Below are 70,842 nucleotides of genomic sequence, written 5' to 3'. Positions count from 1 at the left end.
AAATATCTATGACAAAAGCAAATTTTCAAGAAATATATAAACCAGGATTTTTTTCCCAGTCAAAAAGATAAATTTAGTGGTGGCAAAAATGCTAATGGAAAAGTTTTAACGTCGCAACCAAAGTTTTTATAAGAATCAAAGTGAATTACATGGTGTACTTAAGTATGAATGAAATTACATGCACAAGTGTTCCCTTGTTGCACGTCTGATTAAGTCTCGACCTTGAGTGAGGGGACACGGGTTTAAATCGCTCTAAGATGGGCATCTGGGATAAAGTCTACAAAACAAGTTGCAAAGCCTTTTCGTGACAACCCCTGAAAAAAACCCGAAGAAATCAAATAGACACTTCAAAGTAGAAGTACCCAAAAATACAGCTTAATTACAGTCATGCAAGTATTTGTAATCCCTCACTTCCACCCATGGTCCGCAGGTAATAGAGCTTCTTGATGGTCTAGAAACCAACTTCACAATCACACATGTTAGCCGTTAACACATCTGACCTAACTTTGCAGCAATATGTGTAATTTTTGACATCAGAGACCTTACTCGTGATCTGTTTACATTTTTTTGTTATGGTAAAACAGCTTCAGACAAGTCTCGCCAGCTGCAGTGCCCAGGCAGACACCCAACATAATCCCACGTCGACAAGAAACATAACATCTTTGGAAAACGCAAACAAAGGGTTTGTCAAGCAAAACTGCTACAATAAATGTTAACCAGGCTTGTGCACCTTCAGGCGAGCCACACTGGAATCAAAATGGCTTTCAGAAGTTCCTTCCCAACACATCTATTATGTGATAGGCGCCAGAGCACTCAATCACCACCAACTGAAGCCTCAAGTACTTCTGCACATATTGAATACAGGTGTAAGTCCTGAGGCAGAGGAGGCGCTGTGTGTGTGCGTGTGCGTGTGCGTGTGTGTGTGTGTGTTTTATGAGAACTCAATAAATGCTGTATACACAAAGAAAGGCCATGAGTCAAATGTGTGCCAGCAGGCCGATATGGGAGGAGACATACTGTATGCTGGGGACGGATTTGTATTTAAATTTTTTTTTTAACTGCTCATGAAAAATGTAAACTCAAGGTCAACAGATCCTGGGTAGATTTCTCGAGCCGTCTCACTGCCATATCATGCACACAGTGACAATCGGCGGAAATGTAGCGGTCAAGTCGTGTGCTTGTGATACCAAGAGGGGTTTAACACACGGGGGAGTGGGGAATCTCCAGCTGCTCACAATTCTCCCTCGTGGGCTTCTTTTGGCGAGGGGTGTCAACCGCATGCTAATGCGTACAGCCTCACAGTTGTGCGTTTGTGTCTCGTCAGTGTCTCTGCCTTGCAGTATGTGTGACATGTGCAGGAAATGAGAGCCATCCTCGTACGGCTGATGAAGACAAAAGGGACTGACGGACTCTATAGGACGGCCGTAGCTAAAATGTTGGAGAACATCCAAACTTTTTCCTTCATTTCCTAAACCACTGACAATGATGGATCGTGCGGAACTGACAAAGTGTCTTAGAATTAACCTGGGGTAAGGAAACAAAGAGATAGGGAAAGGTTGTGCTTCAAACACAAAGGGTTAAGGCATATGGCAACAATAGCTCACGCACAACAAAGCACCGTTATTCAATCTGGACAGTCAGTGTTTAATATATATGGACTTTTTCTCAACACAGCGCAGAACCACACTAGAACTGCATGGTGAGTAAATGTGGTTTCAACTGGGAACGCTACAAGACTTTCCGATGTGAAATTGTGGGCGACCCCACACATTACAAGTGTTTTCACAACGTGGCTTTACTGAAGGCCACACGTCACATGATAATGTGAAAAACCCTCAAACCGAGATCGCAATCCAGTTCCCATTATCCTGACACTACTTAACGGACAAAGTGACACATATTTAAAGATAATGAATAGTTTCAAAAAGAAAATTTATCAATTTCTGAAAAAATAAACATTTTTAAAGCAATTTGAGTAACGGAGAGGTAAGTGTCTACCAGGTATCAGTTTTCAATGTAATCGGTGCCCAAGATGTATTTTTAAATGAAACATATTATTTGCAGTCTGATGATTTTATGAGGCGCTGTCAATTCAATGCCCTTCATCAGATAAGTCCACTGCCATTCGGGGGGGAAAGCCTCTTTGACCACATGGCAAAACTATACTGGCTAATCCAGTTTAAGTGAAAAAGCAGGACGACAAGAAATGACTTCTACTTCCATGGAAAATCTTTGTCTCCCTCTGGTGGACAATAACTCCAACTGCTATGATCTTTGCATAAAGGGAGCCTTTAAAAAAAAAAAAATAAACGTGCAAAATATACATCCATTCTCAATCGTGCTTTATGCAACTGAGGTCTTCGTCAGCTGAGATTTGTTCCAGTGAACCATGACTGAAGATACAGCCTGGACATCAGTCACACTCTCACATCTACAGTTACAGGTAATCAATATTCGTAATGATTATATCACCATACAGCCACAATATTGATAGTGAAATTGCTAAGATCCCTTTGAATAGCGTTAAATAAACTCAACCTCCTGTAATCCCCCTGTGATTGGAACCTCTGGCTGACCACACTGCCAAACTGCAATTACAGCATAAGGGTTTGTCTAAACTTACTGTAAATATTAGCCTTTTCTTCCAATTACATTGACATTCACGAGTTTATTTACGAGTTTCATAACAATATTTTGAATACAGCAGTCAGTAGTTGGAGCACATGCTAGTGTTACACCATTGTCTCATAAAACACCAGCTACACATAGTATATTAGCACCAGTCACATACAGTATGAGCCAACCAACATATACTGCATACACAATACGGGAGGTCATTTGCACATTAAAGTGAGTTTTGGAAATGCAGCAATACTCTTGTCCAACATTCAAATTTGACGAAACAGCCACCATCTGCAGTGTAGTGGCTATACAATAACAGTAAGTCTGAATGGAATGGCCATCTTTGGCCGGGTGTGTCTGGGAATCTTAGAATTCTTAAACTAGATGAAATGTGCAACTGTTAATTTACCATTACTGTCACTGTCTACTTCATTAAGTACACTTATGCATTGTAGTGGTACGCAACTGCATTGCAGACCCTTCTAGAAAACAGGTTTTTTATCAACTTGGTTAAATTGACACTTTCAAAGATGATACACAAGGCCAGAGTCTAGCCCAAGACACTAAAGAATGACAAGTATCAACCACTAGATGGCGTTACAAATTCAGAGATGCAGCAGCCTCTTCAGAAATGGTCTTCTCCTTAAATGGAGCTTCATGTTTGCAACCACACTTGATATTTGTGATTCTGTACAAACTGGGAAACATGTATTATCAAGCATAACGATATAAAAGCAACTGCTGAGATCATGACAATTTGCTGTCGCATCACAGTGTACATCAGCTTCCTTTAAACAATTCAGGCACATAAGTTTCAGTAAAGATATATATCAACAGAATTACAAAATAGGCACATTATGTTTTTAAAAAAATACAACCACAAACTTGTTCCTTCTTTCTTTTTCCATTAATAGTAACACGTGTACACAACACTCCACTCGCCTTATTCAAGTACTGGAATGGCCAAAACATTATCAGCACAATCTGCACATTGAAAATATGTTAAATTCTTTTCCATCATCATTAGTGGCACAGAATGTAATGCGAGGTTGCTCCTGCCCTTTTAAAATCATGTACACATTAAAGCATGCACCTCAGAGTCATCTCCAGTGGGACGACATCACAGCCAGGTAACAAAAATGGACCAGAATCCGAGGCGTTTTGTTTTCATTTATTTAAAAAAATAGTTGGTTTACTAAATAGTGTGATTTGTTTCTGGCTGTAATGTGGGAGCTCTGGAACATGCACCGCTTTAGATCCTCTGGTCAGAATACAAGATTCACGTTGAAGTGAGGGTCGTGTGACATCTTCCTGTTCAAGATGGTGCTGTCAGGAGCCGGGTCAGCTCAATAAAGCTCCATCTTGATCCTTCTGTGCAGGCAGCAGGTGAACACCATCCCACAGATCTGAAAAGAGGAAGTGTGAGGTCAAGAATGCTGCTCAGTCGCCATGGAGGACTGCAAGAAGCTTGAGCAGTGCAGACTGTGGGACGGAGAAGGGGTTAAAGGTGACGCTAGCGAGAGTATGGAGCTGGTTACTATGGGAATGTCAGCAGCCGAGCAGCCATTATTGCAGCAACAAGTGTGCAGGCAGACTGGCATGGAAACAAAGCGGGGTCGGGGGTAATAAAGCAACAGGATGCAAAACAAAAAATGTAAAAATAGGATTCTGTATTCGCAAGAAATGGCCGTGAAATTACAACTAAAATCTACTCAAATCAAATCCAACTATAAACTAATGAATATAAATCGTTACAAAACAAAAACAGAATAGGACATTTAGAAAAACGTCACTTTCTGTTGGTTGAGTTTGTGTTGAAACAAAAGACAGAGGCCAATAGAAATTTCACAAATGAATTTCTTGAAACCAGGTCAGGGAAACAAGATCCAAAATCTCCAAGAAATTAAAATAATACATGTCAAAAGAAAAAATTAAAGTAAGATTCACAGGACCGGATATATTGATCCAACCTAACAGCCGAGAAGGTCCAATGGATCGTCAGGCACGTGCCCAATTTCCATCTTTGAGCCTCTAAAAGCTATTTGAGAAAGCCAGTCAGCAAAATGTAATGGCTACTCTCATATTAATTTGAGTAAGTTTCACACTAACGGATGAAAATTATTGACTCATGATGGCACGAGGTGGAAAGTTAGGAAAAAAGCATCATCATTTTACAGGGGAGGAGACACTAAAAAGAAATGATGTAACAATGTGCAAAAAAAAAGTAAAAAAATCAAATGACAAAAACAGACGTGTCATTCAGATGAGTGGCAGGAGTGTATATTTGGACAAATAACTGTCTCTATTCAAGAAAACTCAAGAAGTAACTATAGCAACAACATTAATGCTGCAGTAGAAATGAAAACTGTATCATTTGTATCATCTATTCTGTTAGTTTTGAAATTTAAAAAAAATGTATGAGGACATTACTTCCACTTCATGTAGCAGAATTCCAGGACGGATTAATAAAGTATACAAAACTGTAGTCAAGACCCGAGTACTGAATTTAGGCTGAAAATGCCCTGGAGGATATCCATAAAAACCTCAGTACAACCTCTAATCTACTTGTCCTTTTCTTGTCATTGCAGGTACTTTCAAGAACACAGCAGATGCAGATCATTTCGCTTGTGAATACAGTGGGCAAGCAGTTCAATTCTGATTAATCAAGCCATTCTCTGAATGTGTTTGACTCTTTCCAAGTTGTCACAGCCTTATCATCCACAGCAGCCAATTATTACAACATGCATAGCAACAATCAGTTACATACAGCCAAGGCCAAGCGGGTGCATGCTTCACTCTGCACCAATATTGTAAACAAACATGAGCATGCACGTTCGGCATACATGCAACCTGTGGCTCTCACATGTAACACATTGCAGGCAGTAGCACAAGGGCAAATATGCAATCAAATATCTACAATGCCCTCCAACCTTGTCTTTCCATTTGATTAAACTACCAAGGTGCTCTACAGCCAAATTACAATGCACCAAAGTAGTCCTCCTCTTCTTTATAGAGTAGATAGATAAAGCAGGCTGTCAACAGTGCCCCAGCCAGCTACAATGACAACAAACACACACAGACAAGACATACAACATAATGCACCAACGGCAGATTAGTGTGATACATACATAGCTCCTGCTACTGATTTTCAGACAAAAAAAAAACAACTAGTCAAAGATTAATTCAAACAGACAAGACGTACAAGATTAATGAGTACTTCATCGATCATGAACATAGGACATCAACATTAAGACAGAGTGAAAGCTGATAAGTTCGCTCAGAGGCAGATATCAGCTTGGACTGAGACCTGTTGGATTAAAAAACAGCTAAACAGACTCATCTATGAGTTCGAATTTTGCAACAATTTGACCCAGTATTATGTATACATTAATTCCCTTGTTGCTATATTAAGCTAAATTGTGTATTTAAAATGATATAATCACAGCCATGGTAAATGGGAAGCAGGATTCTTGAATTTGCTTCTAAACATTAATTAGTTTCAGAGATTTCAGACGGTCTTTACCAATCCAACATAAATATTTATTATGATTTCAACAAAAGTTTGGTCTAATATCTACATATTCAGTCACCCGGTCAGTAATTGAAGCTGAGCAACATACCAGGTGAAGGGTGTAACAGTGCTGAAAATAACCTTTTAAAGGTTTATACAATCTCGGGTTTTACCAATGGAAATTTATGAGTTCTATGATGAGGAAAAGCCATCCGAACAAAAAGCGTCCATACGGGTTTTATTGGGCTCTGCAAAGCCTAAGAGCTGGAGTCCATCTCAGACTGGGACAAATCAAATAATAGGAATGAACAAAATCAGATAAAGGTGACAGAGAGGCTGCAATGAGATGAAAAGAAATCTCCATTTAGAGGTTGTTGACCTACCAGGGTACATTTTCAGTAATGGACAGATAACAACCCAACTCTCTGGATTTTGCTCAACAAAGGGCAGCATCAAGTTGAGAGTGCTTTCTCTCTTTGGATAAAATAACCACTGAGCTTCAAAAGAGCCAGGTTTATTCAGAATGAAAACGAATTGTGTTCTTCTTCACCCACCGCCTCAACTCTATGTCAGATTTCACTTACCTGCAGGCAGGCCACGCCAATGCTCACAGCACCGATAACCAACAGGTGGTCTGCCAGGAACTGCTCCAGCTTAGTGATACAACCACCCTGCAGAGAGAAAGATTACACACATCACCACAGGCTGAACATTTGCACAAAACAGATTAAGTCTCAGATTGTTTGGAGCTGGTTTTGAATGTTGTATACAGAAGCTCCAACAGCAAATAAGAAAGCAGGAATATATATAAAATTGTAGGTTGACAATATATGGAAATTGTACAATATCTAAAAATAGCATATCATTTTTTTTCCTCAATAATCTTAGTAGGAAACATCTACATAATCTTTTAATACTTAAGAATCAGATTCAACCATTAAGTTTATGCTTTTTGAGAATGAAGCAAGCGAAGCATTGTATAAGATTACAGCAGCAACTGAAGGGCTTCAAATGGAAGAATTTCCCCTGTACAACTTCCGATAAATTTGTTTTAAAAAAAAAAAAAAAACTCCGCAAAGCTCATATCAGACAAAGGTTTCCATCAAACGTCAGCATTTACATTTTTATGACATCGAAACAGAAAACAACATGGCTGTAAATACCTATTTGTTTCTGTCTATTCTGCTGCTCATTAAAACTTTCTATTTTCTTACACCGGATAGCTGAAAAAGGGCAATCAAAGAGATTGGACCTTCAATCATAGCGTGCACATACCAACACATATGCCTAAACGAGTAAGATGAGCAAAATCGAGAATTCTAGTCGACTGACCTCCACCTTGTAGATGTTGGAGGGGTGGTCTCTTTTGCCACATTGAAGGGTGATGGTCTTACAGCAGCTGTCCGGCACCACACGGCCTTCTGCGTGCTTTGATGAAACGTATGCGCTCTCCATCCAGTCATGAGAGTTGTTGCTGCCACAGCATTTGAACTGGTGGGGGAAACAAGAGGGAGATGTGGATTCATAATGCCTGCAAGAATGTAAGAAATAGCAAATATCTCATGCTTCTGAAAGGAGAAAGTATTTTTCTCCTATTCAAGGTTGTCTGGCTGTCTCACAAACTGTAAACACTTCTGGTATCAAGAAGAGCAACTCTTCAACTACATTTCAGCATCATGTAAAGATACCTCATTTAGAATAGCTGCGGACTGACTCATAAAAAACACTTAAAAAGGCTTGGATAACTCAACAAAAGGAGAGTTTTGTAAAGATATTCCATACATCTTGCTGGAGTTTGTCCACAGCTAAAGTGACGGCCTCCTTCCCTGGCTGAGCGTAGTTCTCCGTCATAGTCTGGTTGAGATGCTGCTTCAGCTCCTCGCTCAGCTGGAAATGAGAGAGAGAGAGAGAGACATATAACGACAGCGTGTCTGAGACATCAAAGACGCAGTGAAAAGCTGGAGGAGAGGTGCATAGAATTTTTTGGGAGAGACTGAAATCTATTTTTCATTCACGGCACAAGGAGCTTCATTTACAATCACACACACAAGACATCAAGTACACAAAGGACATGAATAATGCAAGAAAAAAAACAAAACTTCAAAAAGATGAGGTGAGTTAAGGTGTGCAGAAGTTATCTCAGACCTATCATATCTATGACTGCTTACGAAAAGCACTATGAATAACACAAGACATGAGTATGGACCATATTTGCCTTCTCTGTGGGAAATGTGTTTTAATTCCCAGGAGGTAATAGGGCTATGATTACAAAAAAAAAAAATCCTTCTTCCCTGTTTCCATGAGCTGACACGATACGAAAATTTATCTCACAACCAGGATGTTCACATTTCCTTTTGTTAATATATGCATAAAATAAGTATTCAAATTGCAAAAGTGTATACTCGAGGCAAGTGGTATTTATACAAATGTTGAAAAAGGGTTTGATTGATAGAACTTTCTATGTAAACAGACAGTGTTTTATGCATATTTTAGGCACCATCCAAATAACATGGACAGCAGTTATCTCGATTAATTACCTTTAAGTCCACTGAGCTCCTATTTAGTGTCAATTTAAATGGTAAGTGAGCACTCTCCTTAACTGGCTTTTGGTTGAACTACTGCACTTGACCACCACTGAACTAAAACTTACCCTCTGATAGTACACATATGCCAGTACTCCAGCCACGAGTTCAATGAGGAAGACCAACAGCAGGCAGAAGAAATACTGCGGAGGAGAAAGCAGGTAATTTAGAGTAAAACCATCAATCAGCGTCAGCATCAGAACCATCAGCATGTCGCTTGAACTTTACTCGCCGATTACTCAAACTCAGGACGGCCGAACATAAGCCTCCGTCGACTGTCAATGTGCTGCGTCTATCACGTCTAACGCAGATGGCAGTATTGTACAAAATGAGACAACCAGAAAGCAATTTGACAGGCGGCGGGATCAGATTTCTCGAGGGCATCTTCATCAAGCTCGACACGCTGCTTGAAACGGGTTCTGTTTTGTATCATCATTACCTTCCAAAGCATCAGTCTTTGCAAAAAAATAAATAGTAGTCACAACAGCATAAGCATCCATTAGTATTTATCAGAAAGAATACAAGAAATACAGACTTAATAAGCAAAGCTCAACACTTAACCCCTATTAACAACCCCCATCACATGTGCTATGGTGCATACAATAGCTGTCTGCCTACACATTTTACAGTCCTTTAACAAACTGCAGCAGCATGACCAAAATCAAAACGAGAGCTTTTTCACACTCGCGTCACACAAACTCTTCATGGTTTGTCAAATGGCTCATATAGCCATCACAACAAGGCAAACAATGCAGACCCCCACATGCACTCACACAGCTGATGACCTCCAGCTGTCACAGAGCGGTGTGACCTCGGTGTTATGGACCGACCAGACAAAGCAATGGCACACTGCTGGTCACAGGAAAAAAAAGAAAAAGCTGCTCGGCACCAATAGTCTCACGAGAAAATACTGGACACCGATGTAGTTTCACAGTTTTCACAGATAGTGTGTGATAGAGAAACACAGCCTGGTTTGTATCTCTTGGCTACAAGATTGAAAAAAAAAAAAAACTGTGTGACTGCTGCCCACACAAAATGCTAACTTCACCCGTTTGCACACACGCACTCTGCATGCTTGCAACACTTTTAATTTTTTCCTCCCAAAACTAATCTATACATAGCACGTCAGTGCAATTGGTGGAGAACCAAGCTGCATCATGAGTTCCAAATCCTCCACACATCCATCTCTTCATCTGAGCTTTCCTTCTTTCATTGTTCTCCATCCATCAACTGGAGATAGACAAACCTAAAAATAGTCCTGCGGCAGTGAACGTTCACCTCCCGCCTCCTTCTCTCCCACTGGGTCCTGTCGCTGTAAAAATAATGAGGACACTAAAGGTCCAGTCAGAGCCATTTGTCAGCATCGAGGGACAGACCTCAGTCCAGGATTAGCATGGAAGTGCTCCATGTTATCTTGCTGCTGCTTTGTGAATATACGGAGGAAAGCAAATCCTGGGGTACATTTATGAGTACAGAACTACTTGTTGTTGTAGCGACGGGCTAGAATCACAGTAAATCGTCACTATAACTTATGGGACAACAAGAATTTCAAATCTATTAGAATGTTTCACATGTTTTCCATGTATACCTTCATTCTACAAGTTATATGACCTAGAAATGTGTTCTTATATGTTCTGATGAAGCATCACCAATTTGCAGGTTGGTCAATGTTGTATGTTACACAAACTGCAAAAGTTGCTAATATACACTGACCATTTTCTCAACTGAGGAAACCGACGTAACTGTGAGACCGTGAGTGAAAGGCAGGATACCAACTGGACAGTTAACCAGTCCATCAAACACCATTCACACACACAATCCCAATTTCAGCCACACAGACATGAAGGTGTGCGAACCAGTACATCACCATGCGACATCCATATACTAAACATTATGTGGCAGTAGTAAGTAAAACTAATGCATTATCATTGCAATCCAGGATAACTGTTGTGCTTACCAGCATGGTAATGTGATGGAAAAAAGCCTTGGAATCACACCGTTGGGTAACAAGATTCCTGTGCATAAGCACTTAATACAAAATTTTACTGGTTTTCCTCCCAACATTAGAATGCAATTTCTACCCTCTCAGTCAAATAATGGCGAAAATGCTAAAACATATGATATTCTATTTAAACATAAACGTGCACCTTGGCTTTCCTCACGGAAATGTGGTTGCACCCACACTTGGTTGTTAAACGGATAAAAACATTCAAACTACACATTGATGCAAGGGCATAACATTTTTTTTTACTAGTGATCATAACAGTGCGCACACAGTTTCACAGTGTGGCCCCGTCACTCCTGTCTCACCATGGACAGACAGCTTCTCTGCTCCCGGATGACGGCGCAGCAGCCCAAAAAGCCCGTAACCACCACCAGGCTGCCGGCGAGTATGAGGATATACGCCGAGACTGCAAATGTGCTGGAAGCCAACAGACTCAAGTAGTCGCTCTTCACCAGCAGACTCCAAACTCCTACACCTAGAACAGCATCTCCACCCACCTGGAAAAAGGAGGAGGAGGAGGAGAAGGGGGAAAGATATTAGACAAGCAAGACATTAGATTAGATTGCAGTAAAACATTGCAAAGGCATAAATACATAAATGCAGCAATGAAAGCATGTGGCACACAATAGGGGTACGTGGAAGTATGGATAAGGAGAGAAACTGAAAGCATTGAGTGTACCATATCAATAAAACAGACCAGAATAGCACCTTTCAGGATAGGAAGTGACAAGTAGGAAAAGAGTTCAATGCTTTTAGGTGAGTCACAAGCGAAAGGATATAGAGGAGGGCACTGAAGAGGTGACAGAGAAGAAACACAGGAAACCGAAAAAACAAAAAAAGAGGAAAGTATTCAAGCTTGAGAAAAAGCCTTAAGACTAGTGGGAATTCTAGAGATTCCGGGCATAATGACCACTTCCTGACCTCGGGTAGGGTCCAGATCTGTTCTTCTCATCTCAAGTTTCACAGGCGGACAAAATAGGAAATGCCACAGAAAGTCTGTCCCCTTCATCCTCCCATCCCTTTCCGTCAAAAGCAAGAGCCTTTTACCCGCTAAAGCAAGCCCAGCTAAGGAGGCACTACTTGGACATATATATAGAGAGAGAAACAACACTCCTCTCAAACTGTAGTTTAATTTTAGATTTAACAGAGTAAATAACGATTTGTTGGGACATTTGACTGATGCTGTTGCCACTCTATGCATGTTCGCGTCCTATCAAGTTTCTACTGAAAATGCGAGGATGAGGAGCAGATGCGGAGAAATAACTAACCTAACCAGCTACATGTTGGGTTCCTTCTGTTGATTACAGCTCAAGGTTTGTGTAAATAAGTTGGAGAACACCCCAGCAGGCAAAGGGAGAACATGCAAACTCCCTATGGAAAGGCAGGAAGAGGATCGAGTTGAGAGGCGACCCACTATGCAGACCACATTTTTACAAAATGTAAAAGTCAAGTTTTCCCCATGCAGCTGGACAAAATGTACAGTGCCGCACAGACTACCCTATACTAGTCATGGTAGACTGGAGTTTGAGCAGCTTGCACAAAAACAACACGGCAATGATGGAAAAAAACGAGGGAATGTGAGGTGAAAACAATGAGAAAAGCAGATTCAGTTCATCGTCTTCTTTGTTTTAAAAGTTTTAAACAAGGTCAATGTGTTCTATAAAAGATTAAAGGCCATTTTCACTACTGTGTTAGTCTGTATTTCCATGTAAACCATTTTCATTGAAAACAAACAACTGGAGGAAGTAATCAATGTAAATTGAAGGTAAATTAAACAAAAGCAGTGAAATGACACAATTACATAAATAAATAAAGCTCCAGCTTGTGATTCAGAGTGGAAATATTACTAACATAACCAATATTAACCATACTAAACAAATTCTGATGCTGCCCACTGAACAAGAGAAGGACTGGCGAGCGGAGGCTGAGGCCCACACAGTGATGAGCTACAAATGTTTTCCTGTGAAGTGTCAGGTGGTGACAGAGAATTAACTGAAACCTGGAGCGAGAGCTTGATCCCTCTTCTCCTTTAACTGCCTCCCACCTACAGATCTGCCTCACTACTCAACCTTTTTTTTTTTTTTTTTACTTTGCCTCAGACTTTGAAACCATTTCAAAGCTCAGGCACTAGCGGTAGAAGTGCACTGTCTCAGCGGCAAACTGCAGCAGCAAAGTGCGGTGCCAGAGAGCAGGTTTGATACACAGTTCCCCATCGTACGCTGACAACCTCTAAATAATCCATGACTCACTTTGGGCCGAGTCCAGAGCTCAACCTTTTCAGACTAAAAAGTTTCCTTAATGTTCTGCCGGCATTCATCCATTCTTTTTTTTCCTCTAATGTCTTTTACTTTCCTAAAAAGGAGAACATTTCATCATGTCTAAAACACAAAATTATGATTTAAAAATAAAAGAGAAATCTTGTGTTTCTGGTACCAATGATCACTATGATATAACTTGAATGATGGCAAAGTGTTAAATGAAGTCTCAGAGTCATAAAGGCGACACCAGCGTCTGTACTCCCATTCAGTAGGATGGCGTCAACTGATATCAATAAATAAGCCGACGAAATCTCGACAGGAGGACGAGGGAAATAAGATTTTCATGGCCCAGTCTCACGTCAATGATGACTTGACCGTTCAGACGGCGGTCGCATTGAAAGACATCAGATAGACACCGGAATTGGTAGCATATATAATCGAAACCTGGGCATTTGTGCACAAAAGTCACTGTCACAAAACAGATCAGATATGAGTCACCTGTGAGCAGAAAATCTATATTGGGTCACATTCACCTGCAGTGTGAGCATCAATTAAGAGGCCATAAAAAAGATTGATACGGTGTGGGCATGGCGTGAGAGGAGATGGATATACTGTCGGAGTTGAAGATGGAGGCTGAGGAAAAGGTGAGATGTAAGCTCTTAATGGGCCGCCCCTTGAAGGGACCAGCCAGAAGACAAAGAAGTACATAGGCAGAAGCACTGCAGTTTTAGGCAGTGATTACTTACAAATGCGACTTACCCAAAAGAGAAAGTTAAAAACAAAAAGCAGGTACTTGAGGCACACCGTCAGCCAGTCTTCCTGGTCATCTTTATAAACTGCAGACATCGTCAGGTCAGCTCTGAAAGTGGAGTTAAACTTCATTAGCGCAAACGCAAGAGGGGGAAGTTAAAACCAACCAAACAATACTCTTAAAGAGTCTAACTTTTGGATTTTCTCACATGTTAAAGATAAAATACTGCAATGATTTGAGTTGCTACGATGCCTGTTCAAAGCAAGTGAGGCTAATCAGATGGATTGTGTTTACCAAAGTACAGCAAAAACAACATCTCAGTGGGAACTTGAACTAATACCTCAGTCTGAATGAGTCACAAGTTACATCTTTGTCACACACTTGTTTTCCTTGGAGATTCACACAATCGCTGACTGATCACACACTAGTATCAAGTGACAATCCCGAAGGGCCTTGGAGCACAATAGCTTCAATCACACATAATGTCACATTTTTTCTCACTAGACAGAAGCTACTCATGTTGCGTATCGTCATAAATCTTATACTTGTTTAGTGTCGTTTCACCAACATCTCCTCTCGCCATCTCTCAGGCCACAATTTTAAAATATTCATGCCAATGAACAGGCAATAAAGTTTTAAATCATTCATTGAGCTTAGAGGTTTAGTCCTGTAAATAAGGAGGCATGGTCTGGAAAACACTATAATCTTAAAATATGAAAAAAAGATATGAATGGTTTGTCAGAGCTCTCATGTATAGACACAAAATCATCAAAAAAAAAAAAGATGATTCATGAAGACAATTAAGTTAGTTAAAAGAGCTGAAAGGACAAAAAACCCTTGGAAAAATAAGTTAATCATTAATCAAAAAGATTTAAGCCCAAAAGTTAGTTTCTTATATATATATATACACATTACAGACAAGTATACTGAAGATATTGGTATGAAACGTGTCATATACATATTTACGTACTATAAAAAGAAATACTAATTGATTGGCTTCATATTTTTAATTGGAAATATTTAAGTAAGTGATTCAAGAGGGCAAAACAAAGTATCTACTGGAGAGAAAACGCTTTTCAAAATGTTTAAATAACGTGACAAGTTAGTTTATATTCTTATTAAATATAAAACTTTTTGTGGTGTGTTTTTAAATTGATTTACTTACATATATATAAAAAAAAATAAAAAATCTCCATTAAATGCACACTTGATCTTCAATGGAGGAAATTCCAGTTTCCTACAGGTATGGTTTCTACTGGCAATTAAATGCCCCACCACAGTGGACTTTCCCCTCAACGTCATAAGACACTGATAAATAAGGGGGGGGGGGGGGGGGGTCGTTTATGGTTTAAAATCAACTTTCTTCACAATTAAACATGAACATGAGCATCCCAAAGAAAGAAAAAAACATCCCCTCCACCTGCGCAGTTCATACGCAGGACAATTAATTTCAAAGCAAATATCCTATAAATGCGTAGGCGAAATTACGTTTTCCAAAAAAAAAAAAACGACGGCGTACTCACCGGAGAAAGGTTTATTAAGGTGAAACAGTCCAGTTGCGGTGGTGTTCTGGTTGAAATGAGAGCAGAGAGGCGGCGGTGCTGCGGAGGTCCGGGGGCGTTTCGTCCTGCCAGGCTTTCACCGTGTCCCACCGTCAGCACTGGTGAGGCGTTTAGGTCCGGCTCGGATTTCTGAACTTCAGACGAGAATACATTTTATCAGGAATCTCTGAAGAGAAAAGCTACAAAAAAAAAAAAAATTCATAGAGGAAGTATGCCTGTTTTTATATTTTCTTCAATGCAAAATACAAGTACATACTAGAATGAAGAAAAACAGGCAGTGATAGTTCTTGACATAGGCGTTCTGTAGAATTGTTGTAGCGTTCGTCACATAAATACTACATTGCTGACTCTTGAAAATGTGAAAAAATTTGCTCAGAAATCAGCACTGGAGACTCACACTTTTCAATAATAACACATTCCATCATAGGTGCAGCAATACTCGATAATATATAGGCAGTTTGTATATGGCAGAAGGGTGGGATAGTGGTTTGCACTCCCGCCTCACTGTGAGTTGGAGTACAGGCCACACCTTTCTGTGTGGAGTTTCGATGTTCTCCCTGATTTCCTCCCACAATCCAAAAACATGCATGTGAGGCTAATTGGTGACCAATTGCTCCTCAATGTGAGTGTGAATGTGTGTCTGTGTTTGTCCTGTGATGGACTGGTGACCTATGCAGGGTGTAACCGGTTATCCAGGAGCGGCCCTAACCCAGAACTGAATAAAGCAGTAAAGAAGAGGAATAGCCTCTGGCAGAGCTGAAACAACGTCTAAAATGTAAACAATAACACGATGCAAACATTTGCAGCTTTGCAAAACCCTATATTTCATAAGTAAAGCTTGGGACAGTGTCACCAAGCTGCAGAAACCTATGTTCCTCAATTTTCTCTTAATAAATTTTATATTATCAGTGCCCCATTGTGAAAATAAAGTTGTTGTTGTTTGTTCTTTCATTTTTTTTTCCCTATTGTGGGACAAATAAAGAAATATAGAAATTAATAGAATAGGATCTAAAACAAATCATTGCATGGTGTTCATTCACAGTTTTGTACTTGGAGTTATACCTACATTAAATTTTGGGTGCATAACAAATACACAAAAAATTATTTAATTTACTTCAAAATCCAATTCCATGTAATATCAATATAAAATCTGCAGTATGAATGCTGTTTTTACTGACACATTGTTTAGCATGTAAGATTTTATTTGGCTCAGACTTTTCTGACCGCCTGTGAAGGGCCCATTGTAGTTAACAATGAGAGCCACAGAGAAGGAAATGGAGCTGCACCACAAGAGAGGCTGAATACCACAGAGTCATGAACAGCCTAACCTTGGTTACAGTGTAACCACACTCCCCCTGAAGAATTTCCCAATGAGGTGTACAACATGAACAAACGCAGACACAGAGAGGAAACGCTCCCGAGTTCTTTCTGTTGACTGGGATACACCTCATCACAAGTCACAACTTTAAGATTGCTTCGTTTAAGTCGGTTGTTTATATGATTCAACAGAGCAGTGACCTCACAGGGAGATACAGGAAGTTGGTATTCCATACCTGTTTGAATGAAGGTATTTTAATAATTAAAGTAGAGCAACATTGTGCCAAACATACGAGAAATAAGTAGAAAAATAAATGATTCTTAATGACTTAGAAAATAACTATTTTCAAGGAATAAAACCCAATAATATCTTTTAAATGTAGAAAATGAAAACCCGTGTTATAGCTGATGCTTCATTATTTAGTTTATCATTGAGAATAAAACTGTATCTTCCCATGGGCTCACCACCTGCAGAAAAGGTTCTTCATCGGTGCAATGTGATCTCGGTGACAGTGCTCAGACTGCCACCCCCGCGACCCGGAAATGGATAAGCGGGAGAAAATGGATGGATGGATGGATAAAACTGTATAAGCGAAGTAAAATATACCATACATCCTTCAAGACAAAATATATATAATTTAACATGTTTTTAAATGTTGAAGTCTGTTGTTCTATGTGCTATTGTATAGTTGAAAAACTTGCCTTTCTGGATTAAGTGTCTGTTCTCGGTCTTGGAGTTTAGGAAATTAATTTCTAAATAAATGTGACTTATAGTCCAGTGTGACTTATTTAAGTTTTTTTCCCCCTTCATAATGCATTTTTTGACTGATGTGACTTATACTCTGGAGTGACTTATAGTCAAGAAATGTAGTTAGGTTTAGTCATTTAAGGACAAAATGCTCCAAAATTGCATATGACTTCTTAGTTTTCTTAAATAGATTTAGAATTATGATAGTTACTTTAATAAAAACAACAAAAAAAACAAACATGTTTTGCCGTATTCGAGACGGTAGAATTAAATAGTTTATTTTCATCATTTTTCATCCGACCGAGACTTACAAACCACATAGCAGACTCATGAGTGTGTTCTTGCCTGTTTTTCCACCTCAGTAATCCAATATGCTTGGAAGCTATTAGGAGTAGGGGATGGCTGCAGGACTCTGCAGCGGTCACCTGCACTGGCGGCAATCAGTCGACCAGAACACCATTACCAAACACAGGATGTAATCCATCAGGTCAGGCTTTCCCCAGTAACCATCGTCTGACCGGTGCATGAAAGCATTTGACTGAGCAAAGAACCCCCAAAAAAACAAAAAACACAACAATGAAAATCTGATGGCAAAGGTTGAACCATTAGGCTCTTCTGTGTAGTGGCTGACCTCTTGTGGCCACACTCACCTGGACGCCACATGACAGCCTGGCTTCTTCAAAGAGAAAGTCATTGGTAGACGAAATCAGCAGCACAAGAGGAATCTAAAATGTCTGCAGCACAACTGAAGCGAATGATAGGTGCACTCTGTAAGGGGACACAGCAATGCCACTGTGTGATAAATGAAATGGAAAACAAGATAATTTTGGGGGGAGTTTTATGGGAGATGTGAGTACTTTGACATTGTTGAGGTTCGATATACATTCCTCGTGTCTCACAGCATCAACACACACACACAAAATAACAACAAGAGGATGTTAAATGTGCAAAAATGAGCAACGTGATGCAGTAAAAGGAGTGAAGTGGAGCCAGATTGTTCACCAACCCGAAGGTAATGCTGAAGATAATCACTTTATTTTGTGTATCACAAGTGTGTCAAGTGTAACTCCTGTTTTATTTTATTTTATTTTGGGGGGTAGAATATCAATTCAATGGCTGTTGGTTGTGTTGCGGCAATGTCTGTGTTGGCTTGAACCAGAAAGAGAGAGAAAACAACTCATTAACAAATCAGGGTTCAAATATTAAGTTAAAGAAATTATTTATTAATGACAATCAAGTTAAATTGAAGAAACAATGAAGCCAATGATGGTGTACTTAAAACCCACTATCACAGACATTTAAATGAAGATATCAGAGGCATTCATATGGCAGCATATCTTCTCTCACCCTCTTGGCGCCGGCTTTTCATACAGTTGTATTTATTCTGTCCCATATCCAAATGCATTTCTATTTATCTGCTCAAAAGAAAATGGTCAGTGTTAATATGCATCAACAGGAGTTTGATTCCAATAATATATATACTTTTCCTTAAAGGTTGTATTTCAATAAAGTTGCTACAGCCATAAGTGTCCCTTGTAACTATGCAGTATTCTTTTATTTCTCCACGGAGACTCTTTCTTCAAGGTCAAATTATCTTTGAATCTATCCAACTCTTTCATTCACAAGGTTTTCTGCACACCTAATCACATTTTTGTGATGCAATGTCTTCTTAAGAATGACCCTGACAGTGGAAATACATTACAGCATGAAGACAGAAGCAATTGACAAATAATTAAGTTGAAATAAACAAACGTGATTCGATTTCAAATCCTGCGTTTGTGTTCATTTTCTGTATACAAGGTACGTGTCAGTATTGTGTTGCATTGTCTGTCTTGTGTTTCATTTAGTTGTGGCCTGCTGGTGCTTAGATGACAGAGTCAGTAGAGTTTCCAAGGGAGGTGGAAGTCCTACACTTAAAAACAAAACACATGAAAAGCAAGAACCTGCAAATTGTCAGGCTGAACTATCAACTCTAACTTTGTATTAGGGACAGTGTGAATGGAGTCTAAAGAGTTAACTGCAGTCAGTAAAAGGAGCAGGAGTGAGCAGCAGGGGAGGGACTTCTTCACTTCCTCAACGGGTCGAAACGAAACTTAACGAATCAGCTCAGTTCTTCCAAGGAAAACCAGTTTTGCTCTGCTGCTGTTGCTATTTTGCAAGTAAGCTTTCCTTCGCTTACCTTGTTTCTTCTTAGATCACATTGTTTTAAACTTGTTGTCTTTATAAACTGCACACTTCCATGTCAAACAATCCGTGTGTTCGTTACTCCTGACTCTACGTTGGAGTGTTACCCAGACCGAATCTTTGATTATGATTGTTGCACGTGTCAAAACAAGTGAAAGATATAATTAGACTATTTATGTCTGAATGTTTTACCCCCTTTACTTATTTTTGTCCAGATATGGCAACCGCCAGCAGTTTACTCTCAGAAGACAAGTTCCTGTGCTCAGTATGTCTGGAGGTATTGAACCAGCCAGTGTCCACGCCATGTGGACATAACTTCTGCCGTGAATGCATTCACGCCTATTGGGACAGCAGCCAGATTTGCCAGTGTCCATTTTGCAAAAAGACATTCGCTTCAAGACCTGAGCTCCAAGTCAACACCACCATGTCTGATTTAGCTGCTGAAGTTGCAAAGATGGTACAAGTCGAGGCCTTGACTTTGGACCCAAACCCTCAGGAACGAGCAGCGATCCTTTGCGACATCTGCTCAGAGACCAAACACAAGGCTGTCAAATCTTGTCTGGTGTGCCTCGTGTGTTTCTGTGAAGCCCACCTCGAGCCTCATCATAGAGTTTCTGTTCTTAAGAGTCACAAACTGATAGAGCCCATCAGTCACTTGGACGAGAAATTGTGCCAAAAGCACAGCAAGTTAAGAGAACTGTACTGTCAGACTGATCAGGCCTTTATTTGTGTCATGTGTTTGAAAACCGACCACAGGAGACACAATGTCGTCCCAGTTGAGGAGCAATATGAAGCAATGATGGTTAAAAAAGATGAGGTGATGGCAGATATCCAAAGCATGATACAGTCAACATCGGATAAGATAGGTCAGATCGAAAATGCAATTGATGTCAGCCAGAAGGAGGCTGAAATAGAGAAGCAAGCCACTGTGCAGGTGTTTGACGAGTTTGTCCGCTGTATTGAGAAAAACAAGACTGAGCTTGTGGAGGTGATCGAGGAGAGGCAAAGAGCGACGAAGCAAAAGGCAGATGGTTTTCTCAAAGAACTAAGGACAGAACTCAATGACCTCAAAAGCCAGAGCAGCGAGCTAGAGCAGTTGTCAAAATCTGAAGACCATCATTGTTTTCTCCTGAAATTTTCAACCTTGTGTTTGTCCTCAAAGAAAGACTGGACCAACATGGGTGTACAGTCTGACATGGGTTTTGAGGCAGTGAGACGGAGCATGAGCCAGGTAAACCAGAAAGCTGATGAAATCATGGAAATGATTCCTGAAATCAAAATGAGACGGAGGGGAGAGCGTGTGGTGGTTGTGACTCCTGATACTGCACAAAAACCGCTTCTCATATTCCAAGACCAAAAACAAGTTCCGATAGAACGTGCCGATGTGACTGTGGGGAAAGCACAAAAACCGCTTCTCATATTCCAAGACCAAAAACAAGTTCCGATAGAACGTGCGGATGTGACTCTAGAGAAAGCACAAAAACCACTTCTCATATTCCAAGACCAAAAACAAGTTCCGATAGAACGTGCGGATGTGACTCTAGAGAAAGCACAAAAACCACTTCTCATATTCCAAGACCAAAAACAAGTTCCGATAGAACGTGCGGATGTGACTCTAGAGAAAGCACAAAAACCACTTCTCATATTCCAAGACCAAAAACAAGCTGTGAGAGAGCGTGTTGTGGATGTGACTCTGGAGAAAGCACAAAAACCACTTCTCATATTCCAAGACCAAAAACGAGTTCCGATTGAGCGTGCGGATGTGACAGTGGAGAAAGCACAAAAACCGCTTCTCATATTCCAAGGCAAAAACCAAGCTGTGAGAGAGCGTGTTGTGGACGTGGCTCTGGACACAGAGCAAAATTCACTTTTCATGCGCCCAGGTAGAGAACAAATGCTGTTTGGAACTGAACTGGACTTTCTTACTGTCCCAATGAGTGCCAAGTTCCCAGTAAAGAAAAAAGTAAAGACTAAAGAGTTGACGCGGAAACATTACAGTTAACTAACCTTAACCATACATACGAGGAGCAGTGCCACAGGGGAACTGAACAAGACCAAATATACTTGGAACAAAATGAATAGGGGGTCTCTTCAGTGAGCTTTAATGCACTATATTGTTTATCTTTACGTGACATTAAGTGTTAATATGATTTGCTGTTGTTTTGTAATGGGCAAGGGTACAAGTTGAATGTGGATCCAGTTTCTAAGTTGTTGCTGTTTTTTGGTTTTTTTACACATTGTGATCATTAAGAGTAGTTCTAAATAGACAATATAATACTGTGGACAGATATGGAAATAAAGTCAATACTCTTTGATCTATAATAAACATAGCTGCAACCCATCCATAATTTATCAGATGGTGATTTGTACAAAGGGTGAGCACTCAGGGAAAGAAATATGTGTGCTGATGATCATTTTTTTCTGCTTTCTTGTTCTGCACAAAGACTGTAAACAAAGTGCTTTTCTTCATTTAACAAGTCTTTTGAATAAACTACATTTTGTGGACTTATTGCTTTTGTTCTTTCCTAATGTTTGTTTTGATATTCTGGAGTCATAGTTGTAAAGCAGCGAACGACAACTCTTTGAGTGTAATTTGGACCTACTGTAACTCAAACTGTTAACAGCAGGGTCGTCATAGGGTAGCTTCGAAGTGAAGAGGACTGTTTTTGTCTCTCTATACTATTTTACAATGACAGATGAAAAACTCAATACAGGTTTTGTATATAAATCTGAAGCTCTTGGCAAAGACAAAGTTTTGAACAAATGCAAATGAAAACAATCTGGAGGGTCATTGTGGTTTTGTAAACTCTAATAATTAACTTTTAATAAAAGCTACTATAGATCAAATCAGCAGCCTTTGTGCTGTATTTGTCCAGCGTTAGTATTGCATTGTGTAAAGGCTGCTGCTATGAATGAGTATAAATGAGCTCAGGCAACCTGCAGTGGTAAATGATGGTGGTTTATGATGGAACTCAGCAGAGTGGCGTCACACATCTTTTTGTCATGTTTGCAGCTTTGTGAGGCTTCGAATTCAATCGATAGTATTCTGCCCACTGCTTTCACTTCTGACTCCTGCCTGTGTGCTCCTGCCCCCACACTGATTTGTGCGTGCGATAAAGTGGATGCACACATTATCTTCGAGTGTGATGCGTGGGCCAATGTTCTTAAGCAGCACTGATTGAGCTCACCCATAACTGTGACTAAAAACCCAGCATGTTTGGGCTTTTATTCGTGGAAAATGTGCACATGTTCACTGCAATACAAGTAATTTTGTAATTGTGCCACCTAGTTTTGTGATCTCTAATGGAATGAGCAGGAAAGAGATGAAAGTATAGATTTAAATCTATAATATTATCATTTTGATGAGGGAGAAATAATTTTTTGAATCACAACTGTATGTTTGTGTAGTATCTTTAAATACCAGGTAGATGAGCATCAAGTAGGTTGGCTCAACATTATGTTTATGCAAGTGTGTCCCCCCTGAACAGCAAAAAAGTCAGATTAGTGACCTGAAACAGCACTGGGGAAGGCAGTGAATGCCGGATGGCTTCTGGAAAATCCAAAAATGTCCAGTCACGTTGCTCTCAACAGATTTAAAATGCTTGTCGGAGCCGTGCCACAATCAGAGATGTCACAGTAGGTGTTTTGACTTTTGCAGCCAATGAAAATCACCTGCTGGGGCTTCACTGATTGGGATGAGGAGGGTGAGTAGCGTGCTTATAGGTTTCAGACAAGAGTGCAAAGAGTTGTTTGTTGAACCATAATAAGAGCTTTGCAGTGTGTTTTGAACACAAGTTTGCACAGCGGTGCAAGAATATGCTCAATTCAATTTCAGCTTTTGTGTAGAATTAGTATGTTTCACCAGTCCAAAAACAGGCATATATGATTATACTGACCTAAATAAAGAATATCTTTCTTTGAACTTGAAAATACCAAAAAAATAAATTAAAGAATAAAAAAATTGTACTTGGACAGAAAAACTGTAGATGAACGACAGAAATGACTATATGGCAAATTTTCAACAGAGCCTTGCTTAATAAGTCTTTTTTGCAAACAATGCATTACAAAGTAGGTGGGTGGCACTCAGTTTTATTTTGTTTATTCATTTATAGTTATAAGTATACTGACATATTTTCTGTGTCAGTTTCATGATTTCCAACAGATTGTATTTTACACAAGTGGTGTTTATAGTACTACCTAGTACTCTCTGCGATCGAATCTTGTAATTCCAAGTATTTGAAGGAGAGCACAGCCCTTAATGGACAGGACATATCGCAGGAGAAAGCCACCCCAAGCCTCCAGCCCATCAAACACCTATGTTGCATAAGCGAGCGGATGAGAAACTCACAGCGTGAGATCGTTTACTGTGAGAAAGTCCGCTTTGAGAGGACACATCTCTGAATGCCACGTTATTTAAATCGGGTTTTGTGACAGTTGGAGTACATTTTTTTTGGTCACCGTTCATTTCATCTGCAGGTCTCGACCGTGCGTTATCGCAGGAGAGTGCGCGCACCCACTCAGTGCCCCCTGCAAGTTTCCCCGAAGGAAAGCCATCGGGGATTAAGCTGGAAGGACTTTCCACTGCACACAAGGACATGGGAGTGTTTTCGGCTTCCAGTGTGAGACTCACAATTCTGAGAGATGAGGAGTATTCCCTGCTCAAAAAGTGGAGGCGATGAGGCGTTTGGGGAGTTTTGTTGCTGGTGCGTAACTGGGTTCAAGCAGCTTCATCAGACCGGCGCGCACGCCTTTCTTTTTCTTTTTTTAAATGGATGGATTGACTCCTGCTGATATCAAACCCACAACCTTCCAGTAGCCACACAGTCTCTCAAGTAATAGACTGCTCTTCCACACTGAGTCGACCAACTACAACAACCTGTATCCGACATCCTTAGTATGGATAACCGAACATTTCGCTTTGCACAAATCCATTTCACAACTTTTCCCGGAGAATGGATTTGAACCAAATTGCTTGATACTGTAATAGATTGCTCCAATTATGGATGTCGGCTTTAGACTGGATCAAGTGACACATTCTGTGGTTTAGTGTTATTTTTTGTGATAGGATTTCACATCCTGCGAACAGTTGGAAAGAGTTGTAGCCTAAATCTCGTCGGCTCTCATGGGACTGAGGCATTCGTCGCGTTGTTTGCTGCTACGGCGGAAGATGGCGGAGGCGGACAGCTCGGAGGTAAGGACCTTGTAGTGTCCTGTACCTGGACACTCTCGGCTCACTCATATTTCTCCACCATCAAAGCATTTGACTTCAAAAAATGAGGGAAAAAAAATCAAGTATATCCTGTTTTACCGCGTTACTATCGCGATCACTTTTAGAATCCGCGTTATACACGGTTACCGTGCAAAGCAAGGAAGCTCACTTCCTCGTGTCCTGCAGATGTTATAGAGCTTATCTTAAAAGCCTCGTGCATGCATGTTACAGAAAATATACTGAAAAATGAAGGTTAAACGATGCGCTGTGGATGTTGTATGGACGCATTGAACGTGGTCATGTCCGCTGTCCTTGGTGCTGAAACGGAACCCGCATGCTTCCCATGAATGAAAAGGTACAGCACGTGAGCGCCAGATCAAGTTTCCTGCCCATCTGCATGCACAGATTTAATACAGTTTTAAGTATTTTCTATTTTCGCGGTCTATCATTGGCTGCTCTTGCATTGTTTCTGGAAGCCTGCACGGGGAGGCACGTCTCCACTCACTCCGCGCACCGCCTTGTCTTGGAATTGCCCCCACCATCTCTTAATGACTCCCGTTGAATTCATTACAGCCTTTAATGTGCAAATTACAGAATAAACTCTACCCATTTCTTCATTACTCCCTCTCAACAGCGGCAACAGCCTGTCATGCTCCCCCTCTCTCAGTCAGCCCAGCCCTCCCCACTGCCTAAACCAGTGCCTACTACCCACCATGTGCCCTGCGTCCCCCACGCGCCTCATGTAGCAGCTCTGGCCACTTGTCCTGGGCGAGGCAAGATCGCCAAGTTCATCAGCCCGGAGGACATGACTTCGCGGGACTACTACTTCGACTCGTATGCCCACTTTGGCATCCACGAGGTGGGCAGACCAGGCTGACAAACAGCAAAATGGTTAGAGGGAAAGAATAAAACCAGATGGCCCCTTCTTTTAATAGAAAAACATAGTTTCAATCTTGTTAGTCTGGCTTTCTGAGGAACACAATATGTCAAAACCTTCAGTTGATTTATTACCTTAATGTCCATGGAGAGATCAAGTTAAGTTAATAAATATATCACATCTTCAATTAGTTTGATCTTGAAATCATTTCAACGTGTTGACACACCATTATTAAAGGAAGTCTGGCAACAAAGGAATGCTAAAATCAAGCAAGCTGCCATCAAACAGACAAAGATTTAACCTGAGGAATATTTTCCAGAGATTTCAAAGCTTGTACTGCTTCAGCAAGAGAGTGGGATTTCAAAGGCTCCTACTGGCTTGATTTATTTCTCAATTCGCGTATCAATACAATTATTGTGCAATGATGATATTAACCCAAATGTAAAGCTACATATACCTCAGGGGTGGCTGCATCAACAAACAAGTATTATGTTAGAAAAATAAGTAAGAAGGAAGAAAGTACACATACGTCATGACTTACTTAAGTTACTTGCTCTCAGGTAGCTGTATTTTACTTCTCACAATGTGTTTTCTTTTACTTTTGGTCTTTACATATGAATCCAGATAAGTGTATTTTGTTCTTTTCGTATTCCAAATACTGGCTCGGTACATGTATGAGGACGACTTAACGTGAGAAACGTAATAACTAAAGAGAGGGAAAATCAGCCACATTAATGAATACTTTTAGAGGAAAATACAAACAGCAAATTCATTGCAGGAGAAGCTCAAGCAAACTCAAAAGAGGTGTCAGCTTTTTAGTTTAGGATTTTTATTGATGATTTAAATTTTTATTGTGGTTAATACAGAAAGAAAGAACACTTTTCTATCACTAACCAGAACAGAATCCCTCTATGTTTGAGAGTGAGACTGAATTAGTAAGAATGATCTGTGTCCGCTTCAGTATCTACAGTGAACTGATACAGGCGGAGCCCCACGAATGACCTTGATATGTGCAGGAGAGATAGTGAAGAAGTTTGGGGGACATATAGGCCTTTTTAATAGTGTCTTAATTTAGCATGTGGGTCAGGTTTTTGTGAGCTTGCAGACAAAAAGAGTGTCCTGATTAGAAGAGAGCAAAGCAAGAAAGAAGGAAAGTGGGATGTGTGAATGGGCTCTGGGAGATGGATATCAAGCGGTCCCAAAAGGCTTTGTGTTGTATTCCTGTCTATTTCAAGAATCTCTGCCACTGTCACTGAGGCTTTTGGCCTAAATACGGTCCTTCCTTTCTCATTACTCATGAAATATAGTCCTTTCACGTGCAGTAAGTCCCTGCATTTAGTGTAATGTGCATTCCTCTGTAAGTCAATTATGTAATATGGTTATTCTTAGGAGAATATGCATGAATCTTAGTATTCTTTGGGTATCCATTTATAGGTGTAACAATTATGTGTCACTGTTTTATCCTCGACACAGGAGATGCTGAAAGATGAAGTGCGGACGCTGACCTATCGCAATGCCATGTACCACAACAAGCATGTGTTCAAAGACAAAATCGTTCTGGATGTCGGCAGTGGGACGGGGATCCTTTCTATGTTTGCCGCCAATGCCGGTGCCAAGCATGTGTATGGGGTGAGATATAAAGTGGTGCCTTCAGGACACATTCTAATACTCTCCTGTTGTCATCCACTCACCTTTTTTGTTTAACTCCTCATGAGAGACGAAAGCCACACACCGATTTAGTGCCCAAATTGATATAAAATGGATGGGTTATTTTTATCTCTGAATATCAAACACATGCACGGACACATGAAAGTATGCCTTTTTTTAAATTCCTCCTAAGGGTTAGTTCGGCCAGGAAACTGGCAATTTCCTTAAGACGGCCTCATGCACCAAAGCAATAAGAGACATCTGGCCTTAGTTTGAGTCACAGGTTATATATTACCAGCAGCGTCTCCCACAGTTATGCATGATTCATATACTGCATTATACTTATAGATGGCAGAGCAAAATGATGTATTAGTTTTCATGTAGCGCCGAGTCTGAGCTGAACGACCGGGGATATTAGTGTTGAGATAGATTAGCAGGGTTTGATTAAATTTGTCCTTTCCATATCACCCCAAAGGTGAATCTGCTAATATAGGAGGAGTGATGTTAGAAGAAGCCCTTGCTGATCATGTTCATTGATTATTTTTCTGACTTTGCGACAAATATATTTTTTTTCTCCATGAGTTGACACATTGATTAAAAGTGTATTTTAAAAGAACACAAACAAATAAATGATGCAGTAATGGTGTAATGTTAATATCCAACGATATATTATTGGAACAAAGAGTTTGGAGGACAATTTAAAAAGATGCATGGCTTTTGTCATTTTTGCCTACAGATTGAATGTTCAAGTATATCTGAATATTCAGAGAAGATTATCAAATCAAATCATCTACACAATGGTAAGTTAAAGTGAATTTCCATTTTCTTCTGTTTTTAAATTTTTTTTTATCTATGTTTGAATGCAGAACTGTATCAAGACATCTGCATCAGAAGAAGCATGAAAAATCCACATATATCCATCAGTGCGGTCACACTTGACGATATTAGTTACAGTTCTGATGCTTAACTGACTGCTGATCTCTGATGTCAAATAACCATAATCTTTGCCATCAATCAGAATCTCCTCAATGGTGCTGATCACTATTGTAAAAAGCCACCGTGAACTTCACAAGTGAAAGATGCGAAGCTAATGATTGGCTTTATATCCTGCACATTTGATTATACCCCGGCTTCAAGTCTTTTAGCTTTAGATTATCAGATCTGTAAAACATGCAGGAATTAAAACCAAAACTGCTATTTGTGATTCAGAAATGCATGGATCTTTATTGATTCAATAATAACTGCAAATAACATCCGTGCATCCATCGACTCCATGTTACAGGGCACTTGTGCTAACCTATGAGTGAAGGGTAGACCCTGGAATAATAACAATAAATAATAACAACACATTTAATTTGTAATGCACTTTTCATTCAAAAATCTCAAAGTGTGGCAGGTCATCAGTCCGTCACAGGGAAACACGGTGGACACAGACAGTCACATTCACATAATTTAGAATAACTAATAAGAATCAATCGCAATCCAATGCTAGTAGTTTGTAGGAAGGATAAATATTAATATACTAATATAAATTACCATAAATATCCACAAAAAGTAATGAAATATGTGTAAAGTAGATTCAATATACACTGTAATGATGCCTATTGGCAACACTTCTGTTAGAAAGTCTGTCGAGTTCCTTTTTACTAGTTTTGATTTTATTTGGCTCAGAGGAGATCTCAAAACAAGTTCATTTTATTGGAGCAAACCAAAAACCCAAACGACCAAAATCATAAAGTCTTTGAGTTCACAACAGCTAACGATGAGACACCGCAAAAGCTCAGACACGCAGAAACACAGGAAGACAGATGAACCATTAACCAGAACACACAGAAGATGCCCAACATAAACCACAGCCACCAGGTGAAGACAATCACACACTCAGGCACAGGTGAAACACATCAGGACAGGGAGCAGCAATCAGACACAAAGAGGGGAAGTCAAGGAGCCTGAAATGAGACACAGCGTTCGAATCACAACATAACACAAGAAAGAGATTTTGTACCAAGACAAGTTTGGCTTTGGCAGAATGGAATAAATCAACAAACAAGCCATTAAAAAAAAAAAAAAAAAGAAACATTTATTTACAAGAAGCTTTGTCACAATGAAGAGGTAGTTGACACAAATTCAACAGGGACATTCAGAGATCTACATATACTCCGTACAGCATAGGAAACAGTTGTTTTCCCGACAGTGCTTCCAGAACAGCTTTAAATAACATATTATATTCCTGGTCAGGTTTTCTTTTTTTTTCCCGGGTTATTATTGTTATGTATTTAATAAGAATTTGTATTCCTTTTTAGAATCTCTTGCCTTATATTTGCAAAGCATGGGTCACAGAGATCAGAATGGAAAATGGAAAAAAAACAAGACAAACAGTGCATGAATAAAACATTAAGGTACAAGACAGGAAGATTAATTAAGCTGCACTAATTTACAGTGATCCCAAAGCATCGGAACGGGGCCACCTGAGAATGGAACCTTTGTCCGATTTGCATTAGGGTGATGAAGAAGCTGGGAAGTAATTTGTTGCCTGCTGTTTTACGATTCTTCACACCGCAGTCATTACCATCTTCAAGGGCAAGGTGGAGGAGGTGGAGCTGCCCGTGGAAAAGGTGGACATCATCATCTCCGAGTGGATGGGCTACTGTCTCTTCTACGAGTCAATGCTCAACACCGTCATCTTCGCCAGGGACAAGTGGCTGGTACGATGCTGTTGCTGTGGCAGCTTGGCAGAGTTAAGCTTGGCTTAGTTTGTGCAGCTGGCTTGAAAAATTAAGGTCTTTTGACACATAGATAGTCCAGACAGTGATGAAGTAGAGGATTCACTGTACACTTGCATGCATGTGTCGGCAGCCCAGATGCTGAGGACACACGTGAATGATCTTCCTTCTAACCTCGGTAGCTGTCCGCGGGCTTTAAGCGCCACACATGTGATCTTATATTACATGCCAGGTGCGCGAACAATAAAGATGATAGATGGCTGCTTTGATTGTGTGCACGTTGGATACCTGAAGCTATTTTATTGTGTTCAGAAACCTGGTGGCCTGATGTTCCCCGACAGAGCAGCTCTCTACGTGGTGGCCATCGAGGACAGGCAGTACAAGGACTTTAAGATTCATTGTGAGTAATCATTTTAAATTTATCACCGTTTTCTTTAAAGTTTTTGCCAAGTCATCGCTTTACTCCATCCTTCTCTCTGCCGTGCAGCATAACAAATGAATCATGCAGACAAACGGGTCCACTTTATGGATTCCTAAGTTTTAACCAACAAGCCCATATAAGTCTTTTTCTTGCAGCCTTAGTGTGGGTTTCAGTCACAATCAAGCTTTTGAGCTGCATATGTTTTATTATTCTCACTATCCCATTGCAGCATGCTTGAAGCTGAGCCGCTAAGGTTTTACATTAGCTATCTATATTGGAGGCAGAATCAAAATGGGCCACTTGTCTCCAAATATGTTTCACTTGAAGGGGCTTAAAAAGCCTTGTTTTACTTTTTTGGTATGAAAAACCCATTTTAGTTCACATACCCTTTAGCTATACAAAAACATGAATTAGTACAATTACATTTTTTCATTGATAGAGAATAAGCCATCAAGAAGACTGCATGATGAAAGAAAATATTATGCACAACTGAACGACTCATCAGGTCTGTGGTTGGTCATCTACATGAATCAATAAAATCACCTAAACAAAAGAACCAAAGTTATTTCCACATTGATAAATGCCTTTTGCTTGCAGCTACTATGCAGAAGCTGGTGCGAGTATCTTCAATATGATGCCTAAACGGTGTTTTCACAAACTGAAAATAGATTATCCATAAGTTACCACACAGAAACACATTATAAACCCGTCTTAGAAAGTAGCTCTGAGAGTATTTTATCCTCTGTTCCTTCATTTGCTGGCTGTCCCAAACTCACTCCGTGTTCAAATAGCTATCACAGCTGGAGATCTGCATTAATCCTGTGATCCAGATCAAAGCCCCAATATTAAACATGCCACTCACACAAGCACATACATCAGCATTAACTCTAGAACGGTAAGTTTGGCTGAGTAAGTCCTGGCTGCACAGATGGCCGTGCTGGCTTCTTTCATTCAACCATTCACATAGCGAAACCTCCTTCCACACAAATCCCAAAAGAATCCAGTCTGCTGAGACCTTCACGTTCTTATTTTTAGTTTCCCTGCGTTGGTGGCACATTCCACCTTCTCATCGTACAGACTTAGCGTTTGGCCTCCTGAGAAAGCCAGGTGGAGACAGGGAAAGAGGGAATGGGGGAGGAAAGGGTCGCTTGGTATGTCTTCTGCTTAAATTTTAATGAAAAAGGCTGGCAGACATGGTGGTGGAGGAAGAGGAGGCAGCGGATAGTTTATTTTTGGGACAGCTTGTCTTTCTCCACATTGGGCTGAAATAGAAAGAATGACTGTGCGAGTGCAGGGACAGTTTTTTGTTTGTGTGTTCTGTTATATTTTCTGTGCCATTTTCTTTTTTTGCAAGCACCAAGAAATGTCTGCATGTTTACCTCCTGTACTTTATATGTTTTTGTGTACACAGGGTGGGAAAACGTGTATGGGTTCGACATGAGTTGTATTCGCAACGTGGCCATCAAAGAGCCTCTGGTTGATGTGGTAGATCCAAAGCAGGTGGTGACCAACGCCTGCCTCCTCAAGGTTTGTCTCCGTCTTTTCACACAAATGCATGTGTGGAGTCACACTGACAATGTCTTGAACCTCACTGAGATTTTCTCAAAAAGTTCTATTTTGGGGGGGCAGAAGACATCATATGTACAATTACGACCCCCTTTTAGACATTTTTGAGGCGTGGGATTGCTTTACAGGATGGGATTTACTCCTAGATTGTCAAAATTAAAAGTCAAACAACATTAAGACACTTTCTGGGATGTCTTTCAGGATGTTCCTGCTTGTGTATGTTGGTGAGAGTGGGTGTGTGCCTAGGTTTGGCTTCACTGTAGTGTTGAGGAGATTCAGAGAGGAGCGTTAAATCCCATGTTGTCAAAACAATTCCAATTTCAAGCCAGTCAGCTAAAAAATAAAAATATCAAATGTTATGGTCTTTAAAAAAATGACAGAAGCCCCATTAGAAAATAAAATGAGATGGATCAAATCCCCCAAAAAACTACACAACTTAACTTCTCTGGCCAGCCATGAAACAAAGGCAAACATAAAAGGTAAAAGCCCCCAAGAAGCTCCTTCAAACAAATTGCCATCCAACAAATTCCAGCAAAAACCAAAAGTTCTCAGACGCACAAAGATGTAATCACTGTATTCCACGGCAGAGTAAACCAGCACCAGAAGCCTCATGGATAAATAAACTCGAGATCTGAAAGAAGATGGGTGAAAAACAGGGAGACAAGAGGAGACGGGTCTCTTTCTGAGTGATAAGTCAGTGGAAACACTAAATGTACAGACCCATCCAGAGCTAATAGTACTGTGGAGTGCTCAATAATGGACCCTGTTTGATGGCACATTAGATGTGTGTGGAGAACAAAACGGAACACCACAAAAAATGCTATAAAAGGATTCACGGCATCATTAACCCATCTGGTTTTCTGTCCAACTTTCACTCTGGTGCCTAATGAAACCTGAAAGCATTCTGATGTGCACACAAACACTTCACAAGCTATCATATGGGAGGGTTGAGAAGGTCAACTAATGTAGGACGTGGGGAGAAGGTGAAAAATCTGGCATTTCTCACACATTTGTAATGTTGTAAATGTCATTTCAGGGGAAGGATTTACAGTCCATATATGATATGCTCACACAGACATAGGCAACCTTAAAACTGCATTTGTACTGTGTCCTGTCATGGAAGTTAAAGGCTAAAACTACCACTAAAGCATGTATCAACAACATGCCATTCATTTCTGAATGCTATCCCTTAGAGAATGTAAAAGCCATGTTTTGTTGAGTTTTTTTTTTTTTTTTTTGGGTGGGGGGGGGGGGGGGGGGTACCCAACACAATAAAAAAAAAATCTGTGGTGAACCAATTGGCACCAACAAAAATCCAGATTGAATATATGAGGCAAAATAACATTAGAATTTTTTTTTTCCTGTCTAGCACATCGCCCATTGTTTCACGTCTCAAAAAACTATTTTTGTGTGTTTGAAACCAACAAAAAAACAAAAGGCATCGCAGACAGGTAGCACACACTGTATCACTGTACACTCTCTGCCCACCGAGACGATTGTCGAGAACATAATAGAGGTTTCTCACAAGCTGTAATAGACTCCGGCTCTGTTCCCATTCTTGGTGATACAACAACAAGCTTGTCTTTCAACTCACAAATGAAAAGAGGATGAGAGCATTCAGGGAGGTGATAGCTTTTTTTTGGGGGGGGGGGTTTCCTCCAGCTTCACCTCTCTTGTCATTGTGGCCTCTATTACACTGCTTCGTATCATGTTCCTTTCTATTTTATGTAACCGATATCGCCATCCGTCATCTTTTATCTCCAGCGTCATATGCTCCTTTCTCTCTCCTTATCAGTCACGTCTTCTTCCTTTTCATCTTTTTTTCACATTCCCTGATTTAAACAACGTCAGGCCTCACTAGTCTGAACGAATAGAGAGGTCACACTTGGTCCCCCCCCCCCGCCATGGTGAAATGTCACATGAGCGGGCATTGAGTCAGTGAGAATGAAATGGACTCTCCATCACTTTGATAAGCGATAGTACTCCCTTTGTGCCCAGAGAGGTGTTTTATATGTGAGGAGGTGGTGCCGGCTACTAGTTAGTTACCGACAAGCTTGTCTGAAGATTAATTCTCGCTTGCCTGTATCTCTTTCACACCTTGATGATTCACTCGTTTTGTCCCGTTACCAGTAGCTTCACCCGGTCTTTTGTCAAACTGCCAGTCATTCCTCACATGCTAAAATTACATGGTGTCTCCCGAAGGACTTTTTTTTTTTCACTCGCTTGCTACAATTTGCTGTATACGATACTGGCCCGACATGATTGGAAAGGACAGAGGTGCTAAATCACGCCACATGGCCAAGTGATCTGCAGCTCAGTGGGCTGCGAGAGATGAACAGGTTGCAGTGAGAAATCCCATCCAGTCTCCTTAAATACCGCATCATCTCCATGCGAAAGCAGAAACACACCTGCTGCTTGTCTATTTTGGAACTACAGCGAGTGAACAAAATGCAGTTCCGTCCATAAGGCTGCGCTTGATGTAACACACACACACACACACACACATACACACAGCCCCCCCCCCCCCCCCCTTCCCTTTGAAGAATGGCGGGAGGACACCCACACAGCATGTGTACTGTGAGCAGGCTTCATTTGCCAGCAGTGATTCAACCTGTGGGCTTTTCACACACATGCACATGAGCCGTGGTGAGCAATCTGAAAGGATTGACATATACTGCATGTGAGCAAGCGGTGGCACCTTGTGCCCACTTGATCGGATGCATGTGTTTCCACGCTCCTGTGGTACAAATCGTCATTTGAAAAGAGCCAAGATCTCTTGACACGTTAGTGACGCAAAGTATAATAATATAAAACATTTTGTGTGTGTTTTTTTTAGGAAGTGGACATCTACACTGTGAAGCCAGAGGATCTGTCCTTTACCTCAGCCTTCTGTCTACAGATCCAGCGCAATGATTACGTCCATGCTCTTGTCACCTATTTCAACATTGAGTTCACCAAATGTCACAAGAAGACTGGTTTCTCCACCGGTAATAACTCCATTGTCACTTCCTACATGGTGTTTTTTCACAAACACACACTGTTCGATATTGTTTTGTAGCTGTAAAGTTAATGTCATTATGATATCTAATTGTTAAACTCATTCAATGGAGATAAATGCATGCAGCATCCAGTTAACCGGAGGTAGTTTAATTAGGATTGTATGGCAACAGAAAAATAGAAAACTGATATATTTAAAAAAAATAAAATAAAATTGTTAAGACAGCATAAAGGCGCTAATATAAATGATACTGGTACACCAACAGTGTGGCTAATTTGCAAACCAGTGACTCTGGAGTTCAATATCTTAAAAGTAAGAACCAGTTTGGAAGACAAACTTTAATGACTTAGGAGAGAAACTGAAGTCTGTTTTCTTGCTTTAAATCACAACTTATGGAAAAAAATTTAACCAAATTCAACTACCACAAGACCAAAGAGAGGCACACCTTTTCTGTTATTTGGGTCAGTCGAACCCGTCAGATGTGATGTCCTCAGATTAAACCAGAAGATTATAAAGTTTTACCACCTGAGATACATCAAACAGACAACTGTCAAGTTCAGCAAGTTCACATTCAGCCATCCCTGCAGCTAGTTGATCTATTTTTTTCCTTTTTTTCCCAGCAGTAAATCACTGAGTATTAAAGGGAACTTCCTCCCATCTTAGCTCTTGGCTACACCCTGCTGGCGTTACATGAGCCGAACTGACGTCGGCGCCAACTGAACATGCTGTTTAAGAACACCTATTATAGTGAGAGGAGCTCGGCTGTTATGTAAGCTCATGTTAATACATTCATGCATCCACTCCTTACATAATGTTGTGTAGAGGAGGTTCTATGTTTGGCTCCGTCTGTTGGGCCTAAGGAGTTCACTCCTATCTGCTTCTGTATTTCTCCCACTGGGTGAGTGAATTTTAGCCACTTTGCTGTTGAATATTCTCCCGCGTTAACGTGCCTCAGGCGGGTTAGTATCCATCAGAACTGTCCTGCAAATCACATCATTCCCCTCAACTCCCTTTAACTCCACTTTCCACCTTACTTCTCTCTTCTGCTCAACCATATTTCACCTTCTCTCTCTTTTTTTTCTTCCTCTGGCTATCATCTTCTTCATGATCTTTCACTTTGCCCTGTTCTGCCTTCACCTCCTCCTGTCCTATCTTTAGCTCCAGATGCTGCCAGCACGCACTGGAAGCAGACAGTGTTTTATTTAGAAGACTATTTAACTGTCAAGAAGGGCGAGGAGATCTTCGGCAGCGTTGCTGTCCGGCCCAATGAGAAGAATGTGGTAAGACGGAGAAAGCGGTGGCCAAAGATGTTTTAAAAGATGTACAACAATTATTGAAAAAGAATGTTGCTTAGTATGTTGAAGATTATACCTATATTTGATGAGCAAACTGCACAAGAACTGCAGAAAATAAAATTGAATTCGCCAAGAAATGCCGTATTTTTGACATATGATTACAATAGTCCCTGCAGTTATTACATCCTCCTTCAATAATGTAATAAAGCAAAATGTAATTACGGTGCATTCTTAGCTCGAGTATTTTATTGTACGATTGGAAAATATTGTAACAATTATGTTATTGGCTTTATTCCATTAAACGACTATGTTATAGGCTGTTAATTACATTACTGGCCATCATTCCATTATTGCTTATTACAGGGAGCAATTGCACTATTAAATACTGTTAAATCCTGTGTAAAGTAGTAATACATTTGTAGTATCAATATATTAGAATGAGTATAAAAAATACAGGTATTCAACAGTATTTAAGACTCTGTACTATGCTTCGCCCTAAGATAGTGACTTACAATGTTAAATTATAGCAACATTAAGATCCACTGCCACAAACATAAGAAACATTAATTAGACCCATAAATTAAAACATACAGACCCACTGGAGTCAAACTATTTGGTGTTGACGTTGTTGTTAGAATGATCTAAAGACTCTGGAGGAAGCAGAAAAAAAAACTACCCTGTGTAATGTGATCATGTTCTACAAAAAATGAATCTGTTTAAAGATAATGAAAACGATAATAGATTGTGGCCATAAAACAGCTTTTTTTCTTGGCCAATGTCTGCAAACCGAGCCCTTGTTGGATCTTTAAATGTCCTGCGGAGTTAATATTACCAAAGGTTTGATACTTTTGGAAAATATTTTCATTCCCTCTCTGCTGGAGGATTGGATGAGAGAGATGAGCACTCCCACACTTTTTCTTTAACCCCCCCCCCCCAAAAAAAACATGCCTACAAATAGCAATCAGTTAATTTTGTTAACATTAACAGTTAACATTGGCAGTCTTGGCTGTTACTGGTTCCAGTAAGAGAGATGCCAGCACATAACCCTCTACAAAACTTCATTTTTACACAGTTTTTTTTTGTTGTTGCTTGGAATAAATATAAAAAGTGCTAATTAGTGAACTACTGAAAGCCTAGAAGGCGGACGTGGTTTAGCACAGCCATGATAGCTTGCTCCCCCTCCACTTTTACAGAGTGATTTAATACAAAACTGGACTTTATTGATGTTAATTTATCCTTTTTTTTTGTTTTTTTTCTAGCGTGACCTGGAGTTTACCCTGGAGCTCGACTTTAAAGGACAGCTATGTGAGGCAGCCATTTCCCATGACTATAAAATGCGTTAAACAAGGCCCCCGGGTGTGGATCAGCCTTTAGCCCCTCCGGACTACAACTACAGAGGGCAAAGCGATGCACCCGAACGGATGCCACCAAACCAGCGTCTATATGTGATGTCGTCACGATCGGCATATATCTTATCAGCAATAGTGCCGCCACCTGTCCCACCTCGATCGGCTCGGGCACATCGTTGAATGTAACATCCTACATTAACTTTATTTTATTTTTTTTTTTCCCCTATGCTAATTTCTGGGAATTCACTTATTTTGATGATGAAAGTAGAACCATTTATGAGTTTTTCTTTTAGTAGTAGTAGAACTAATTTAATAAGTCTGATGGGTCACAAAACGATCATTTCCTGCTTTTACTTTAATTATTTGTTAAAGTTTATTGTGTACTGTATAATTGTATAGAAAGTACTGTGACTAATTGCATTTTATTTGATTCAATTTTTGCATGTAAAATTTAGTTAAGTGATTTCAGGAAGGAAAAAAAAATAAGATTGAACTGTAATTTATTTATTTGTTCAACTGATGATAATTCAGAACTTTGGTGCCAGAATAAAATAGAACAACACCTCTAAAGAGTAATAAACAAATGCAATTTACCACGTCGGTTTGGAGCACAGCTGAACAAAGAGTATGAAAAATGTTGAATGTGATGATGAATAAAATGTCAGAGAATCAACTTTTGTTACATGATTTTCCTTCAATTTCTTCCTACGTATTATAATCTTCCACAGAGAGACTGTTTAAGACAGGAGAGTCAAACATGAGGCCTGCGGGCCAAAACCACAAGATGGTAAAAAAACAAATGAAAACATTATTATCAATTTTTTTTTTAACAAATTTCAAAAGAATAGTGGGCACAACAAAACACTGAGAACCCAGCAGAAATATCACTGACGCTCAAGCTTCAAAGCCATGCTGTCAAGGTGAGTTTTGGAAAATATGCATAATGCAACAGTTAAAGATTTTTTTTTTTTAACATTTCACTGGATTTTGCTCCAGAAGGTTTTCATTAGAATTGGCATAGATTGTCATAATTTTCAGTTGTACTTGTTTAGTTTTTTGAAAAAACAAAAACAAAAACAAATTGACATTTCCATCCTGTATCCTCTGCCTCACAACAAAGAAAAAGTTTAAATCTAAAGGATATAATGGTTATTACTTTACCAGTCAAGATGAAATTAGGCTGTTTGTGGCCCCTGAACTAAAATGTGTTTGACACCCCTGGTTTAAGACATAAAAGTCTACATTTAGAAAAAAAAAGTACTCTAGAATTTTCTCTGGACTAACAGTAATACAGAGGATTTTTCTACTGAAGATCATATCGACAGCACAACAAATAAGGCAACGCTGTTATTTACAGGATATGGAGTAGCTCCTTTGTTTTTAGCTTCATTGATTAATACTGCCAGTTCACACGTCACCTCCAGCAGACGTTGTTTTCATTGTCGAAGGTGTCAAAAATGCACTGTCCAGAAGTGTTCCACAACTCGGTAAATTGAGTATGCGGATTGTTATCTCCCATAATGCGAGTGTGTCGTTACTTGCAGCAGGCTTTCTTCTTCACGGGCTGAGCGCTGAGGACGACTGTCGTGTCTCTCACATGGTCCTCCTGCTCCATTAACACTCTGAGGATGACAGAAAGGGAGAAAATCAGAGAAGACACCGCATGACTCAACAGTGCCAGCACTGCCAATCATTATGCATCTGATGACTGGTGTGCCCGTCAGATTTTATTTTTTTTGCTGCGATTTTACACAGTGACATGATTAACGTTGATATTCTTACCTGGCCAGATGTGTCAGGGACTCTGTCACATTCCTGCCTGTGTAGGCGCTGACCTCAAAGAACATCACCCTGTTTTCCTGCAAGAGATACAAATAGTCACACACACGGATGTTCCTGTGTGAAAGTTCCCCGAGAGACAACTATTGTGTTGGAGTGTTAATAAAAAAACAAAAAACAAACAACAACATCTGAATGTCTGGCACTGACAACAAAATATATATATATATATATATATATATATATATATATATATATATATATATATATTCAATAGCATGAAACCAGTAAGAAGTAAGAAATGAGGCCAGATAAAGCCACCAGTTATCTTTGGGTTACAATTAAAGACTCACATAAGCTAGTTGCTCTGCGTCTTTAAACGACACCTCCCTGGCTTCATCCATGTCCATTTTGTTGCCCAGCAGAAGAATCGGGATCCCCTCCCCTGCTGCTTCCTAGTCAAAGCAAGAACAGGCTGATAATGTCGGAAAGAACTCCAGCTATTTATTCTAGTCATTTATCTGTTGCGTTCCTGTACATATTTATGAGAAACAGAACAAGGAAAAACAAACGGTCACAGCTCCTTCAGCTTGTGTTGACAGACCCTGACCACGAATCAGCAATGTGTGCCAAAGCTTCAATTCAACATAGCGTCTGGCCCCATTGTTGTAGTATTTGTTACTTCTACTTCAGCTTAGTGCAGTTGATCACTGCATTTATGCAAAACAAATGTGCTTGAACATCAGCATTGTAAAACTGCTGCAAGTGAAGTATGTAATTTTCAACATATTTCAACATATTTAGAAAATAATATTGTGATGCAAGAGTCATTCCTGGTAATATATAAATAGAGGAGAGTCAAACGTATTTATAGAATTGTAAAAAAAAAAAAAAAAAAAGAAATGTGTGCCTTTTAAGCACCATAAACTGAATGCACAAAATCAAATTTTTGCACTGTAACCAAAATAAACTAGTATCGCCGAGCTGACCTGGACATTGAGGAGCCACGGCCGCACGGCCTTGAAGCTCTCAACCACCGTGACGTCATACAGCACCACCACGCCGTCTGCCTTCCGGAAGAACTGCTTGGTTATGCTCCGGTACCTGACAGTGATGTAATGACACAGATTTAAAGTACTACTGCGTGTGACCTTGCTGAATACTGATTTATATTACTGTCCAAGAACATGCCTGTGAGGGTAATTGGTGACCCTATATTGTGTGTGTGTGTGTGCCCTGTGATGGACTGGTGACCTGTAAAAGCTGTACCCTGTCTTCGCAGAAGAAGTAATAGAGTAGATGGCCAGGGGGATTGATAATTCTCTGTTTGGTTTGTGCAAACAGTTACTACAAGTTGCAAGACAGACTTCTCTGGTTTATTTTATGCCAGATGACCTTCCTGCCATCACTGGGATTCCAACCCTGATCATCCACACTCATTATCAAGTTTGATGTAAATAATCTTTGCCAACATTCCATTGTTTTGGTGGTCACTCACCTCTCTTGACCGGCTGTATCCCAAAGCTGCATGGCTACTTGCATGTTGTCCAGAGTTAATGTCTTCACACTGTAGTCAATACCTAATGAGAAGATTGTTTTGGTTGTTTTTTGCCATTTGTATTTGAGAACATGAACATAAATGGCCACCAGGGGGCTGAGGTGTGACACTCAGGATAGAAGAGGGGAGGCAAAGTGGTGATAACAAGGATCAAATGAGGATTGGAAAAGATGAAAGCAAAGAGAAGGGGAAAAAAAAAAAATATCATCAGAAGTGACATAATCTGCTGTGCAATGTGTGCCAGGACTCTTAAACAGGCAGTGTGACTTCACAATCCCTTTCATGTGACGCTAACTCGACCTTGAGCTCCCCTGTGTTTAGCCTCTGGAATCGCTCGCGCTCAAATGCTGCTCAGATTCACTCCTGAATTAAATTTTTTTTTTAACACACAACCAAACAAGACACAGTTACAACGTCCTTCTTCTCACCCACAGTAGCGGTTGTGGAAGGGAGGAAGCGGCCCTCACAGAAGGAGCGCAGCAGCGATGTCTTGCCTACGCTGGAGTTTCCAACCAGGACCACCTTAAATAGACGATCTGGAGCAAACACCGCTCCTTCTTTTGCCTTCTGCAGAGGACAAAACGTGAAAAGAGAATCTGGTTAATAATAAACTAAAGTTAACAACATCTGGGGAGAATTCAGGGCTCGGCAGACGTGGACGTACTTGTTGGGTCTCCTTCCCGACGGGCTGCCCTCTTGCAGACGTCGGGGTCTTCTTCATGCGGGTGAAACAGGATTTCTTCGTAGAGGAGTCACCTGTCGATAGCAGAGTGCGATTGGACGGTGGCGTGGCAGTAAGGTCTGTCACCATGACACTGGTTTCAACGTCGCTCTGTGCTTCTGTTTCTTCCTCCTCCTCATCCTCCTCCTCACTGAGCTGGTGCAGCAGCGGCTGCGGTCCACCTTGGAGCAGGTGGGGCAGGTGGTCTTCCTCTATGGAGATGACTCGACGGAGGGGCCAGCCGTCTGGCGGGGCGTCCAAAACCTCATCGTCCACCTCCGCCTTCCTTTCGGTTCCCACCTTCCTCGATCTCTCTCGGCTTTTTCCCGCCAACCTCCTGTTGGCGGCCATTTTGCCGGAGGTCTTTTTGGCCTTTGACTTCACATCCTGCGCTTTCGGTAAAACGGCGTTGGCGTAGCCGTTGGCTAGGCCCGAGGTCTTCCTCGCTGGAGGGCGCTGTTGACAGGCGGGGCTTGTGGTCGGGGTATAGGGAGCATTGTTGGTAGTGGTTTCATCTTCACTACAGGAGGAGGAAGCAACAAACACGATTTGAAGGTGCTCAATAGGCAAGGCCTCCAGAGACTGGTACGACCCATCCACCAAGAGTGGGGCTCTTTGGGAACAGAGGAGAAACAGAGGATATACTGGATCAATCCCTTGACTGAGATGAAACTATGCTGGTTGAATCAGTTTGATGGTTGTGTAAAATTCTTGATTTCAAAAAGAAGATGTTATTGGAAATACATGTGCTCAGAATCAAATATCCTCTGTTTTTCCTCTTTGATATGTGATTTCTTTTTTTTTTTAGTGTAAAGAGGAAATTCTTCATTGAGAAGTGATGCGATTCTACAAATTCACCTTTTTGGCAGTTGGCTGGTGTCATCAAATATGTTGGCGAGGCCTGCTCTCTGCTTCTGCTTATTTCTGAGTGAGGTCCGAGGCTGGTTTAATGACAGAGGAGGAGTTACACAAGCTTTTTGGTTAGAAAAGCGATAAAGATGGAGCATTATTTTAACATTCAAAAAAGAATTTACTTACAACACCGAAACATATGTCTCGCTCATCCTTTAAATGTTTGTTCATCTCTCTTGAAAAGAGAAATCAATCACAGTGAGTTGAAGTGAGGCTTGAATCTGAATAAATCCATTTCAATCAAATTTTTGGCAACAGAGCCACAAGTCAAAACGTTTAATCCAAATACAAAGCATTGAAAAGTGTTCATGGCTTTACCTGAGGAGATCAAGCTGCTTCATGAGACTTTGTTTCTCCCTCTGCAGCCCCTCAGTCACTCTGTACATTTCCCTGAAATAATAACAAACAAGATGTGAGCGTGAAGCGATTTTGAGTTTGCCTTGTGGACCCTCTGCCTTCAAAAGCTTGTTTTTCTAACATAGTTTATATCAGTGGTTCCCAACCTTTTTCTTTAGGGACTCAAATTTTAACCATTGTAAACTCAGATGGCCCCGCCTCCACCACAGCCTGTACAACTACCCCAAGAAGTTGAAATCTTTGTTATATTCTGTAACAATGAGTTCCTTTTCTCTCAGGATAGACTCCTTGGGTTTACACACCGTCTCAGGGTGTTTGTTATTCTGATCTTGCTTCAGCTTTCACAGTTTCAAATTTTCATTTTCCAGTGTTTCAATGCAAAGAATTTTGTCCATTGCTTCAATGAAACCATACTCTGTAACTCTCTTGGTACACAGTTTTTTTTTTTCCTTTCCTTTCTCTCGCTGTTTAAGCTTACTCTTGTAAACGCCTAAACTTAGTAGTGTTGTAACATAAATTGATTAAATGCAGACCCACGTATTTTTGAGACATATAAAAAGTTATACCCCTAAAAACCAAGAGCCTTCCCCCTCATGAATCTTTGCCTGAATGTGTCTGAAAACAGTGTGTACCCACATCTCTTTTTCCTGGTGCAGCCGGGCGGCCTGCTCCTGCAGCATGGCCAGCTGCTCCTGGGCCAGCGTCAGGTCCTGGCTCGTGGTGTCCAGCGCTCGGGAAAGCTCGTCGTTGGTCATTTTCAGCTTGACGTTCTCCACGTGGCTCTCCTGCTTCTCGCTGTCCAGTTCTCGGCACTGGAGCTCCAACTGCACGGGGAAGGGTTCGCAAGGAATGAAAACACACTAATGCTGGGCGAGTGTAGCTTATATGTGCAGCTGAAACAGAACAGTGAGCGCTGTTTAAATCCATTCCCCATGACATAAGTCAAGGAGACTAATACCACAAACTCACTTTTCCACACTCTCTGATGTAATTGATATTATGTGGATTTCAGCTGCTGCAATGGATCTAAATCATACTTTTTTCTGCTTTGTGTTGTCCAGTGCAAGAGTATTACACGTCTTGTTTTGTTTTGTCAATACATCATTTTTATTTAGTGCAAAGGGAAAACTAGGATCAGCGATCGCCCCCCCCGCCCCACGACCTGGAATAGGACAGAATGTAATAGAAGTTGAATGGGATGGATCTTTTGGGGAAACGTGCTTTACCCGCTTCTGCTTGTGGAAAAGCTGATCCAGCTCTCTCTCCTTTGAAAACAGTTGGTGCTCCAGGTCCTGGCTGCGCAGCTGAACGCGCTCAGAGTCCTGCGGGGGCCGGGAAAGGAGGTTGAAGGTCACCGGTTTAAAGAGCGGCACATGATTCAGATTTAGCGTCCCCTACGGACATGATTTAAAACACCCACATGAAACACTGCTTTGAATTTGACCTGACTTTCTTCCACTAACTTTACTTATAACAACAAATGTATTGATCATTACCTCCTCCTCCTATTCTTTCTATTAAAAAATATATATACGGTAAATATGTAAAAAAAAAATTTTGGGGGGGTAGAAAAGTTACACTGCTGGATGTCAGAAAGATGAGTGTGGGAGGATTTATGTTTCCATATTATATAAGCTGACCTCCAGTTGGGATATGTCAAAAACAGTTTGCTCAACATGTCAAACTCAGATATAAAATGCGCACGGATTGTTTGAAACAGGCTTCTTCTCTTCTTCTTATATATATCACAAAAAAGAATCTCAACATATTCCCATAACTGTGTCAATATGTTGGCAAGAACAGTGGGGGAAAAAAACAAAAAACCCTTTCCACCATGTTTTGTTGCTTTGGCGGGTTCCTTCATGCATGAGTCGTCATACCTTCAGTTGCAGCCTGTCTTTCTCATTTTTGATCTGTGCCTCCATTTCTTCATATAAATAGCGGATCTCGCTGTCATGTGTTGCAGACTTCCTGGAATAAGGAATGACAATAAACATTAAGTAAGTAAGTAAGATGCATTGTTGTAATTAAGGTAAATGGCGAATGGTTGAAAGTCATCAGGTACGATACGATATGAAAATATCTCCAAACAGAGCAGCATTGTTGTCTGGACTGAGCTTAAAGTTGTATTTCCCCCCTGTGCTCTCACAGCGACAGATCTTCATGTTCAAATGGAGTCTGAGTGTTATTTACATTCCCTTTGACAACTCTTAAGACCCGAACAGCCAATTAGTGAAAGTGTGGAGGAATAACGAGCTGCTATGCAGTGCCATGCAGTGCCATGGGAAAACATATATCCCATTGAAACTCACATCCTTTGTACACAGATCTGCAATTATTCATAATCTATTCTATTATCATCAAGCACCACATTCTGCATTTCGTGGGAGTACTATGCAGGAGATATATTATGCATGTTTTCACTTCAATGTCTGCTCAAGCGCAGCATTGAAGTGTTCCAGCAGAAGGTGGTTTGACGTGTGTGTGCGCCTCCAGATTAGTAGTCATTTGAAAGGGATAAAGGGGTTGTTCTATAGAGAATTACAGATAAATCCATGCAAATGTTTGCAGGCTACATGCCGACGTGAGCCTATGAAACACTCACACACACACACAGGGCTATGCCAGAAATTCTATAGGTAGTTAATGAGTGCAGTAGAGAGAAATGAAGAGCATAACCTTAACGATTTAAGTGCGGGAACAAATTATGAAATGTGAACTTTTAAACTCATGGAAGTTGGTCCACTCTCACTGCTGCCTCATTAAATATACACATAAGTTTAAGTCCACATTTCTGCATGCGATGTGTTTGATTCCCTTCATAATTCATCCGGAGTTTTAATGTCTTGTCACTTTTACTATGTGTGTAGCCAGGGAAAATGTATGGGTGTATGGTTGGTTGGATGGATGGATGGAGGGATGTGTGTGCTTCTATAATACCTCTGGAGGGCGCTCTCCATCTCTTTCTTTTCCTGATGGGCTTCTTTAATCTGGTGGGTGACTCTGGCCAGAAACTCCTCGAAATTGGACAGGAGGTGAGGCTCATCTCGCCTGAGCTGGGCCCAGAGGCTGCGCACCTCCCCTGGACTAGAGGAATGTGATAAAAACAAAACAAAGTCAGGAGACTATTTGCCCACATGCGAGGCTACAATGGAGCATCGCAAAGTTATTCAATCACATCAAGGTGTGCCATGATGATGACACTCACTCTTCAAACACATTACTGGCTCCCAGGCTTTCCAGCAGCATACAGAAGTGCCTCTCCTCCTCATCCTCAACTGCAGACAGCTTGGCTTCCCACTGGCTCTGGTAAAATGCTTCCTTCGCTCTATAGATCGGCCCTGGGGCCTGATTTTGATCATCGGCCACAGAGATTCTCCGACCGCGCAGGAACTGACCTGAGCAGAGACGCATCTGGGCTTCAGCTTTGAAAAACATTTTTTTTTTAAAAAAATTTAAATCTTCACTGATTAGCACAGACAAAGGGAAAAACACAACAATATCTGGAAATATTTTCAAAAACCAGCAAGGTATTTCCAGAATAATAATGAAGATGATCTGTTGCTATGAATGCAGTCAAGTCATTCATTTCGAAGGTCTTCTAAACTTCTGTTACACACATTTATAATATTATCTTTGATTAAGTTTTACTTGCCTTCAGTGTATTCACTGTAAGCATTAATTACACACTGAGGTTTTAGGCCTTTACAGATTTCAAGCTCAAAACCAAACGCATTCATCCACATTCTGCAAATGAAACTCAGGGACTCAACCTGACGTTATGTTTTTCTGTCATTTGTTGCTCGGTTGAAAGCATGTCATTGAAGGCTGTTTGCAATTAACTGTGATATTAGGAAACAAAAAAAAAAAAGGAAACCTACTGAATCCTGATGAAAATGCCTCCAGTGTGAGGTAACCCGTGCGGTCCACATCCAGCGAGTCGAACACATCCTCCAGCTCCTCTGCAGACAGAGGCAGCTGTCTGTGGAGCCTCTGCCAGAACAAAGACAAACAGAGCGGACATTAAAATGCTGCTGTGGTGAACTGAAGGACACAGGAATTATAAAGCAAAACAAAACTTATGAAATCAGATTACAAACTATTTCAGGTTACTTTGAAAATGAGAAGAAAAAAAACCAAACTGTCCTCCATCTAATAGATACAAGTCACATGTTTGAGCAATGGCACTGCCCCATGCACTCCTGCAACTCGTACACAGCTTGCATTGAATAAAAACTTGCACAAAGCGGCTGCTTTATGAGTCAATGGACCGCAGTTTTGTTTTGTTTTTCCCCCCTCAGATTCTCTGAATAGAGATGGCAGCAACAAAGAGCATGAGGCTCACAAGAGCACTGGCATGGAATACAGTTCTGACAAGGCCGCGGTTTTATCGAGGCTCGCTCCGATTGTTACAGCCCGGGAGGTGATGCGTGTGCGAGTGAATTATATTCACAAACGTTCCCATTGATGGTGCTCCTCCGCCACTTCAGCTGCTGGAGTGCATCAAGTGGGTGAAGTGTTTCTTTTGACAATGGTGATATATAAAAATTAAACATCCCAGAATTAAGCGAGAACAGTGACACTAAGTGTTTTCTGCTCGCTGCTCTCCGTTATTACAGCTTCAGAGGACATGAACTTGCGCAACAGGTAAAAGCATGTCCGCGTGACCTATTGCTCTCGTTCGCGCAGGCTTAATGCATTCATGGAGCATCGATGTATTTTCTGACAAAAAAAAAAAAAAAGCTCACTGATGGAGGAAAATGTTAAAAGGAAATTATAATGATAATCAATTTACATAAAATAAAAAGCTGCTTGATATGCGAGAAATGACATCTGAATGACGATCTGAAGATCAAGTGTAAAAATAAATGTTTTTACAGCGTTTGGAATACAGTTACCAATAAAGAAAACATAATCAGGCGCAGCGGTACTAGCATATTTACATTTTCAGGGAGAATAATGCTTATGTAACTCTTGGATTCTTTTCTACCTCTAAATAAACACATGAAATGAACACATGGCTCATCCAGAACAAGACTGTAACCTTACTGCTATATACTGATCAGACCAATCGCCTCTTATCACCTCTTAAATATACAGAAGCCAGACTTATATATCACTATATGTAAAAAGGTTGGTTTAAACCCTTAGGACATATTTAAGGCTTTTTTTTTTTTAAATTATTATCAAAGTGGGTATAAATCAACACCAGTAAATACAATTTAAATATACTTAAACCATTTTGGAAAGTGTGAGACTAAATAAGATATTTCAAAATTCTCACTTGATGTCTGAAGTTGAAGTTATTAAAGTAAAGTAATGTATTCTGTGAATGTGTTTAACTTATAACGCTCAGTTTTAAAGAAACAAAAGTGAGCGAGGAGATCATGTACGCTTGCCTTAAGGGTAAACAGAATGAATTTTGTAACGCTGAGGGCATCGCATCCATAATTCCATGTCTTTGTGACGTTTAACTGAAAATAGCACCGAGTTACAGCCCTGATATCATGTGTTCAGTATATTCCTGCTCATGAAGACCAACGTGCTCATCAAACACTGAAGAATTCATAAGTTATCTTTTTCATTCAATTCCATCACATATGAAAAGTCTTGATCTCTCTGACCCTCATGTCTGTGCGAGTGATGAAGCCTTTCCCTTCCACATCACAGGTCTGGAAGAACTCCTTGGTCTTGTCCAGCAGGGTGATGCGTCCCCAGTCCGAGCCCCTTCTCCCTCCGAAGCCGTTCACCCTGACCTCCTGCTCTTCCTCCATGTTGGGGATGTTTTTTTTTAAATCTTTTTCTGGCTAGATTGTGTATCGTTAGTATTGTGTACTTCAGTGGCAGTCAGGAGTGGAATCCTCCTCACTGGCCCTGTATCCAGCCCTCTGCGGCCTGTACAGTTGCCATGACAACGGAAGCGGGAAGTAGCATCAGATGTTGAGGGCTCGGACACCCCTCTGGCTCATGAATACACATAAAGTGCTTTCAGGCTCCTGGAAAAAGATTAAAGTCGACATTAGTGCTTCTTACTACAGAATGTGGAAAGGTGACATTAGACAGAAAGGTAAACGGTTACACAACATTAACAGTAGTACGCTTGTTACAACTTTACACGGCTTCCCTTTTCTAATAAGCCAGAAACAAGCCAGTCACAGAGGTATGTAAACAGACTTAGGGATTATCTTAATACTTAGCCATACAGAACACATGACGGCATAATGCCTGCAAGACTGTAACAGCTATTACCAAGCAGCAGAGTGCTGCATTATGCATCCCTGCGCTTTTCACAGCCATTGCTTCATCACACCTTTTAAGTCTAACGCAAAGTTTTGAAGTGTTTTCTTGTCGGCACAGTTTAGAGCTGAGAAGCAGGTTGGTTAAATATGCAGCAAACACGGCTCAAAGTAAAATATGAGAGGCAAAAAGTGTGATTTGGAAGGGAAGTTTGTGCTGTAGAAAATTATGTTTTAGTGGCGAGTGTCTGCTTGGCAGAAAGAGCGCGATTTAAAAATAGCAACAACACAAAAGATTCTTCTCTTAGTGTCCTCGGAAAACTTTTCCGACACAGACAGCTCCTCCAGTTATCTACCTTCTTCATGAAAATAGGCAAAACACATTTGTTCTTCTCAAATAAACTTGAAACAGATGAAACAAATGTGTTCTTTTCTGGTCGGAATACACACAAATTGAAGGCAAAGAAAATCCCCTTTACCTTGCTTGTTGTTCTATTTGCACAAGAGGCAACGTTTTAGAATCACAAACCAAGTCTTTGAATTCAGTATAAAAACTTACCTTCTGCTTTTGACGCGCATCAGAAACGGAAGCCTTTTTCCGCCCTCAGTATCAACAGCGCTGCGGTCGCGCTCTATGTTTAGGAAGTCTTGCCTCTCAGACGAATGTTGGACCAGTCATTCTGCAACCATGTGATGTCATGAGGAAGCGGCCTGGGGCTTTTCAGCGGGGGTCCACCCGCTGCTGCCACACTGACACAGGGCTGCAGAGGGAACTCTGTGTGTATCAGCTCTACATTGTCTTAAAATAAACCTGACAGTTGATCAATGACCTCCGCCATCTTCACTGCCTGTAACTGATATTATCTCTTCACTTTGCCCTTTATTATTCTAATAGTTCCTCTTTTACGATATATATATATATATATATATATATATATATATATATATTTGCATTATTCACCATGTTTTGTTTCATTTTTTCTTTTTACCTTCAGTGTTTGTCAATGTCATCAACTTTGAGGTGCAAGTACTGAAAAGTACCATCTGAATAAAGTCCTTTAATTAGTGTAAATAGAAATTAAAATATACTACCTGAACAGACTTTTACACCCTTTTCATGCATTCACTTCATGTCAAAAGCAAAACTGCTGAATTGTTAAAAAAATTATTTTGTCACATGACAAAAAGCTCATTTAAGCATCTCTCCATGAGAATTAACACATTTATTCATGACAAGTTGCTAGAATATGTTGCCATCGAGTCAAATCTTACAACGCCACCTTGTGGTCTGAGATTTAAAACAGCGTCAGCTCAGGAAAATAATGATTATAGTCAAACGCATGTACTTTCACTTGGTCCTGGATTATTACGAAGAGTCCGAAAACAACTTGAAATCCAGGTGGAGGCCATCAGACTGTAAATCAGCCAGCATTGTCCTTGACCGTCTCAGGTGTATAAATCATTTCTCAGTTCTTTTGGATCTTCTGGAGTAAATATTCCATTTGAAGGTTCAGGTTTGGCTGTCCCTTCTTGGTCTTTTTGCTGAGCATCTGAAACGCCTCCATCTTCTTCTGTTTGTATTTCTGAATGGCCTCTTCTCGCTGTTGCTTGTTTATCAGGTACTCCTGGAAAGAAATAAACGAATAAAGATGTATGGATGTTATACCAAATGAAAATATGACGTGTGAAAAAATTTTTTTCTCAAACGGAAGAAATTCTTCACCTCTTTCTTTTTCCTTTTCTTCTCTTGGATTTTCTCAAATTCTTCTTTTGTCTTCTGGAAAGAGGTCTTCTTCTCCATTTTCTTCTTCATGCGGTTGCTTATTGGAAGGCTGGAAAAAAATGTGTTGTGATGTTACACTGCAGGTCAAACGAAAATGATGATGTTAAAGTTCAGTTTGAGATTTAAGTATTTTTTCAGGTTGTTAAAGACGTGTAAAATCTCATTCAAAACATTCACTAGTGTCGTTTTTGCATTTTTCTCTTCACAGAATGAGATTAAATCTACCCGTTGGAGTCTTTAGTGCACAGCGCTCACCTTTCTTTCCCCGTAGCCTTTGCTGGTTCTGGTTCTGGTTCAGGTTCATGGCTGCCCGATAGTGAATCTGCCAGCTCAGACCCACCAGTAACTTCCTCCTCGGCAGCTTTGGTCTGCGGTGCCTCAGCTGCAACCTCCTGCTCCACAGCTGCATCACTCGTCTGCCAACTCATTCTCTGCTTACTCCTGTTCACTCGGTTTGTCCAGGCTTCCTTCTTCAGTTTCTCCGCCTCAGCTAAGTACAGATGCTTCAGGTGTTCTGGATACTCCTCCACATAAAGCTGTCTGGACTCCGGGTTCCTCTTGTTCCTCTTCTCCTTGCGCAGCAATCTGTTGTACTCATGTCTTACTTTCTCTTTCTTCTTGAAGGCAAACCCCTGACCTGCAAGAAGATTACAATCCATTTCATATTGTTGATATGCCACTTAATTTAAGTGCGTATATGTCATATCCCTTTGGTCAAGATAATTTGGAATCATTTCTAGTAAGAAAAAAAACATAATATTGTCAGTGACAATGACATTATGTCTTAATAATTTTAGACAGCAACAAGCATGGCTAAATTAATTCTCTTTGGTGCATTGTCATACTAAATGGGATTTTAAACACATTATAAATGTTTTATTCAGTGTTAAATGAACAGAAACATATCCTGCTAAAACTTTCTATTGCATTTTGATTTGGTCAGAGCCCCTTCTTTAAATCTGTTTGCTATACAGTTGATTAAAGATGTGTTTCACAGTAAGTCACTCTTATTTTACAAATACGGGTGCAAGACTCCAGATGTAAATAATGATAATGAAGCTAGTCACGTACTCCAACAACAACGTATGGTTGAAATCAGGGATGGGCAACTGAACTGAATCACTAATGTCATCATATACAATGGGGGAATTACCAAAATATAAATAAATTCCCCTGGATGGTGCATTGATAACAGGCAAGATTAAAAACAAATGATAAAATCAAATGCACAAATAAAAAGACTAAATTAAAAATAACTTGTGCAAAAGAGGCAAAATAATATATATTATACAGTGCAAAGGATATACCAATAAAATAGAAAAAATATAGGTCGAAGACTGCACTTGAGCAGTATTAGAACCTTTAAAAGTGACACTGTGTGTTACTGTCTTGAGTTCAGAAATCTGATGGATCATGGGAAGAAGCCATTTCTCAGTCAGTTTGTCTTGGTGGCCCAAAGGGCCACATGTGACCCCAGTTATCATTCTATGTGGCCTCTGAGCCAATTTTCTAAAATTGAATATACTATTAAATTAAGACAATGTGATAAGATGGGCCGCATGGTGGAACAGTGGGTACCGATTTTGCGGGCCAGGCCTTTCTGCATGGTGTTTACATGTTCTTCCCATGTGTGTGTGGTTTCCTCCTGGGACTCCGGTTTCCTTCCACAGTCCAAACACACGCATGTGAGGTTAATTAATCTCTAGGTGAGAATGTGAGTGTGTATGGTTGCCTGTGTCTGTGTCTGCGTCTGCCCAGTGATAAGACTGGCCAACTCACCCGTAGTTGGCTGGAATCGGCTCCAGTGGCCCCACAGTATAAAAGGCGGATGGATTGACAAGATGGAAGTCACTTGAGTATCATTTTAATTGAGAATACTCTCTAATTCTAGCATGGACTTACAGTGTTGCCCATCCCTGGTTCGATTTCACCCTAAGTGTGCTATTAATCAAATACAGTTGTAAAAATAAACACACACACACACCAAAAAACAACTTAGATTCTATTTAAACTAAACGACCAGTGTACAGTGATTGTAAATATGAACATAAGACAATAAGAAAAAAAAAAAACAAGTGCCGAAAAACTAGAACTTCATGAGAGACAAAACACTTTCACTGATGGTAAAATGCTAAAAAAGGAAATAGGAATCGGGTTACAAATTAGTAGAAAGCTAAAAGCTTATTTATGCTTCACCTTCTTTGACGCTTCCTTCGAAAGCTTTATGCTGCGGGACCCACTTTCTCTTCGTTTGCCCGCCCTGCGGAGCATTTCTTGATCTCTTCACGTTTCCATCTTTGGCCGTAAACTTCTTACTCGTCTTCTTCTGATCTGTCGGAGCCATTTGGGGCTAATATTTCTGTAAAAATTGTATTGTTTACAACTATCGGGATTGAGGCAGCATGCTGTTTCCATCCGCTGACGCAGAAAGATGACGTTTTCTACAGACCGGAGCAACTGATTACAGAATTGAAATCTAAAATATCAAATTTAAGGGTTTATTTTTTAATATCTTCATTCATCTCATACAATTATCTAATTGTACCATACTGTGAATAACTGTACACAGTGTCATTGAATTTTATTCATATATGTTACAAAATAATCGAGCATTATTTTTGATTGCTAATGCCTGGGCGTGCATTACTACAGGAAGACTCACTTCACTCAGGTCTGGTTAGAGCTCCTTTTAAAGATGAAATCCTCCTCTTACAGCCTCGTAGAAGTACAACGACGGATAGATGAAGTCAGACGGTTTCTGACCATAACCCTGAACATCGCTAATGCTCACACGGTGGAGTTTTACACGCACGACGTGTGGAAGCGCTTCGTGGCGGTGTCGCCGGAGGAGGTTCTGGCTGCTGTGTGCAGCTCCTGTGATGACCACCAGGGGGAGCCAGAGAAGGTTCTGTCTGCTGCCTGCAGTGACCAGCAGGGGGAGCGAGCGCATAAAGAAACCGGTAAAGAACGCTTGTACCGGTGGTTTAACTTATCATTTACATGGACGGATGCTATGTCATTGTGCAAATCCCACATGTCAATCTTTTCTTTTTTTCTCAATTTTCAAAGTGACCTCGACATAACGACATTATACATGGTGCAATATGTCTTTTTTTATTCTCCTCATGCAACATGCTGATATTTTATGCACAATACAGGGTTGTCAATTATGAATTGTGGTTCATATATGTGATGTTTGGACATCGAAATGACCATAAATATTCAGTTTTATTGGCCTTATTTTATTCCAACTATCTGCAGAAGAAGTCGACTAGTTTCCAGTGTCACTGATGTTTTACAGCCGAGAAATGAGGAGAAGTCAGAGATTTTCCAAATTCTGCACTTAATCATCTGAATATGATATTATATTTTTGAAATATATCCAGAACCATTTTCTCTTATCTTTGTTTGTAGTCTTGTTTTATTGAATTTATCAGAACACGAAACAGGTACTGTGGACAATTGGTTTTCCATAGATGGATGATCCAGTAAAAACACAGGTCTGTGAGATCATGCTGAGATCGTCCAAATTTTGGTTTAGATGTTGTTTTTGGAAAGCTACTGCCACTGTAAAGTGCAGTTTTTCGAAGTTGAAAGTACTCCCAAACGAAATCCTATCCATTTCATTGGTCTGGGAATAATCAATAAAACTGAATCTTATCACTCTGAATTGACTCATAAAGTTAAGGTATTCTAGCGAGGTATTTAAGAATGTGCTCTCATTTCTCTGTTTCTGCCTGAACAGAAACCAGAACCACATTTGGATTTTGCAGTGAAACAAACCAGCTTGTTGATACTCAAGAACTCCTGCTGGCAGCCAAGGCCCACTCGTTCCCTGGTCTTGGAGTGTGTATAACCAGAGATGAGCTCCTGCAGGACCTCCAGCATACAAAGTCTGATTCTGGTTCACCACCAGCACACATAGGTAGGATGAGGAAAGGACCATAACTCTGATTTGTGGCCTTCGTAATGTGTGCTGTTTCTTCTGGGTTCAAACTTCTTTCTAACCCAGGTGCTGCTGTGGAGCCAAATGAGTTTATGAACTCTAAGAAATCTCACGAAGTCCAGTCCATGTCTGAGGTGGTGGCCCGTTTGGCTCAGTTCTGTGGAGTCACACAGGTGATTTTAAAGTAGTAGTCAATGTCTGCACAGTCAGGCTGCATGTCTGCGCAGGTTTTCTTCTCATAATCTCTTTTTTTTTTTTTGTTTCCATGTTCGTAACATTGTAAAATCCTTGAAATTCTCCTAACTTTGATTTCCCGTTTCAACACCCAGGTGATAGATGTGGGCTCAGGGAAGGGTTACCTGAGTTCATTCCTGTCTCTTCAGCACAGCCTCCAGGTTTATGGCATCGATTCGTCCAGTACCAACACCCTCGGAGCTCAGGAGAGGAACAGAAAGCTGAAAAAGTTCTCCAGGGCTTACCAGAAACACTCCAAAGCAACGAGAACGCAGGGAGGGGCGGCTCATTACCATCAGGAGGAGTTAGGAACACTAACATCTGGACCTGACGGAGATGAAGACGGAACAGGAAATGAATCTCAGGAGAGAGAAAAAGTGTTTGTCAGCTCATCAGATGTCAGCACCTCAGTGGAAAAGCAGTCAGAGCTCAGTCCAGACGGAGAGGAGCTCTTCCTGAACGCCTTGTCGCTGGATGTGCTGGAGCCCGCGTCTCCCAGAGTTCCCCCGAGTCGGCTCAGCGCCGAGGACAAGGAGAGGAGGAAGAGGGAGAACCTGGAGAGGAAAGCCCAGAACCGAACAGCCAGCGCCAGCGCCGTGTTTGCACCTCTCACGTCGTACGTTACCGCGGAAACAGAGCTCCAAGAGCTCATAGTCGGACTGGAGGTGAGCAAACGTAAAGGCAAAGGCCAGAAGTGGGTGTTGAAAATGAATTTACTGCGTGTCAAGCTGTGCAGAAAAGAGGCCAGCTGTGCCCTATAGTAGCAAAGCACGATTCCCACCGCGGCTCCTAAAATTACAAGCCTGTCACCGTGGCTGGAGTTTGCATTACTGGAGCGAGCGTGGGATGTGGCCGCGGATGCCAAGCCCGCAGAGCGTCACCATCAATAAATTCCACCATCGATCTCCACTTTCTGCCTTTCATCTATTCATCTCTCCGTCTACATTCCCCTCTCTCTCTCTCTCTCTCTCTCTCTCTCTCTCTCTCCAGGACGCCGTCATGGTCGGCCTGCACACGTGTGGAGACTTGGCTCCCAGCACGCTGAGGATGTTTGTGGCTAAACGAGAGCTGGCCGCAGTCTGCAGCGTGGGCTGCTGCTATCACCTGCTGTCTGAGGAGTTCGACCCAGCCGGGCAGGGTAACCTCGCTCACACACAGATAAAGAGCGTTGTCTGGACCAGATTACGGTTTCTATGTGTGGGATCTGGTTCTCCCATCGAGGTGGGGACGTCAACCTGATTGCACTCTTCCTCATGGGAAGGCTCGTCACGTTTTCATTTCTTCAGAATCACACTCACATAGACACTGTACCTACATTCTAAACCATATTCACCATTTCGCCCATATAATCGCAGAACATCAAGTAAAATAAAACAAGGAAACAAAGAAAACTACCATAAAAGAAGATAATGGATAAAGGGGTTGTGAACAAATAGAACACTAAATATATTTAATATTTCCCTATTTGTTGGTTTCTGCTCGTGAGCAGACCAAATATGTGTGAACATTGAGGTTAAATAGATCTTTTTTACTTTCTTTATTTTTAGCCGAAAATGTGTGTCGCGATCAGGCTATGGCCAGAGTTTGCTTAAAATAATGGTGACGGTTATACTAGGGATGTCAAACATAAAGCCCGTGGACCAAAACCGCATGAGGCTCTAATCCGACGAGCAAATTGTACAAATGTCGAAGAAAACGTTGATTTATTTTGTAAATTTTGTAAAAAAAAAAAAAAAAAAAAAGTGCCACCTGCCACGGTGTTTCTCCTTCTACTATTATTGCTTCTCAAAACACCAGATATATGCAGTCTTTAGTGTGCATGTTTTCAATAATACGATATAATAATGTTATTTTACTGGCAATAAGATAGCTCAGCTTGCACTTCTGTATCACTAATCTCTTGCAGGCCAGTTTTGAGCTTTGACAGTCCTGGTCTACATACAGTAAACCTGCAGGAAATGAAGGCGTGTGTTGTGTTACGTAGTCCTGACACACTCCAGGTGCTCTGTTGTGCACAAGTTTTTTCTCGCACACATCCTTTAATCCCACCATCTACTCACATAAAGTCTCATAAACACTCACTTTCATATTTTATAGTAAACAAGTCAAATATTCCACTCAGGGAGCTGGCCAAGCTGCCCTTCTGGAGACTGAGTTGAGCCCAGATATGCACTGTTAGAGTCATTAGATGGGATTTATGGCTTTAGGATGACTGTTAAAGGCCGCTAAAAAAAAAGTTTTTTTTGACCTTTTTATTTAGAAAAAGAATCAATTGGATGGGACTGATTGTGCGGCAAGTGTGTCGTATTTCAGCTCCCTCGCATTATAGCCGCGGACATCCAACCCCGAGGGGGTTGTTTGTCCACGTCTGCGCTCATCTCGACCTGACGGCTGCGCAGGATCGCATTGGCCGATACCGTCTCCGTTTCATCTATCCCCCTTCACTCCACAGTTTATGAGGTATGAAATTGTTTACATGTGTCCCCATGCGTCGGCTGCAGCCGCTGCCTGTCTGCGAGGAGCCGTCGCTCGCAGGCCCGCCGCAGTATCGCGTCATCTCTCGTTAACGGCATCGGGACCCGTCCCAGCGTCAGCCGTGGGAGGGAAATGATATCATGACAGCTGATTGAAAACACTCCTTTCCGCGCTTGTTTCTTAAACTTTGGCCGAATCTTTTAAAAAGTGAACAAAGGCCTTTGCTTACACACACACACTCTCGCACCCACACACACACACACACACACACACACACACTTTTTCTCTCCCCTGTTGGCCTTACAGTGCAGTCTGGGCTGCAGGCCAGCTCCTGTGGTGGCCTGCCTCACCCTCGAAAAGGAACTGAAGAGCTGAAAAGCTTCATTATTACACCAGGCACTCACGCATTTATGTGATGTGCTCAATTGCAATCAAAGCAATCCATGTATAGTACCTTGTTTGGGATCAGAATTCCCAAGTTTATCCTGTTTACTCGCCGCAACAACAAACTCCTCCAATATGAGCACATGCCGGCGTCTGCAGTCTGTGTGTACACGTCAGGGAGCGGGGAAGGACTTTAGAAATATTTGTCTTTCTGAATATCGTTGCATTTACGTCGCCACTTCAGATGAACTCGGTGGTCCGTAGTAGTTTCACTACTCTGTGCAGATCTGTGTACACTCTGCTCTGTAATCTACCCGTCAGATGGACGACAGGCTTGTGACTGCTAATATGTTCGCGTGTTCCAGAGCCGCGGAAGCTTGACCTTCCGGGGCTGCACATGTTATTAGTGCTTCCTTTGACTGTGTCCCCCCCGGAGTCACGGCGCCTTTGGCCTCTGCCTCTGACCCCTGCCTCTGACCCCTCGATAACGACGTGAAAAGAACGTCTGTCTGTCAGGGAGTGTCACTCAGCAGCCTCCCGCTGGGATGATGTTGCTTCGTTTTGTGATGTCTTTGGTGCTAAAACTGCTTCATCTGCATTGTGAGAACCTGTTTGCCTTGTTCTCCAACATGGCAGATGTTTGTTGATATGTAAAGTGCCAAACTGTAGGTTTAAAATGTCATAAAACAATCAGTTGACCTGAGTTATCTGTGTTTTTCCTCTCGAGGGTGTCCGCACGGCGTCTCGGGTTTCCCTCTGAGTCGGTACCTTCGCGGCCAGTCGTGGTTCTGTGGCAGGAACGCTCGGATGTCAGCGTGTCTGGTGAGTTTGGTTGATGCAAAGCAATGCCAAAACTTTGCAAATTGGAATTGTGTCCAGCATCTTGAATCATTACACCAACGGCAGGGGGCTGTTATGGCGATAATCTTTAGATTCAGGTGAGTTGAAGTCGGAGTAGAGCTAAAACATGTTGGACAGAAGCTGGAGATTTATGAGTGAGGATCATTTGTAAACCTCAAATGCGTGTTTCTCTGGACTGTTGGTGAAAACAGGGAGAACATGCAAATTCCACACAGAAAATGTCCTCAGCCCAAGACACCTGGTTCCAATCGGCGAATTTGAGTAATTTTTAAAAAAATCGGTATCTGTCTGATAAACAAGTGAGCCGATATGAACAATCAGTGTGGCGCACGTGTGTGTGTGTGTGTGTGTGTGTGTGTGTGTGTGTGTGTGTGTGTGTGTGTGTGTCTTTTTTAAGCTTAACGCACGCAATATACAGAAGACCATGGATGAGACATGGCATATGGTCGGGAAATAAATCAATTTACATATTACATAGACGGAGATTGTACAAAAAACATGTTTTGCACTGAAATAAACTTCTTATGTATATTGTTCAGTATCTACAAAGGGACATTATGAGAGGCTTTATTATTTATGATATATAGTCGATATCAATAAATATCATTATTGGCCATACCAGCAATATGAACATTGGTATGACTGAACTTTTGGGTTTTGCTTATCACAGTTTGCAGGTCCTGCAGAACAAATAATTAATATCCTCGTTTGTTGTTTAAATTCAATTCATAGTGACACTTCTCCATTTTCTTTAAACAAACAGGCCCTGGAAAGAGTTTCACTTGGCCAAGGGGTAAGTGAGGCACGCACACTAACTGTGTTCAGCATCATAAACTAATCATCATCGCACGAGAATGGGAGACGGACGTCTTTATTTAAAACTGTCATCGAGCTCATCAAAACAAATCCATCAAATGATTTCGAGCCACAGCTACGAGGCCTGCACAATCACGCTGCTCTGCGTTATCTTCATTGTCAATCTCCCGCATGCATCCGCTGTATCGGCCCGTTAATTCTGCTGTTGTTCTAATCCCGTGATTGAGTGCAGTGTATTTATGTGAAAAAACGTGGCGCTCGCAGACGCCGGGCCAGAGCTGATACACGATACTGGCAGCCATTAATATGGAATGTTTATAAATATTAATGCAATCATGGAGAGATTGATTACTCACTGGAACGAAGGTCTGAATCCAAAAACAGGCTTGATTGCTCGCTGGTGTTGCGCTCAGTTTGGGAAGTGTCACAGAGATTCATCAAGCCACTTTGTGCTCATGCTGGATTGTGTTGAACCTTTTGTTGTTTTTCACAGATTCAGATGGAGTCTCTGTTCTACCGAGCGGTCCTCCATGTTATTCTCCGGGATCAATACAGCTCTTATAAAAGGTACGACTCAGGATTGGTCGAGATACATTTAATGCATTTACTCCTCTTCATCTTGTTTTCAATCAACAAAGCTTTGACGGTAAACCAGTGTTTGTTTCTTTCTTCTGAACCAGGAAGTAAAGTTTAATTTCTGGTTTGCTTGGATTTACAAATGAACCAAGACCTGCAAATAGGCCATGAAGTTTTGATAAATGACCAAGTCACCTAATGATTTATTGAGTCCACAGCTGAAATGAGTTTTCAGTTCAGCGAGAAGAACAGCAAATAATTAACTTAAGTGATAATAATCGGTCATTTATCAAAGGTTTTATTAAAGACGCTGCACGTGTGCAGCTTGCGAAGGTCCAGGTGAGATTGCATTGGACGTTACCATTAGTTTATGTGTTCAGTGAGGCTGATGTTACGCAGATTATAACTACACACAAAGATGTGCAATTAAAAACTAAAGGGATCAGTGAACATGGAGATGAAGGAAAAGTTATTCCATTTCTTTCTGAGGGGAGCTTCACTTTGATAACCAGTCTTATCTGACCGCATGTGACACTAAACACTGGTGGACCAGTGAATCACTGAAGCTGCGTTTTTACTTCTCTGACTAAAACACTGATCCACAACCTGTGGCACCAAAAGAGACGCTTTTATCCTCTTCCTAACAACTTTGATCAGAGTTGGACGACTGATTTGAGTGTTCAAAATGTTGATTTACACAGCTTTTCAACGTTAATATAGAGTTTTGTTATGTATCCCCAAAAAATGTGCTTCGTGTTGCATTTTAATGTGCAGAGAGAGAAGGTGGGTTGGTTTTTTTGTGGGTACTCCAGTTTTACTCCCACTGTATATAAATATCCAATTGCAAGTTGAAAGATTGCCTGCAGTGCATGAAAAAAAAAAAAAAGAACTGTCCAAGGCTGCAGTGCAGCACGCAGCTCCAGAGGTTGTAGACCCCTGCACCAGCACAAACCCTCCAAACTGCGGTATGCATAAAGCAAATAGCCTGAGTCCGTTTGAACACCAGGGCATTGACTTTTAAACAGACTCTACTTTAAATCTGACAGCTCCAAACAGAAGATATGAAAGGCTTTAGACTCACTGCATCCCTCCAGCAGATTATAATCCAGGCCCAATTTATTATGTGGACATGGGGAATTTCAAGGCTTCCTTTTTTTTTGTGAACTTTTTGAGGCAGTCCTACAAAAAAAGAATCAACTTGATGTAATTTATATGTAATTCAACAACTTATAGTTTGAAATAAATTGCTAAAGAGCCTAAAACTGTAACCTCATGTGCTCACAAAGCTTTCACAATTCCCTTGTCTCATCCGAATTACCACACCTTCTCAGTGTTCTGCTAAAATGTGTTCTTTTTGACATAGTTTTTAAACTATGTGAGTTTTGAAGAATCAGGAATAAGTTCGAAATAACCACATGTATTCTCTTGACCCATCAAGAGTTAACCCAGCAATATGGCATCCATTGCAGCAGTTATATCAGTTAAAATCGGTGGAAATACTGACAAGTAAATGTTGTTAAGAAGCGAACAGAAGCTGCATAGAAATTCAGTAAAAGAGCTCTATATGGAGATAAATGTACATTGTAAAACACTTCAGTGATCGTGAGTTTGAGAGGTCAGAGGAGCGAGCTGACACGCGGTCATACAGGATATTGAAGATTGGATGAATTTTACCAATGAATTACTTAAGAACAAGCAATCTACCACTAGTGCACTTGAATTTCAGCCAGTCTGATGCAGATCTCCAGGAAATGATATAATCTGCCTGTGTAAACTGAACAATGGGAGGAAGTACTGCAGACTTCAGGCTCCATTCATCAAATGTTCTCACTACAGACGCGATCAAAGACTTCTAATTGAAGAAAATGACCTGCTGCACTGTGACCTCCAGCTCAGTGGCTAACCTTACATCAGCACCAGCATTGAATATTCATTAGTATTCGTCAAACAGGCCCGATTCATCAATGTTTTGCACATTAAGGTTGTGATGGGAATAATAATACTAATTTTTTTTGTAGTGAAAAGCGAGTCGGGAACGTGTATTCCAAAGCAAAGTCGTTTGTGGACTACGTCCGGAGAGCTCTACGCAGGCTGGAACTGGATGAATCAGAGGTCAGGGGCAGAATATTACACATAATATTTAAAGATATATCATGAATGTTTTTACTGAGAAAGTTTAAATGCATGTAAATTCAAACTACTGTCCAGAGGCTCTCGAGATATTTACCGTTGCTCGGCACCAGTGTGTTGAGGCGTTCGTCATCCGGTTGCTCTGAGTAATCGTGGGAGTGGGTATGACGTATTTATGTCTGTCTTGTGTTTTCCAACAACGCTTAAAAACCTATAAACCTTCTTTTTTTTTTTTTTAGCTTCTTCCACTTCAAATCTTCGTTCTATTTTTCTCCCGAATGTTCACACACACACAACACTTTACTGTCTTCTTCTTCTTCTTCAGCTTTCAGATAATGACATCCAGCATTACCACGACACTTACAGAGAGAGAAAGAACGAGATGCACGCTTTTAATATGGTAAGTTCAAACTTAACCAACTGGTTAACACGTCTCTAACTTCCCAGCCTTGGGTAAGATCACTGCACTTTGTGGGGAAATAGGATTACATTCATTGGGGAGAAAAACCAGGACACCAGAGCCACTAATTCTTGTGTCAGTGTGTCAACCAGCATACCAATTCCCTCTCATGACATAAGACAGCTTAAGGTTGTTTTTTTTTTTTTTTAAGGATTGCCCACAAGCTATTGGGATGACAAGCTCTAATGTTCCAATAAGAGGAGAAGACATAAGTTTTGAACCTGATGACATGCATGAGAATGAATGAATATCTATTTAATGAAGACTTTTGTTCCCATTCTGTAGTTGAAGGTGACTCTTGCTCCCTGTATCGAGGGTCTGATTCTCCTCGATCGCCTCTGCTTCCTGAAGGAGCAGGTAAAATCTCTCCCTCCGGCTCTCCTCTGCTGCAGGAACACACATCAGTCATGTTGAATGACATGTGGTCTCAATGTTGACACACCTTTTTTGTGAACTCGATGAATGATTGGGGGGGGGGGGTGGTCTAGAACTAAAATAGTGAACACACAGAAATCTCATGTGAAATCCAGGAACCTTGCTTTATTTTTAATATTCAAACCGCTGACAATTATATAGGTGTCAGCTAAATTAAAGCCAGACTGCAATTTGTCATCTCGTGCTTCCGCGGCCAAACACAACACGCAAATCCTTCAGCGTTCGATCCCAAAGCTTTGATGTTCTGATTACACCTGATTGTGTGTCAGATGGGCTTTCTTTAATAGAGTCGTGTAATCAAACTGTGCAACATGAAGAGTACTGGTGAGCTTTGAGGGATCTCCCGCGAGGAGGGGAGAAAAGAGGGGAAGGAGGAAGTGATGGATGGACATTAATGTGATCCATGTGATGAAGCATGTTCAGTTTCCAAAGAGTCACAGAAATACACAGAAATCAGGAATCACATTTGAAATTATGTCAATCCTTATGACTTAATCGTCAATTAAATAAATGTGACTGGGCTTTGATGTGCAAAAAGCCAAATGTTTGGACAATAAACTCTCCATGTGGTCGACATATTTTCGAAGCAAAGTGAAAGATATTTTATACGATCACTTGTGGTGGCAGTTTGTCAGTGCAGAGCTGCTTTCTCCAGGGAAATGACTCCTCATATTTCTCAAACAATGAATCCCGATATGTCTTTTGGTTCCTCTGAGACTTTCTCTTGCACCACCGTGAGGTGACACTTGTGGTTTTGTCGTGAAATATCTTCACTGCCGGAATTGTTGTGAGAATAGAGTATCCTATTGTGATAATATGCACAAGGAACAGTGAACCCTGACCATCCTGTGAGTGTCTGTTACTGTATTGTAGAAATGGATTTTCACATATAAACAAGGCTTCTCATGATCAGAGCATGATGACGCAAACACACCTTTCAAAGTTTATTAATATAAATCTCTCTACTTGAGGTCTGTGACTAAACATTTTCTGTTAAAACAGACCCAGTAACCAAAGCAGAAAACCATAAGTGTGTCTTTGCAGGATTTATAGAGACTTATTGAGTAAATAGGTAATTCCATGAATTTCTCTTAAGATGCACGATAACTTCAGGCTCTCTTTACTTACTAACCTTACTTAATAATTCCAAAATCTTCTTCTCAGGTGGTCAAACCAAACAGTATCTGATATTAACAGATACTGTATGACCCAGTTCTTGCCATTAAAAGGCATGTGAAAAAAAAAAAAAGTCGTTTCTCTGCATCTTAGCTTTCCTGGTAAGAAGTAAGTAAGTACATAATACTGCAAAAGTGTGGAATTTAAAGTATTTATATGGATTTACCACAAGGCCAGAAATGAGGTTAAAAAAACGCTAAATCAGTTCCAACATAAAATAACAGATGGTTTGCATGCAGCTTTTGCACATCGAGCTGCAGCGACACGGTGAGACAGCGAGCTACCACACGAGACGATCTTTGGAGGTATATTTCTTCTCTGGGGATTTATTAGGAAAATCTTTGACGGAGAGAACATCACAGAGCCTAGCATGCCAGGGGTGTTGGAGCCAAAGTGGGAGGAGGAGGAGGAGGAAAAAGATTTTTTTTATATCCATGTGGTTTTTATTCGGTTCTGTTGTGTCTCATTGTTTTATGGGCGGGTGTGTTCTTGTTCTGCAGGAGAATGTATCATACTCGGCGCTGGTGCAACTGTTTGACCCCCTGCTGTCACCGAGATGTTACGCTGTCGTCGGACTCAAGAGTTATTGATGACGAATCGAAAGGCTGGAAAAAAGCAAACTGGACCATATGCATACGATTGTAATACACAGATCCAGTTTCAGTGTTTATATGGGATTCTGGAGTGATTTATGCATCTAAATCATATTTACTTCGGCAGTCTCGGTTTCAGAACCATGTTTATGTTTTGTATTGTTTTCACTGGGAGATATTTCCACACATTTATGTCAGTCATTGACCTTGTGCTCTTCTCAGAGGACAACTCGTGAAAAACCCCACGCACGCCCAAAACAGCTGGAAAAACTGTCAGGCCTCTTTGATTGAATTATCTCCACCGTAGCCCTTTGTCTTTGTGTCTGAACGGCTCCTGAGAAAACACTTGCTTTTAAGGAGCATTGAGGGAGCCGGGGCATTGTGGGATTTAGGGAGACTTGGATTCCCCTGACAAGTCTGGAAAGCCCATTTCTAGGCTCACAAACAAGAAGGAAGTTAGAGGAAGAAGTGGACCGGGCAAGAGGCGCCCTTGACTTTCAAACGTTTTTTTTTTTGTTGTTTTTTTTTTTTTTTAAATCTTTATGTTCTCTTTTTCTCTGTCCTTGGTCATTGAATAAATCTTCCTTTTTATGCATGTTTGAAGGCCTTTTGTTTTGAGGTTTTACAGTATTTACAGTCATGGGAATAGCAGCAAAGTTGATAGAAAGCAGGTGTAAAAAAGTAAGATGGAATTTAAACTGTTTCCAGTCAAACATGTCCCTTTGAGTTTGCACTGAAAAACCTTTATGAGGTAAAATGGTGAAAATTTGACTTTCCCTCTGGTGACGTTAAGAATTGGGTGTAAAACTTAAGTCCCAAAGGTCGAAAATCCGGCCAGCAGAGAGTTTAATCCAGCCCACTGAGTGACGTGAGATAGTTTAATAATCACAAAGTCATTAGCTGAAAGGCTGCAGAAACAAGGGGGAGTAAAAAAAAAAAGAAGTCTGGAAACATTCTTTGTGGCACACATGGTTTCAGATGGTACCTTTAAAGGGTTAGTTTCATGTTATTCAGAACATTCGTAAGAGTAATTGAAAAACGTCTATAAACATTGTAAGATGGCGATCAAAGAACTTGGCATTAATTTAAACATTTGTAATTACTTCACTGAAGCAATTCAAAACAGATCAAATGAGTTAACCATTATCTTTATTCACCGTCAGGTTTTACAACACCCGCAATCTCCAACTAACAATGTCACAGTAAATACCAAATATTGTTTTATTTGCCGCAGTTTTGAGACACAGGAGTCAGTTTGTGTTGACTGAAGTTTTCTGAAGAGAGAAAAAAACATCAATGTCCCTAAAGAGACATTTAAAAAGCAGAAAACATCAAAACACCATTATACCTTCAACTTTTAACCTCTCAACCCACTCTTTTTTTTTTTTTTTAAATTGACTTACTTGTGCAATACTTTGCGTTATGTTTTTCTTTTTTCTATTTAAATGTTTCTTATGTGTTTCAGTTTTTCTTACAGTAACGAAATGGAGTCTATTTGATGTTTTTTAATGCAATTACCATATGGTAAAGTACATTTCCCATTATCTAAACCAAATGTGACAGCATTTATACATAAATACAAATTAGCACATTTGGTACATTAGAGGCTTCAGTGATGAGCTTATTTGAGCACATTTCATTGGAAAAAGACCCAGGAGGGAAACCGTGTTGCTTCCTCTGCTTATTCTCTTCACCTCTCACAATCCACCACTGAGTCAGAAGCAGCCTGGACAGCTGCGCTCGTGAACATTTCTTATTAAACTGCTGTTGGAACATTCACTCTTTAATTTAAAAATTATCGCAACGTTGAACTAAACTATCCAAAAACTACTGGAACGGAGTAGTGTGCATTTCTTTCCGTCACATCTTCCACTGCTTCCACTCTTTGTTGCACATCTGCAGACCATTCTCTGTGGTGAAAATGTGTCCTTAGCTTTATTTTTATCCCGGTAAAGACATACGGGGAGTTTCTCAGCTGTGTCTGGGACATGTTTCGAAGCAGGGCTGTGTTTTGCACTGACAGCCTGCCTGCTGTGGCCAAACCTGACTGACGAAAATGCAAGCAAATCAAGATGTGACCGGAGCTTGTTTAGGGAAATCAATGTTGCCGGGTTTTGTTGTGGCACGGTGACTCACCTCCTCTTGACGTGTGTCGTCCCCGATGCTCCCACACAGGTTTTCCCACTTGTATGTGTATACCATAAACACTCATCCCGCCCCTTGCTCGTTCCCACATCGGGAAAATGTCATGAAAAGCATCTGACACACACACAAACAAGTCGAAAGATAGGAGACACATCAGTGAAAACTCTTTGAGTGGCTCAACTGCCTTTTCCTGACGTTTCACTTAACAGAAGACAGGAAACAGGATCTCAGGATGTGATGAAGGTTCGGAGACAGAAATAGTCTGCATGAAGACTCTTTCAAAGCAGACGGCAAGGTAGTAATGAGAGGAAATGCAGGGGGAGTGGGCAGAGTGCGTCAACACTTTGGATTTAACAGTGATCACCTTTTCTCACAATGGTGTTTAGATAAAATGTCATTTCCAGCCACTCAAGTCATGTAAAGGTTCTCCGAACTTAAGAGACAATATTCAACATGACTCCACATATGCAGGATTTTGTTGATGAAAGAGGACTTTTTCTTTTAAATGATATGGAAACTTATCGCAAAGAACGAGCCCAAAGCATTGAAGGTGGAAGGGAAGTTGCAGTCATTATCACACAGGACTTGTCAATGCAGATACAGAGAGGGAGAAAGACAAGTGCCGCTTTAAGTGCTCGTTTATGTGACGGATTGCCGTTTAACGATATGTACCACTTAAGCCCTGTTATCGAGTCGTCCTGTTTTGACTCTCCCAAAGTCAAACCGAGACTTTTGGAGATAGGCAGCAGCAGTGGCGATGATGTGGAAGCTACTGGAAAAGGGAAAAGAAAAAGACTTAGAGTTGCTTTAGAGGATGCTGTACCATCGCAAAAACAGAAGTTATGAGTATGCATGTGAAAATCAAAAACATACAATGGCAATCATGGATAACAAGTGAGAAAGGAGTCAACCAATGATGAAGTACTACTTTATTGGTAAAACTTGTGCGGATTTACCTAAATCCGTGTGGACTTCAAACATCTTTCTTATTGATATCAGGAGGATTTAGTTAAGTTTGGCACAGGAGTTTAGTAAAGTAGTGACAGAGCTGCTCTAAGTAATAGCGGCTTCCATTGATTCTCATGCGACGCTTCAACTCTGCAGTTATTTCAACCAAAGTCACTAGTTCAGAAATACAAAGTCCACTGAAACACAAGTGAATCCTTAACAAATTCCTGTAGATTCCTCACTGACTGAAGATTAATTACAATGTCAGCAGGTGTATACTCTGAAGATACACAGGGACAAAAATGCATTTTACACCTGTCGGACATGTACATGTTGAAGTGTAAACACAGAAATCAAAAGTAAGGAAATGTGTGACTCGGGAAAACCAAATCGCAGAGAACGAACCGCTCATGTTTTCAATGTAAAAACAGATTTACTTATTTTTCTGAGCCATCTGATTCATAGTTTCCATGATTGTTGCCCGTTCTCACTGTTATTCAGACAAATATCAGATTAGATCGATGTAAAACATCTGTGAAGTGATAGAAAACAGTCGGAGCAAGCGAGAAACATTGTTATTGTGCGACGAAAGAACTCTGAGCTCGGTTGCAATCATGGAAGCAGAACGTATTACATTATATTCCATGACTTTATTAAGAGATGTGATTTTGACATGACATGTTTTGAGTGATGCACAAATCCAATCGCTTGTTTTCTGACTTTAAATTGCACATTCATTGAATTTCTACTGTGAAAGACATCGCCTGTCATAATAGGAACACGATCTTGCTGCAGAGCGTTTAATGGAAGGAAACCGAAGCAGAACAACTCAGATTAAGAATTAAGCAGTCTGTGTCATTTATTTACCTTATTTAAGGTAATAAACTCAATTAGGTTGTATAAATTGTATGCATTTCGCGATAGTGCTTGAACTAAAGACACACAGAGTATCTCTAATAACGCCCCTGAGGAGCTATAACCAGCCCCGTTTAGCATTTCTGCTCTTTTGTTCTTCACTCTGAAGAACAATTTCTGTCTCTAAACACACACAAAACCAAATGCACTCACTAATGGCTACAGTAATGAGAATCATTACTGTTTTAATCTTGGCACAGTACTGCATTTATCTACATGTATCTGCAAAATCCCTGTTTTTTTTTGGTCTGAAACAATACAGAGAACATTTTAAAACATTATCAAGACCATTTTGTGCTACAGGATTAGTGTGATTCAACAGGAAATGTAAAATCACAAAGAGGTCATTAACTTATCTGTCTTAATCCAGCACAAAACCCAAACAATCATCATGCGCCCACTTGTGTGAGACACTGCTGTGGTATATTTCAAAGCAGGAATAGGTGGCACCATCACGGATGTTCCTCAAACCAGGGCGGATTGGATCTGGATACTAATCTTTTTTTATTTCTGGGGATTGCCAAGAGTAAATGTTGATATTAATACTATGAGTGTGCTATTTCTGGGAAGGCGAGGCCCAGGCCTGGCTGCTTCCAGCTGTGATTATCTGTTTCCTGTGTGATTTTTATCTGCTGGGGTGAAGAAGCAGTGATTCCGGAGTGAAAAGCTGGATGGGGAAATTACCATTTAGTGCTTTTGATAACAGCACCAGTCATACTCTGCTGGTATAAGGATTCTCCCGTCGGTCGTGCGAAACTTATTTATTAAAACTTTATTTTAATTTTATTAACCGAAATAGCAGAAAAATTGGGACTTATGCGTATCTTAATGAATCAAGACATTATATTGAATAGATATATGAATTATCAGTTGAAAATGCATAGATGTTATTTCAGGACGTCTTTGTGGTATTGTTGTACTGTAATGTGACAGGGGGATTTCTGTAATGTTGCTCCAAGGAGGATTAAGCAGTTAGGACACCAGGAATGTCCTAACGTGCTGGCTCAGTGAGCAGGAAAAGGAGAGACGTTATCGGTGCAACTTTCCAATAGTTGTAAGGCAAAATAACGTGTAATCAGCTCGCTAAAACTGCAGTAATTGTGTCTGTACTGGTTCCATAACCGCAATGATTACAAACCGAAGCGATGCAACACTGTTTTATCCGTGAACTTTGGTTGCGCATCTTGGCTGATTATTATTGTGCCGGCTGTTTCCTCTGCTGTGTTACAGAGGGAATGCTTGACAAGCTTTACATAAAAGAGCTCGGACACATGTCGAGTCGAATGTGCGAGCCGCGCCCTTGAGCAAAACAAAGTGTGGGTGAAATTAGAAAAAAAAACAACCCAAAAAAAACATGCACTTCAAATTAAACGCTTCATAATTGATTGTCACTTCCCCCCAAAACAGCAGAATCCAAACAGGAAACAAAAGAGGAAAAATCCTCTCATCACATATGACAAATATTTAGAGTTTATATTTGAAAATGTTGAGAAAAAGAAACACTCTGCGCCTGTTGAAAATGTCCTCTCCATCTTCATCCATCTCACTCAGCCGGTAAATGACCTTTTAGATAGATAAAGGTTGCTTTTACTCTGGACCGCTTACATTTGAAATGTAAGCGATATATGCTCATGACACACCTCCACGGTGAGGACGTTGGGGTAATCAGTCAAAGGGAGCAAACATCTCTTTCCTGTAATGTGTTTGTTTTGCCCTGGGCTTGTTTATACTCTCTACAGGAATACTTCTCCTTGCTTTCCTTACCTAATCCCTTAAT

The 70,842-nt window shown here is 40.7% G+C and overlaps 6 protein-coding genes across 9 annotated transcripts; 3 read left to right on the top strand and 3 right to left on the bottom strand.

Moving 5' to 3' along the window:
• Nucleotides 1–2,326: 2,326 nt before the first annotated feature.
• tspan11 (tetraspanin 11) lies at nt 2,327–15,391 on the bottom strand. Of its 2 annotated transcripts, XM_080491626.1 has the most exons (9): nt 15,253–15,385; nt 13,738–13,837; nt 11,026–11,217; nt 8,784–8,858; nt 7,916–8,020; nt 7,466–7,624; nt 6,718–6,804; nt 5,553–5,676; nt 2,327–4,028 (listed from the first exon to the last, which is right to left on the bottom strand). In XM_080491626.1, the coding sequence occupies exons 2-8, from the start codon at nt 13,822–13,824 to the stop codon at nt 5,599–5,601; spliced, it is 783 nt and encodes a 260-aa protein (XP_080347752.1). In that variant the 5' UTR covers nt 13,825–13,837; nt 15,253–15,385; the 3' UTR covers nt 2,327–4,028; nt 5,553–5,598. The 2 variants fall into 2 exon arrangements, with proteins under 2 accessions (XP_080347752.1, XP_080347753.1); XM_080491627.1 differs by lacking the exon at nt 5,553–5,676 and having other exon boundaries at nt 15,253–15,391.
• Nucleotides 15,392–19,429: 4,038 nt separating this feature from the next.
• LOC308127422 (E3 ubiquitin/ISG15 ligase TRIM25-like) lies at nt 19,430–22,048 on the top strand. Of its 2 annotated transcripts, XM_080492461.1 has the most exons (3): nt 19,440–19,515; nt 19,756–21,066; nt 21,139–22,048. In XM_080492461.1, exons 2-3 carry the CDS (start codon nt 19,758–19,760, stop codon nt 21,540–21,542), a joined length of 1,713 nt encoding a protein of 570 aa, XP_080348587.1. In that variant the 5' UTR covers nt 19,440–19,515; nt 19,756–19,757; the 3' UTR covers nt 21,543–22,048. The 2 variants fall into 2 exon arrangements, with proteins under 2 accessions (XP_080348586.1, XP_080348587.1); XM_080492460.1 differs by having other exon boundaries at nt 19,430–19,515; nt 19,756–22,042.
• A 2,614-nt stretch (nt 22,049–24,662) lies between these two features.
• prmt8b (protein arginine methyltransferase 8b) lies at nt 24,663–38,296 on the top strand (the record flags this gene model as incomplete). The annotated part of the gene is made up of 10 exons (XM_080492462.1): nt 24,663–24,731; nt 25,384–25,608; nt 27,100–27,255; nt 28,010–28,073; nt 29,836–29,978; nt 30,309–30,396; nt 31,829–31,944; nt 34,820–34,970; nt 36,140–36,261; nt 37,536–38,296. The coding sequence occupies 10 exons, from the start codon at nt 24,663–24,665 to the stop codon at nt 37,617–37,619; spliced, it is 1,218 nt and encodes a 405-aa protein (XP_080348588.1). The 3' UTR covers nt 37,620–38,296.
• cracr2ab (calcium release activated channel regulator 2Ab) lies at nt 37,532–48,726 on the bottom strand (the record flags this gene model as incomplete). The annotated part of the gene is made up of 17 exons (XM_080492463.1): nt 37,532–39,247; nt 39,408–39,484; nt 39,758–39,859; nt 40,394–40,508; nt 40,903–40,984; nt 41,391–41,529; nt 41,627–42,296; nt 42,542–42,624; nt 42,722–42,770; nt 42,914–42,985; nt 43,589–43,776; nt 44,179–44,274; nt 44,833–44,923; nt 45,893–46,039; nt 46,161–46,350; nt 46,834–46,945; nt 48,577–48,726. 17 exons carry the CDS (start codon nt 48,724–48,726, stop codon nt 39,160–39,162), a joined length of 2,451 nt encoding a protein of 816 aa, XP_080348589.1. The 3' UTR covers nt 37,532–39,159.
• A 1,501-nt stretch (nt 48,727–50,227) lies between these two features.
• ccdc59 (coiled-coil domain containing 59) lies at nt 50,228–53,849 on the bottom strand. Of its 2 annotated transcripts, XM_080491659.1 has the most exons (5): nt 53,634–53,849; nt 53,168–53,330; nt 51,227–51,608; nt 50,912–51,020; nt 50,228–50,813 (listed from the first exon to the last, which is right to left on the bottom strand). In XM_080491659.1, the coding sequence occupies exons 2-5, from the start codon at nt 53,313–53,315 to the stop codon at nt 50,655–50,657; spliced, it is 798 nt and encodes a 265-aa protein (XP_080347785.1). In that variant the 5' UTR covers nt 53,316–53,330; nt 53,634–53,849; the 3' UTR covers nt 50,228–50,654. The 2 variants fall into 2 exon arrangements, with proteins under 2 accessions (XP_080347785.1, XP_080347784.1); XM_080491658.1 differs by having other exon boundaries at nt 50,229–50,813; nt 53,168–53,840.
• mettl25 (methyltransferase like 25) lies at nt 53,605–65,653 on the top strand. Its single transcript, XM_080491657.1, has 12 exons — nt 53,605–53,931; nt 54,717–54,896; nt 54,984–55,090; nt 55,247–55,816; nt 56,142–56,289; nt 58,738–58,832; nt 59,635–59,664; nt 60,181–60,254; nt 62,282–62,375; nt 62,719–62,793; nt 63,139–63,210; nt 64,965–65,653. The coding sequence occupies exons 1-12, from the start codon at nt 53,667–53,669 to the stop codon at nt 65,052–65,054; spliced, it is 1,800 nt and encodes a 599-aa protein (XP_080347783.1). The 5' UTR covers nt 53,605–53,666; the 3' UTR covers nt 65,055–65,653.
• The last annotated feature ends 5,189 nt before the right edge of the window (nt 65,654–70,842 follow it).

This window comes from Lipophrys pholis (genome assembly GCF_963383615.2).
Source record: "Lipophrys pholis genome assembly, chromosome: 22".
In the NCBI taxonomy this organism is placed as follows: domain Eukaryota; kingdom Metazoa; phylum Chordata; class Actinopteri; order Blenniiformes; family Blenniidae; genus Lipophrys; species Lipophrys pholis.
The sequence above is the reverse complement of the archived record's forward strand: the minus strand, read 5'-3'. Positions and strand labels throughout refer to the sequence as shown.

Coding starts and splice junctions, on each gene's coding strand:
- tspan11 (XM_080491626.1), bottom strand. CDS start 13,824: ATGTCTGCAGTTTATAAAGATGACCAGGAAGACTGGCTGACGGTGTGC. Junction 8,859..11,025: donor AGAGAAGCTGTCTGTCCATG/GTGAGACAGGAG, acceptor TCTCCTCCGCAG/TATTTCTTCTGCCTGCTGTT. Junction 8,021..8,783: donor CATATGTGTACTATCAGAGG/GTAAGTTTTAGT, acceptor TCTCATTTCCAG/CTGAGCGAGGAGCTGAAGCA.
- LOC308127422 (XM_080492460.1), top strand. CDS start 19,758: ATGGCAACCGCCAGCAGTTTACTCTCAGAAGACAAGTTCCTGTGCTCA.
- ccdc59 (XM_080491659.1), bottom strand. CDS start 53,315: ATGGCTCCGACAGATCAGAAGAAGACGAGTAAGAAGTTTACGGCCAAA. Junction 51,021..51,226: donor AAGGCTACGGGGAAAGAAAG/GTGAGCGCTGTG, acceptor ATTTTTTTCCAG/CCTTCCAATAAGCAACCGCA. Junction 50,814..50,911: donor AGAAAAGGAAAAAGAAAGAG/GTGAAGAATTTC, acceptor ATTTCTTTCCAG/GAGTACCTGATAAACAAGCA.
- mettl25 (XM_080491657.1), top strand. CDS start 53,667: ATGAAATCCTCCTCTTACAGCCTCGTAGAAGTACAACGACGGATAGAT. Junction 54,897..54,983: donor TTCACCACCAGCACACATAG/GTAGGATGAGGA, acceptor TTTCTAACCCAG/GTGCTGCTGTGGAGCCAAAT. Junction 55,817..56,141: donor AGCTCATAGTCGGACTGGAG/GTGAGCAAACGT, acceptor CTCTCTCTCCAG/GACGCCGTCATGGTCGGCCT.